The following is a 71,416-nucleotide window of genomic DNA, read 5'->3' as shown; positions in this document are numbered from 1 at the left end:
CACCATCAGTCACCTGGGAACGAGTTAGCAACTCAGATTCTCTCTTCTGCCCAGACCCTTGCATCAGGGTTTCTGCATCCGAAACCCTTGAGGAGGGACCCAGCAACATGTGTTGCAACAGGCCCTCCAGGCGATTATTACGAGCATTCAGGTTGGAGAACTCTTGCTTTTGGCAGTGATTCTCAGTTCTGCCCGAAGTGTAGAATCGCCAGAGGCAGAGAGTGTTGAGAACTCACCAATATTCAAACTCGTCCTAAGAATTCTGAGTTAAATGGGAACTAGGAATCATAATAATTTTTTTAAACAACAACCAAAAAATATCTTACAAGGTTTTAACATGTAGCCAACTGACAAAGATTATTTGAGTGAGGTCTTTCCCCGCTTTTCCCACTGGCTATTCCCACCTTCAAAATAGTCTGTGCCTACTTTTTATGGGACTTTCCAGATGGCACCAGTGGTAAAGAACCTGTGCCAGCCAATGCATAACACCCCGGGTTTGACCCCTGGATCGGGAATATCCCCTGGAGGAAGGCATGGCAACCCACTCCAGTATTCTTGCTTGGAGAATCCCATGGACAGATGAGCCTGGCAGGTGTCCCTCTTCACCCACAGCTCCTGCCGAGTCAGCTGCCGTTGCCCACTTCTTCTCTTCCCCATCATAATTCTGGACGGACCCCAGCTCTTCCAGAGGGCCCTGGGCAGTGGGCTTAGTCCTCAGGGGCCCAGCACTTACTACTGGTAGCAGTGAGCCGCGGACACCACCCACTGGTCACTGATGAGGGAGCCTCCGCAGAAGTGGTAGCCAGCATTCAGGGACACCTGGTAAGGGACGGAATTCTCCGCGCAGGTGTAGCCCCCGACGATCTTGTCATCGTCGTCCGAGGGGAAAGCCACTTGAGTGGAAACAGGGGAGGAGAGACCGATTCAGCAGGAGGGTGGAGCCCCGAGCCCTGTGGCTGGACCTTGCTAATTAGGATTCCTGACCGAGCACAGGGAGGGGAGGAAGGCCACCAGGGAGCATCCCTGGCTGGTCTCACAGGGGTTAGTTCTCCCGAGTCGCTGTGTGTCTGCAGGGCACAGAGCTAGGGATCCTGCAGGGGCTCCAGCTCACACTTCCACTGGGGGCACCAGGGCAAGGACAGGGCACCCCCCTCATGGTGCACTCAGCATCGTAGGGCCTGAATGAGGTTATCTCACCCACTGGCTGCTTCTCTCCCTTTTGTTCATCACCAGTCTACTCCCCGCTACAGTTTTGGCCCGTTTGTCACGACGGGTTGGCCTCACTAGGGAGACGTGGCTGCAAAGCCTTGGCTTTGCTGTACCAGCCTCCTCCCATAGCTCACACCTGAGCAGGGAGCCCAGGCACCCTTTGCGCAGGATAAAGGTGGTTACTGTTATTGGCCAATAGAACAGTGATTTGCAGCTGTGGCTATACATCCGGGAATCTTAAAACTACTCAGCAAGCTTAAAAAGTCAGTGCATGGGTCACACTCCCAGGCCAATAAACAGGACTCCGCCGTGAGTCACCTTCTGTCTCCCCAGGAGCATCTGAGGCTAGGAACAGTTTGAGTGGAGTTACCTACGGTTGTCACGGCCAAGCCTTAAGGCCTGGCTCATTTCACAGACCGTCTCCACCTGGTTTGCCTTTCTCGCCTCTCCCAACAAAGCCCTGAAATGGATGGGAGTGGAACTGAGCAGAAGGTGAGAGAGTGAAGGTTAAAGAGAGCCCCAGAGTGGGAAGGAGGGGTGCTGGCCAGGGAGGGAAGAAGACACACAAGTAGAACAGGAGAGGCCGGAGGAATGGTGAAGCGTGTATTTCTGCCAGGAGAGGGCTAGTGGAACCCGAAGCGATGCGTGGGACTCACCAGCAGCTCCCACAAAGGCAAGGATCAGCAGGGGATGCATGGTGGAGAAGTGTGCTTGAGTGGCTGGTGGCGAGCCTTTATACCTCCCGAGGAGAGGGAGGGGGTGGAGGGGGACCACCCCTCCCAGGACAAACACACCTGCAGCTTCCCCTGTCCTGGACTCTTGCATCAGTTCTGCGGTGTTTGGCCACTCCGTGGATTCATGACTTCTGGGTGATAAGGAAACTTACTTTCTGAGGACACAGAGGAAGACTAGCTGGCTCTCAGGAGAATATTCTGGGGTGAGGAACACAGGGGAAGCCAAGACCCTGCTTCCCACAGCTGAGCCTTCTTAAACCGAGCAGATGATGGAATGAGGAGGAAGGGAAGGCAGAATGACCCGGGACCCTGGGGATCCTCTGACCTCATGGAGATTTACTCAACTTACTTTAAGGAAGGGCGGATATTAGTAGCAAACTTGGCCGCTTGGTATCCTGAAGTCCCATGAGAGGAAAGAAGTCTTGCCTATGTCATACCTGTACACAAAAAGACCCTGGTGAAGTCTAAACTAAGGGGTCAGAAGGTCAAAGCCCAAGCCTTAGGGAACCAGGACCCCAACACCAAGAAGTGATGGAATGGGAGAGGCAGAGTTTCTTGTGAGTCTGGGCCTTCAAGCTGGCTCTCCCTCCTACCAGAGCTTGAGGGACTGGGTCAGGGAGGCATTCGGAGGGAGGAGAGGCCAAGGATTAAGTAGGCGTTTACCTGATGCTCTGAGGTCACAAGAGACCGGTGCCGTATTCCTCCTCTTCCTCGCTGTCAGGACGCTTGTCTTTCTGATCGCTCACGTAGCCTTGGCTTCTTTTTAAGCAGCCTCCTGGTCACCCTGGGAGCCTGCACTAACGGTTTGAAAATTGCCCCCACCTGCTAGGAGCTGACAGCCTGAGCCAGAATTGTATGTTCCGGATCAGATTTTAGAAAAAAGGTTTCAACAATGGTAAATCTCGGTCCTTATCAGAGAATCAGCAGTAGGTAGAGAAACTGGCGCACGATAAAGGCTGAGAAGGTGTGCGCATGCGCTCAGTCGATCCGCCTCTGCAGCCTCGTAGACTGGAACCCACCAGGCTCCTCTGTCCCTGAAACTGAGTGATTAAAAACAACGTTGAAGGTGGGGGGCGGGGATTCTGGAATTTTCTTTTTCTTTTTTTTTTTGATGCTTGTCAAGACACAATCTTGTAATTTACTGAGGCACCACTTGGCCAGGCGGGTATAGAGATGTAACTAGAGTCTGTGCTGGAACCTAACCTTGTGAGCCAGGTTGACAAGCCTTCCCATGAAGAGGCTTCTCCTGCTCTCCTCCTCTGAGCTCGGGGTTCCTGATGGGCAGGAGTGGGCAGAGTCTATATAGATACTCTCAGAAAGGTAAAAATGAGTGAATGTTCTGAAGGTGGTGAACAAAGTCAGAAAAGCTCAGAAGTCTGGTGGCAAGACAGCAAGTAGGCTGGAAGGACAGAGTAAATGGAAATAGAGTGAACAGGGAGAAATGGGGGGGTGGGGCGGGCTCTTGGGTGGAGAGAGACCCACAGGGTGTCTTCTGGTCTGGTGCCTGGCACAGCTGGAAGCCAGCTTCTCCACGACAGGACACCCGTTCCTCAGAGCTGCACACCTTCTAATCCCTGGCGGGCTCCTCTCTAGGTTGCAATACTGCTGTATTTGTATAGTGCCCAACAGGTTTTAAAGACCTTTCACACACACACACAAGCAGTGGTGGTATGCTGATTTTCCTGTGTTGAATTTCAAGCTTCCCTTTTCATGTTTTCATTGTGAGGTGCGCAGAACAACATTATTTCCTGTTACAGAGGCTGAGACCAGGCGTCAGAAAGGTTCCGTCTTGTCTGAGAGCATAGACCTAAAAAGGGCAGGGCTGACCTCAAGGCCGCCGGAGGACAGGGAACGTACTGTGAGGTGTGGGAATCACTGCAGATGGCAGCCCGGGGGTCAGGCCAGGGAACAGACTTCATCCGGATCCCTCCTGATCCGGCTTCCCTGACAAAGAAAGCAGCTTGAATTAACCTGGCACCTGCCCCCCCGCCAGCCCCACCTTGCCATGGCCTTGGGCCCCTCTAGGCCACATCAAAGGCAGGTTGTACTCACCCAGGTTGTGGAGCCGCCATCACAGAGGCTTTTCTTTGCAGAAATATCACAAAATATGCTATTTCGTTCTGCCCCCTTGTCATGGGGTCTTCACAGGAAGCCTGGCTTTAGAGGATGAGAAACGTCACATCTGTTTCCTTTCCCTGCCTGCGGGATGAAGGTGGGGGGCAGAGGGGGCCGGCTCATGTTTTGGGACACCATTCTGCTCAGATAGAAAGGCAAGAGCCTCTGTCCCCTCTCTGTTAGAATGACTTGGTTCACTGCTAGTGGCCTTACGTTGCCTAAACTCAGACGCGTTCTGTAGAGCTCTTCTACACGCAGTCCACGTGGCTAGGCAGATTTTTCTTTCTTCTGAATCCTATTTACTGACTCGGTGTGTTAGTTTGCTGGGGCTGCCAAATTAAAATAATGGCAGAAATGCATCTTCTCAGTTTTGGGAGCTGAGAAGTGCATGATCAAGGAAGGTGTTGATAGAAGACACTTTTCATATATTGAGTCATGGAGAAGCCATTCTGGCTTATACATGAGTTAACTTGAGTTTTATACCAACTAAAACAGCCTATTTGTGGCCTATGAAGCATACACTGTACATCTGCTTTACTTAGTAAAGAAAAGGGCACACTGACCAGAAGTAAAATATGTCTGTGTTAAAAGATAAAGTGCCTCCCTTCCTGGGACACCGGGGCTGGTGCTCCTTTGATGACACGACTCCCTTCCCAGGGGCCAGCGCCATACTGACGCACTGAGTTCCTGCTGATCTGTTTTTTCAGATCTGGAGGGAATGTATTTCTGACTTGCTTAATGTTCTTTGTTCTGCCAACATATAAAACTGGGCTGAAAACCCTGCTTCTCTGGAGCAGCTCCTCAGAGTTGTCTTAGAGGCTGCCTTTCGGGTTCTAGGCTTCAGTTTGGCTTAAATAAAACTTGTTTCTATTCCTATTTCAGATCACTTATTATTTTTGTCAACAATGTCAACAGTGTTGGTTTCTCCAGGGGTCTCTCTCCCTGGGTTGCCGATGGTCATCTTTTCACTGACTTCACATGGCCTTTCCTCTGTGGGTACCTCCCTAGTGGCTCTCCTTATATATCCTAATCTCTTCTGATAAGAACAAGGTCAGATTGGCTTAACGGCCACCCTAATGGCCTCAATTAAATTATTTATTTAAAGATCCTATTACATTCTGAGGGACTGGGGGTTAGGATTACAACATATGAATTTTGGAGGAACACAGTTCAGTCCAAAGCACTCACGAAATATTTACCATGTCCTGTGATGTTCCTGTAATTTTTCTAACCTGTATGGAAACAGCAAGGAAGATAATAGTGAAAGGTCCTTTCTTTCATGGCATCTGGGTGTATTTACAGACTTCCCTGGTGGCTCAGCAGTAGAAGAATTCACCTGCCGATGCACGAGATGCAGGTTCAGTCTCTGGGTCGGGAAGGTCCCCTGGAGAAGGCAAATGGCAACCCACTCCCATATTCTTGCCTGGGAATCCCAGGAACAGAGGAGCCTCTCTGACTACAGTCCATGGAGTTGCAAAGAGTTGGACACCACGTAGCAACTAAACAACAATGTGTATTTATGTGTGTGCATGTCCATACATATGGAAGGAGATATAACTGTGAGAGGCAGACAGTACATTAAAAAATATGTATGTATCTTTATATATATATATATGAAGTGTATATAATATATACAGTTGATCTTTGAACAAGATGGAATTTGAACTGCACTGGTCTACTTATATATGGAATTTTTTTTCAACAACTATTGTAGTGTTACATGATTTGAGGTTGGTTAAATACAGGATGTGGAATTTTAGATATGAAGGAGTGCCTTCAAAGTTATATGTGGATTTTCAACTGTGCAGAGGGTTAGTGTCCCTAATCTGTACCTAGTTCAAGGATCAACTATTTATATCAAACTATAATGATTAATTGATTATATTCCACTGATTAGATCATTGGAAAAGACCCTGATGCTGGGAAAGATTGAAGGCAGGAGGAGAAGCCAACGACAGAAGATGAGATGGTTGGATGGCATCACCGACTCAATGAACAAGATCTGGGATTTGGCGATGGACAGGGAAGCCTGGCAGGCTGCAGTCCATGGGCTTGCAAAGAGTTGGACATGACTGAGTGGCTGAACTGAACTAATGATTAGGTGTTATTGAAATAGGATAAAGTGATAATAAATGTGAGTAACTGGTGGCTGGGTCCACAGGTACTAAGTGAGCATAGAAGGTTAGGAAAGCTCTCTCTGGGGAGATGGTATTTGAGTTGAGACCTGGATAACAAGACATCAGCCCTGTGAAAGGGGGGAAAGGAGTGCTTTCACCATTCCCTGCCCAGTCTACAACAGAAATAAATTAACACAGGGACTTCCCTGGCAATCCAGTGGTTAAGACTCCACACTTCCAAAGCAGGGTCGAGGGTTTGATTCCTGGTCAGGGAACTGAGATCCCACAGGCTGCATGGCCCTTCAAAAAAAAGAGAGAGACAAATAAATTGACACCTACAACGACTGCTTTTTAAATTAAATTACCCTATCATCTAGCATATAGATACTTCACCTTGGTATTAATTTTAATGTAAAATGTTGTATTTAAAGGAGGGTCATTGATACACTGAAATATTCTAATCTAATAAGTTAATGTAAGCTCTATCTTTTGACATGGCATTTATGAAATATTGTTGGGTTAAGAGAATGAATTATAAAATATATATATTATCTAATCTCATTTAAATAGTGATTTTAATTTTCCTCAGTTTAATAATCTGTGTATTTTACACTATGTATTAATTTTGTTAAAGAAATAGTTAAAATAAAGAGAAACAGTTACAATAATAAATAAAAATTTCCCAGAGAGGGCAATACTTAATCTTGAGGATGGAATTGTTAATGGTAAAATGTCGTATGTCACAGTGAGAAATAAATTTAGATATTAATTAAAATGTGTGTTTTATCTCTACCAGGCACAGTGCTGTGTGGTTTACAGAGATGACTTCATCTCACTCTTATGAAAACCCCATTCCTTGTGTTTTTGCATCACAATTATCCTCATTTTATATATGAGGATATTATATGTATGAATATAAGATTGTATGACTTGTTCAAGGTTACACCTGGTGATGAAGCAGGGGAGCCAAGTTTTAAATTCAGGTCTGCCTGAGGACAGAGATCAAGTTCCTAACCATGGTGTTTTTACTGCTTCTTGGGAGAAAATTTTGCCATCCTATAGGAGGGGGCTCACAGTCCAAAGCTTATCTGTAGGTGAATTTGCCCACTTCCTAGGGAAATGGAGCAGGAAACAGGTAAGCCAGCATTTTTGATCCATTTGATCAAACAGGTGCACATATGGATCCTGGTGACCAGGAGAATCAGCATGTGTAGAAACTGGCTGAGTCCCACTGGACCTTGTATAGCGCTAGGAGCCAGGATGCAGGAAGAGTACACCCTTAGTGAAAGGGAAACTACAAAGCTAACCTCTCAGGCAATTGACAGGGACTATTATTTTTCTTGGTCTTGGCTTTGGCTGGAGGATTATAAATAGTTTCCTCTGAATATTCATGGCCACTAAGTAGTCAGCCCACTGGGGTTTCACATAGACTCTGTATGGCCATAAAGATGGACACTGAAAATTACAAAAGAAAACATCACATCTATTGCATCCCAGTTGCTTGACAGAGCCAAAAATGTATATTTCCTGGAAAGCCTACCTTTACTCCAAGATTTAGGGGATTCCCAACGATAAATTTATAATATCAAATTACATAATGCATAAGAAACAAGCCACTCTGAGTGAGAGGCAGCAGAAACCACCAGAAAACTGAGATTGGCATGAACAGGTAAAAATTCCAAGTAGAAGTTTAATTTTCTTCAGTGCTCAGTCGTGTCCAACTCTTTTCGACCCCGTGGACTGTAGCCAGCCAGACTCCTCTGTCCATGAGGGTTCCCAGGCAAGAATACTGAGGTAGGTTGCCATTTCCTACTCCAGAGGATCTTCCTGACCCAGGCATTGAACCTGCCTCTCTTGTGTCTCCTGCATTGGCAGGCGGATTCTTTACCACTCTGCCACCTATCCTTAGAGAAATAAAATACATGTGGAGCAAGGTTCTTTAAAATGACTACTCATCAGATTTCCCTTGTGGCCCAGTGGTTAAGAATCTGGCTGCCACTGCAGAGGACATGGGTTCAGCCCTTGGTCTGGGAAGATCCCACGTGCAGTGGGGCAATTAAGCCCATGCTCCACAACATGGTCTAGGGCTCATGGGCCAGAACTACTGGGCCCACGCCCTGCAACTACTGAAGCCTGCATGCCTTAGAGTCTGGGCTTCATAACAAGAGAAGCCACCGCAAGGAGAAGCTCTCGCGCTGCAACTAGAGAAAGCCCACATGCAGCAATGAAGACCCAGTGCAGCCCAAAATAAGTAGTTAATTTTTTAAAATGATGGCTCATATATGTGAAAGACCCAAGTAGATTTCCTAGAAGTGAAAATAAAGTTTAAAGAGTCTGTTGGAAGGTGAAACAGGTTATTGGAGCTAAGGTGTGAATCAGTAAATGGGACAGAGAATCTAAAGGAATGACCCCCCTATCACAGTAGAGAGAAGCAAAATGGAGGAAAATGTGAATGAATGGCTAGAGTCTAGATGACACTGAAAGAAAGCTGAACACAAGCTAGATCTATCCTTCAGAACTGAAGTTCTGGACCTTGCGAAGATTTTCCTTCACCACCACCTTTCAGAACCACACTTGTGTTAAAATGTAGTGATGATTCCAGAATAAAGTACAAGCCTACCCAGAAAACAGGCTCATGGCTTTTCAACTAGGGAACAGGGAAATTTCCACAGAACTGCAGACTGAGGGTAAGGTGTGGGTGCAATGGGGAGTATGTATCGTGAAACTGGGACTTGCTCTTGCAGTTGAATTGTGCCTCTTTCCAGCTGTGCTAGAATTTGGTCTTGATTATACATTTTCCGCTTCATAACAGAATACTCTGCGTGTCTTCAACTTTACAGTTTTGCAGGTCTGCTGCCGTCCAGGTCTGAATGCCATGATAAGCCTTTAGTAAAGAGCCAGAAGCAGTTTTTCAAAGGGAAAATAGTTATTGGCAGGTCGAAGGGAGTAAAGCATGACACAGAGCTCTGTGCATCTGCCTCGTGATTCTCACTGGGGAATGTCAGGAGCTCTACAGAGCATTGATATCTGCCACAGGCACTTCAAGAACTGAGCCTGCTTGGTTTATGACCCTGGTGGCTGAGAAGTTTCCATCATAGCCTTGTTCTGCTACCAAGCTCTGTGTGCACTGGCCCAGCCTTATGGATTGTATAGTAAATGGACCAGAGTAGCATACCCAAGAGTAGTATATGTTAACTCCAAAATCCAGAGGGTCCCACGAAGCGTTGTGCCTCTTTCTCCACGTCTGGAAACAGCTCGCCTCTCACTTTGGAGAACATTCCAGCATATCTCACACCTCTGGACTGCTCAGAAGCTCACCAAGGGGGCAGATCCCTGAATTTTTGCAGATTTACATAGGTCTGCCATCCATATATCATACCAAGGCATCTAGAGGGCTTTATAATTCCCATTCGCTGAGAACAATCAGCATAATGCCATCAGTGTAATGGACCAGTATGATATAAATATGACTAAGTGCATTCTGAACTATGTTAATAGAGAACAGGCTAAATATAGCTCAGAGATAAAATACTTAAAGGGTATTTCTGACTCTGCCACTCGAAGGCAAACTGTATCTGATTGTCTTTACTATTTCTAAACACTCTGGGAGAAATTTTATCCTCAGTAGTCACCCTTCCTGTCTGTGGATGAAGTCCTCCAGCTGATCCCCAGTTACGCCTCATCCCCAGCCGACCCACTCATGCCAAACCCTGCCCACCAGCACACAGGCAGCTGCCTCTGTGGTTTCCCCCTCCAGCCTGCCTCCCAGGGTTCTGAGGCTCACCTGGCTGGGAGCTGGGTGGGAGGGAGAGGGGTTCTTGCTGAGACCCTTGATCTGTGCCCAGCACTGTGTCTCCAGCACTGCAGAAATAAGAGCTGCTGTCTTCGGAGCTCGCGTTGCTCACAGTCAGAGTTGAGAACGCCAGGTTCGGGCGGCTAATGGGAAACTTGTCCTCAGTGAACCCACTCTCGTAAGTAGCCTTGGAGCCCTGATTGGCAGTAGCCATTAGGACCAAGCTCTGTCCTGGAAGCTGACGGTACCAGTACATCAAGGTGAGCTGGCTATCGACGTGACACTCGATCGTCACGGAGGTCCCGCGCTGACGGATGGCCCTGCTTGGATTTTGAGAGAGGAGAGCACCGAACACAGAACCTAGATCCAGAGAGACAGAGATACCGTGAGAGCTGACAAGCTTGTCCCCAGGCAGAGGGGCTCCTAGTATTTGCTCCAGTCTCACCGTGGCTCCCACAGCCCTGGAGCACTGCCTCCACTCTGGATTTGTTCTTCCAGCAGTTACTGTGTTAGGATTCCCTAATAGAACATCGCTCCCATCCGCTGACTGGGGGCCTCAGACCCTCTACTCATCAGCATGCATAGTCACCCCAAATTTCCCTCGGGAGAAGGCCGTACCCAGTCCCAGGAGAAGTAGCAGAAGAGTCAACATCTTTAGGTGACAGCCTTGCCTCTCCGCAGAGAAAAGGCACTAACGCATCAAATCAAGTTCTTCCTTCACCACCGTGTAGCGCTTCCCTACTGACTGTTCCTCGCCTGGCGCAGGAAGCCTAGTTTCTGCAGAACATGGAGACGACTCTTCTGCCCCCTGGTGGAGCTGTGTGGCTCTTCACTTGGGCTGGATCTTTATTCACGAGGCTCCGCTGGTGGCCCAGACGGTGAAACGTCTGTCTGCAATCCCTGGGTTGGGAAGATCCCCTAGAGAAGGGAAAGGCCAGTATTCTGGCCTGGAGAATTCCATGGATACAGTCCATGGGGTCGCAAAGAGTCGGACACGACTGAGCGACTTTCACTTTCACTTTTCTGCTCTTATAATGCTGCTCATTATGGACTATAAGACAGATCTCCGTCTGTAAAATTCGGCCACAGTGCTGTGGTCCATTTAATCATCCAATTGTTTCCTCTATCATGCAACTTCCTGAAACAGCTTGCTGCTGCTGCTAAGTCACTACAGTCGTTTCCGACTCTGTGTGACCCCATAGACGGCAGCCCACCAGGCTCCCCCGTCCAGGGGACTCTCCAGGCAAGCACACTGGAGTGGGTTGCCATTTCCTTCTCTAATGCATGAAAGTGAAAAGTGAAAGTGAAGTCGCTCAGTCGTGTCCGACTTTTCACGACCCCATGGACTGCAGCCCACCAGGCTCCTCCATCCATGGGATTCTCCAGGCAAGAGTACTGGAGTGGGGTGCCATTGCCTTCTCCAGCTTAATACTTGTGTAAAAGCTAAGCCAGTCTTTTTGAACACTTCCTCTGTTTTACACCTGTCATATCAGACTGTCTATAAATTAGGGTACTTAGGCAACTATGATCCCATATTTTACAGATTAGGGAAGTTTATAGATTTAGTTGAGTTCAGTTCAGTAGCTCAGTTGTGACCGACTCCTTGCAGCCCCATGGACTGCAGCACTCCAGGCTTCCCTGTCCTTCACCATCTCCCAGAGCTTATTCAAACTCATGTCCATTGAGTCGGTGATGCTATCCAACCATCTAATCCCAAAGATTTTTATGTAACCTAATCAAGTTCACATAATTTGTGACTAAGCAGCAGAAGCAGGACATGGATCCATGTGTACATGATACCAAAGCTCAAAAGCTAGCATAGGTACCACAAGAGGTTGCCTCACGTTCAGTTACTTATGCCTTAGTAGAGTAGAAGCTGGTGGATGGCTGACAACTATAGGCCTAATACCCTAAAGGAAATGAGGGATCTCTAGAAAGAGATCCCTGCAAAACTAACTTATTTCTTTGATTCTGAGATGCCATCTATTGTACGATGTACTTTAAAATAACTTTTATTGTTTTTGGGTGGTGGTTAATTCTACTATATTAGTAATAAAAATTGATTATGGGATTTGCCAATATTTTAGAAAAGTAAAACTGAAAAACAATTTATATTAAAAAGGAGAAAATGTGAACCACGGAATTGAACCAGAGCCTCTTCACTGCAGGCAGATTCTTTGCCAGTTGAGCTACCAGGTAAAAGGTATAGAATAATCCAATTTTTTCTTGACATAAAACATTAAATACATTAAAATCTCTTGGTCAAGTATATCAAACGTTCTTCCAAAATAACCCAGTCTTTTTCTATTTTAGCAATCCTAAATTCTTCAGACAATGAAGAATTTACTGTGATTTACTGTGAGGGCATAAGCAAGAGTCTAAAATGGAAGAAAGCCCTGACTCCCTCCATTTCCCAGATGAAATGAGGCGCTGCTCAGGGTCAGGTGTATCAGCACAGGAGTGGGGGTCTTCCCACCGTTGAGAGAGCTCCAGACAAAACACTCTTTGGACCCTGAGGTGGGGAAGAGGCTGTGAGAGGGAGCTAGGATCTAGAAGCACCTGAAGCTGAATTAGAGGAGAAAGTGTCCCTGGATTCCCTCTCCTTCTCCTAGGAGGAGGCCTCGCTAGAGAGGCTGAGAAAACCCTCCACTCAAAGCCCAAGGCCTCAGCTAAAGAGACCCAGCAATGCAGTTCCAGGGCTAGGGATGCAAATACTATGAAAAATATATATTTTAAAAATCTGTATTTATTATTTATTTGGCTGCTCCAAGTCTTAGTTGAAATCATGGGATCTTCAATCTTGGTTGCAGTGTTTGAACTCTTAGATGCAACATGCACGATCTATTTCCCTGACCAGGGATCAAACTTCAGCTCCCTGCCTTGGGAGTGTGGAGTCTTAGCCATTGAAACATCAGGGAAGTCCTGAAAAAGAATATTAAAAATTTTTAAATTGTTTTTTAGTGGAGTATAGTTGCTTTACAATGTAGTGTTAGTTTCTACTGTATAGCAAAATGAATCAGCTATAAGTGTACATATCTCCTCCCTTTGGACTTCCTTCCCACCGTGCAATTAAGTAGAGTTCCCTGTGCTGTATACAACAGGTTCTCATTAGTTATCCATTGTATACACTGCATCAATAGTGTGTATGTGTCATTCCCAATGGCCAGCCCAGGGGTCTGAGTCCTTGACTGCAGCTGCCTCAAAGACTGCAAGGTGATGGCCCCTCTGAAGCCACCGTCTCCAGAACTCGCTCATCTCTCAGGCAGAACTAAAGAGAGGTCTGGAAATCTTGCATTGGCTGCTAAAACTTTCTGGCCTGGCAGTAACATGTCACTTGTACTTATTGCTCATTCTCGGCAACAAGTCTCATGCCCTGCCCTACCCCCAACCTCCAGAAGCCAGGAAGTACCATCCCATCATGTGTCAGGAAGCGGGGAAGCCAGAGATATGTGGGGGACGGCACTCGTGATTGTTGTGCGAGTGTGTGCGTGTTAGTTGCTCAGTTGTATCCAACTCTTTGCGACCCCATGGACTGTAGCCCACCAGTCTCCTCTGTCCATGGGATTTCCCCGGCAAGAGTACTGGGGTGGGTAACCATTCCCTTCTCCAGGGGATCTTCCCGACCCGGGGATTGAACCTGGGTCTCCTGCACTGCAGGTGGATTCTTTACTGTTTGAGCCACCAGGGAAGCCCTCTTGATTGTTAGTCACCCACGCAATACAAATCTTCTCTGTCTCCTGCCTACGAGAATGCTGAGAAGTTTGACTAGTTATCTGTCTGTCTCCCATGCTGCCCATTAAGTTAGGCAATTCTGACCTTGTTTCCTGTTCCATGAACAGACCTGGATGCATTTCAGTAAATCAAAACCATCATAACCTGATTGTAATTGGTTCAGGAAGAGACACGAGACACAGTGCAGGCCGATGAGATGCTATGAGAGGTTGCAGGGCCTTTGGGAAAAGCTTTTCTCATTCTTCTAGGTCAGCTTCTAGGAGTAACTCTCTTCTTCCTGGAGGTGAGGGAGAAAGTGAGGGAGCCCTGCTGTGACCTCAGATACAACCGAATTCTTACCACCTCCTGCATCCTAGCTTATTCCTTCTCTCAGAACTTTTCAGTCATTACTGATCACTCAGAGAATGTGGAGAAAGTTTCCTTTTTCTCAGTTTTCCTTTAAAGGCTGAATGAACAGATTTGGATTCCCCAAATATTCTCTGGAATCAGCACATATGGTTGATCAAGTTTATCTCAAGGAAGGGTTGACAACGTGTGACTGTCCTCAGCGGAGAGTAAAGCTACTCAGGACTTCCCTGGTGGTCCACTGATTAAGAATTCTCCTGCCATTGCAGGGGACACAGTTTGGATCCCTGATCTGGGAAGATCCCTCATGCCTCGGGGCAGCTGAGCCTGTGTGCCACAACTCCTGAGCCGTGTTCTAGGGCCCGTGCGTGCTGCTACTGAAGCCCGTGTGCTTAGAGCCCGAGGCCACCACCAGGAGACCCCTGCACACAGCAACGGAGAGCAGCCTCAGCTGCGGCAACTAGAAAAAGCTGCACAGCAATGAAGACCCAGGACAGCCAAAAGTAAATTAAAAAAAAAAAAACAAAACAGAATAAAGAAACAAATAAAAAATTTAAAAATAGTTTTTAAAAGTACAAAGATACTGAGCAGGGTAGCAAATGTATAGTAAAAGGAAGAGGATAGGAAAGGAAAGAAAAAAAAGGATTTAACCAATTCCTGATGTTCAAGCTGGTTTTAGAAAAGGCAGAGGAACCAGAGATCAAATTGCCCACATCCACTGGATCATGGAAAAAGCAAGAGAGTTCCAGAAAAACATCTATTTCTGCTTTATTGACTATGCCAAAGCCTTTGACTGTGTGGATCACAATAAACTGTGGAAAATTCTGAAAGAGATGGGAATACCAGACCACCTGACCTGCCTCTTAAGAAATCTGTATGCAGGTCAGGAAGCAACAGTTAGAAATGGACATGGAACAACAGACTGGTTCCAAATAGGAAAAGGAGTACGTCAAGGCTGTATATTGTCACTCTGCTTATTTAACTTCTATGCAGAGTACATCATGAAAAACACTGGGCTGGAAGAAGCACAAGCTGGAATCAAGATTGCTGGGAGAAATATCAATAACCTCAGATATGCAGATGACACCACCCTTATGGCAGAAAGTGAAGAGGAACTAAAAAGCCTCTTGATGAAAGTGAAAGAGGAGAGTGAAAAAGTTGGCTTAAAGCTCAACATTCAGAAAACGAAGATCATGGCATCTGGTCCCATCACTTCATGGGAAATAGATGGGGAAACAGTGGAAACAGTGTCAGACTTTATTTGGGGGGGCTCCAAAATCACTGCAGATGGTGACTGCAGCCATTAAATTAAAAGATGCTTACTCCTTGGAAGAAAAGTTATGACCAACCTAGATAGCATTTTCAAAAGCAGAGACATTACTTTGCCGACTAAGTTCCATCTAGTTGAGGCTATGTTTTTTCCTGTGGTCATGTATGGATGTGAGAGTTGGACTGTGAAGAAGGCTGAGTGCCGAAGAATTGATGCTTTTGAACTGTGGTGTTGGTGAAGACTCTTGAGAGTCCCTTGGACTGCAAGGAGATCCAATCAGTCCATTCTGAAGGAGATCAGCCCTGGGATTTCTTTGGAAGGACTGATGCTAAAGCTGAAACTCCAGTACTTTGGCCACCTCATGCGAAGAGTTGACTCATTGGAAAAGACTCTGATGCTGGGAGGGATTGGGGGCAGGAGGAGAAGGGGACAACCGAGGATGAGATGGCTGGATGGCATCACTGACTCGATGGACGTGAGTCTGAGTGAACTCCAGGAGCTGGTGATGGACAAGGAGGCCTGGCGTGGTGCGATTCGTGGGGTTGCAAAGAGTCAGACATGACTGAGCGACTGAACTGAACTGAACTGACCTGAACTGAGGGCATAAACAGCTATACTCCAATAAAATTTTTTTAATGTTAATCTATAATTTTTAAATATTTTATTTAATTATTTTTGGCTGTGCTGGGTCTTCATTTCTGTGTGCAGCATTCTTGCCTGGTAAATTCCACGGATGGAAAAGCCTGGCAGGCTACAGTCGCGGGGGGTTCTCAAAGAGTCAGATATGAATGGGCACAAGCACAACAGCAACGAGGCTCTAATTTGCCTTTGTACAAATTCTAAATAGATGTTTAAAAAATTACATCACCACTTTTTATAACCTGAGACTCTTACAGTTTAAATAGAATTTTGAAGACTAATACATTAATCAAAAAAAAAAAAAAAAAGGTAGGGGAGAAGCTCCCTAGTGTGGATCTGAGAGAGGAGTCCTCCCGGTGTGGGTCGAGTTTCGTGACTTTAGGTTGGGAACGACATAGAAGACTGGGCAGGTCCACTCCGGAATGGCCCCTGACTTGGAGAAAGGTGGTGATGGGGGCTTAAAAACTAGCCTGTGCTGCCCTGGCCACGAAGTGTGGCTGTGGGCTTGGTCCCTCCCTACCGTCTGCCTTTCTTCTAAAGGGCACACACGTGCCGTAGGAGCGGCATAACTCGGGCCCTGACTCAGGGTGTCCCCCACCCCACTTCCTGCATCTGCCCTTTTTGTGCAGAGAGGATGTGGCCATGCTGTGCTGTGGATTCACTGCTGGCGCAGAGGTACACAGATGTCTGGTTGGTGGTGGCAGACTCCAGGGTCAGAGGGAAGCTCTTCTTCTTTCTAGAGACACTGTACCCATGGGGCACATCTCCTTCCTCAATCATGTCAACATCGATTGAGAAATGGAGCAGCCGCAGCCCCAGAGCTGGGTCTTGTCGGTACCAGAACATTCTCTCATGGTCCATGTTCTGTATACATTCTATCACAATTTTCTCTCCCCTCCTTTTGACCAGATATCTTGGAGTTTGGGTTACTTGTGCATCCATGAGGCCTGTGAAGGAGGATGGAGGAGGTGAAAAAAGAGGCCATCAGGAAGCTTCCCTGGTGGCTCAGTGGTAAAGAGTCTGCCTGCAGTGCGGGAGACCAGGGTTTGATCCTTGGATTGGGGAAGATCCCCTGCAGAAGGAAATGGCAACCCACTCTAGTATTCTTGCCTGGGAAATTTCATGGACAGAGGAACCTGGCGGGCTACAGTCCTTGGGGTAACAAAGAGTCAGACATAACTAAGCACACAGGCACACACAGGAAGCTTGATGAGAGACAAATCTTGTATCCAGCGTCTAGGAGCAATGGGACAAGGGTTTGCCACCAACTTTCTGGACTCACCTACTCCCAGGAAGCAAAAGGCATAGAGGAGCCTGATTCCCATGGCAGGTTCAAGGCAAGAGGGTCCTCTCCCAGACCCAGGCTACAGGAGGATGGGCTATGAAGTCATGGTCCCACCCAAGCTCACAGTTCCTCAGCCACTCAGATTCTAGAGAGTCAGGAGGTGCTAAAGTGAAAGCCAGCCCTTTCCCTTGTGGGGCTACGTGTGTGTGTGCATGTCTGTAGAAAAAAGTTAACGTTGTCTGATCTGTGGAAGGACCTACTTACAAAGTTGGCATTTGGCTTGATCCCAGTCTGGGAACTTGAATTTCTGAAGTGTTCTCACCATTTCATAGCTGGTGACTGTGATTCATTTTACCTAGAGTGCTTGGACAAACAATATAGCTTATGCTGAGCACTGTTGTGTTTCTCTGAGTCTGGAATTCAGTATGTGCTAGACAGCAAGGGCCTGTGTGCTGAGCTCTCTCAGTTTGTTGCTGCTGCTGCTAAGTCGCTTCAGTCGTGTCCGACTCTGTGCGACCCCATATACAACAGCTGACCAGGCTCCACCGTCCCTGGGATTCTCCAGGCAAGAACACTGGAGTGGGTTGCCATTTCCTTCTCCAATGCGTGAAAGTGAAAAGTGAAAGCAAAGTCACTCAGTCATGTCAGACTCTTCGAGACCCCATGGACCACAGCCTACCAGGCTCCTCCATCCATGGGATTCTCCAGGCAAGAGTACTGGAGTGGGGTGCCATTGCCTTCTCCTCTCAGCTTGCTAGGGCTCCCTTAATAAAGTTGCGTAGAAGGGGCGATTAACAGAAATTTATCTTCTCATTGTGCTGGAAGCTGGAAGTTCAAGATCAAAGTGTCGGTGGGTTGGTTTCTCCCGAGGCCTCTGTCCTTGGAGGGCTGGTGCCGTCTTCTCCCCTGTCCTCACGTTGTCTTGCTTCTTTGTGTGTTTCTGTGTCCTCATTTTTTCCTCTTGTAAGGACACCAGCCATATACTGGCGGATGGCACATCCCAGTGACCTCAATTAATATGGATTACTGCTGTAAAGACCTTCTCTCCGAAGACTGAATGAATTCATTTTCATCAAGACTGGCAGAAAGATTAAGTTTGTAGAACATGAGAGATTGAGTTTGAAGTACCAATGGAGATTTCAAGTGACATTACCATGTAGAAAGTTGCATAAGTTGGGCTGAAGCTCAAGTTAGGTAACTGACTAGAATACCGAATCTGATAGTTGTTAGAATAGAGAGTTTTATTAAAGTGATGAACTTGAATGATGTTGTTCCAAGAAAGTGCATAAAGTAATGAGAAGAGAGAAAAAGAATGGAATACCGGAAAAAATTGATTTAATGCAAAAATACAGAAATAGTAGTCTACCAAGGACATTGACAGTGAGTGAACGAAAAATTAAGAAAACAAATCATGAGTAGTGTTCTGCCTTAGTCTGGCTGCTTTAACAGAACCTCAGACTGGGTAGCTTATAAACTACAGAAATTATTTCCCACAGTTCTGGAGGTTGGAAGTCTGAGATCAGGGTGCTTGCATTATTGGTGGGTGCTCTTTTCTGGTTGTAGACTTCCTGCAGCCTCACTTGGTTAGAGGGTGGGCTGGGGAGCTCACTGGGCTTTCTTCTATAAGCGCATTAATTCCATCTATGAGGGCTCCATTCTTTTGACCCAATCATCTCCCTGGGCTTCCCTGATGACCCAGCCATTAAAGGATCCATCTGCAGTGAGGGAGACCTGGGCTCGATCCCTGGGCTGGGAAGATCCCCTGGAAGAGGGCATGGCAACCCACTCCAGTATTCTTGCCTGGAGAATCTTCATGGACAGAGAGCCTGGCGGGCTACAGTCCATGGGGCTGCAAAGAGTCAGACATGACTGAGTGACTAAGCATACAGGAATCATCTCCCAAAGGCCGCACCCCCAATACCATTACATTTGCAACTAGAATTTCAACATAAATTCCAGGTAGAGGGGGAAGCATAAACATCCAGGCCATAGCATGTTTTAGCTCTAAAAATCCACCCAATTCTGTAGATATTTCTTTAGCATGTGAGCAGTTATTTGAGGTAGAGATTAGACACCAGAAAAAGATTCCTTAAGGAAGACCAAGACTGAATTCCTTTAAGGAACAGTTTAAATTAGAACTCTCCTGGTCCTAGGAACAAAGAGAAAACTGGTGCCCGAGGGCAGGTCTAAGTCAAGAATAATGGTATGCCAGCTCCAGGCTCAGCCCACTTCAGTATTCTTGCCTGAAGAATCCTGTGGATGGAGGAGCCTGGTGGGCTGCTGTCCAAAGGGTCGCACAGAGTCGGACATGACTGAAGCAACTTAGCAGCAGCAGCAGCAGCTCCAGGCTCTGATACAATGGAGGGCACTGGGTTTGTGGATTCTATATAAGTGCAAAGGGGTCTGTAGACATTGTCTCAGAGTCTCTCAAGAGATAGGGTTCACTTGTGATGACTTCCAGGAACTAAGAGTAAGTTATTGGATATAGACTCTATTTCACAGGAGGCAATCTTTGGGTGTCAGTCTCCACTGACATCTTTGATTTAATTAGTATAATTCTATTTATATTGAGAATATAATGAAAGTGGGGCTTCCCAGGTGGCGCCAGTGGTAAAGAATTAGCCTGCCAGTGCAGGAGACATGGGGGTTCAGTCCCTGGGTGAGAATGATCCCCTGGAGAAGGACATGGCAAGCCACTCCAGTATTCTTGCCTGGGGTACTACAGACATGGCTGAACACACCACAGCCATAATAAAAGGTATAATCCAGCTTGGACCTAAAGAGCAACAACTTTAGTAGTTCATCAATACCTTGGGTGAGTCTTGCAAAAAAGAGAGAATGGTCCCGTGGAAGTCTCTGTATATGACAGCGTGTGATAATTCCCAGGAGAGAACTCACCTTGAAGTAATGGTAGGCATGGAGCCTGGCAGGATTAACTTACCCAGTAATATAGCCATAGTTCTTGAAAAGATGAGCAGATTCTAAGCTCAGCTGGGTTTTACTGCCTGAATTTGTGTCTTCGATGAGATCCTCTGCCTTCCCTTGCTTCAAGTTAAAACTATTATTTTAATGGTTGGAATGTATGTAATTGAATGAAACTGTGTGCTAAAATCTCAGTAAGAAGTTGAAGATCAAGACATAGATCTGTAGTCTTGCCCCTTCAGCACTGACAAAGAAAAGGTTGAGCCAAAGGCTTTTTCTTGTATTTTCATCAATAGAGGTGCCACTCAGCAGGAAACTCTACCTGGGCGTGATGATGGAACCCACTGGGAACAATAATAGGGTCTGCTGTATTGAGCTGCAAAGTTGAAGCATCTGCAGTGGCTGACAGGTATTTTAGGGCTCAACAGAAAAGAATCCAATGGATACAGTGGTACCCAAGAGAGGCAACATCCTTCTTGGTGACATATAGCACAGAGTAAACGGGGGCTGCAGTAGAGGAAGAATAAAACTACCAGAGGACATGCTTTATCTTGTTTACGTACCCAGGTGGAAACCCTGGCATTTCCCCAAGGTAGGTGTGGGAGAGGACTTTGCAGGGGACTTAGATCCTGGACAAGTCAGAGATGTATTGGGAAGATGATTGAAAAGAAGACCAATTCCTTTATGCATATAACAGGATTCTTTTCAGGCACTCTGGTAAGTACAGGGAAAAGAGTAACCAGTATAGGCACAATCCCTGCTCTTGTTGACTTTGCCTTTATTCACATAAATTTTAAATAGCAAACAATGGAGTGTGTTAATTGCACTGAGAATAATAGTTTAGGCTGTCTTTAGAGTGCTTTCCTAGTGACTCAGACGGTAAAGTGTCGGCCTGCAATGCAGGAGACCTGGGTTCGATCACTGGGTTGGGAAGATCCTCTGAAAAGGAAATGGCAACCCACTGCAGTACCCTTGCCTGGAAAATCCCATGGAAGGAGGAGCCTAGTAGGCTACAGTCCATTGGGTCGCAAAGAGTCAGACACGACTGAGTGACTTCACTTCACTAGAGCAGAGGAAATAATCCCATAAGGGATTCGAGGAAAACTTCCTGGAGGAAAAGACTTCTGAATTGGTGTGTGGAGAAATCATCAGTTAGGTGTCCAGGTAGAGAGGGAGAGGAAGAGGGTTCTGGGAGAGTGAACATTACTGGTGAAGATCCAAGTGTGAGTCAGCGTAGGACGGATTTGAGGACCTGAGGGAGGTGGACTCTGTCTCCTTGAATGGAAAGCAGGTACAGTAACTGAAAGAGGACGTTCCTCTTAGGAAGGTGGTGGTTTAGTCCCTCAGTCATGTCTAACTCTTGCAACCCCATGAAAGGTAGCCCACCAGGCTCCTCTGTCCATGGGGCTTCCCAGGCAAGAATACTGGAGTGGGTTGCCATTTCCTTCTCCAGTTAGGAAAGTACATGCGTGCGTGCTAAGTCACTTCAGTCGTGTCCAACTCTTTGAGACCCTGTGGACTGTAGCCCACCAGGTTCCTCTGTCCATGGGATTCCCTGGGCAAAAATACTGTGCAGGGAGCCAGCGTGAGGAATCCCACCCGTGACAAGGTCATGCGGAAGGAAGCCTGACAAAACACAAGGACATGTTCAGCTTCAGGGATTCCCCCTGGAAATTCCTGAGCATCCACCCCCCCAAGACCAGAATCTGCCTGCTTTACTATGTTATGCTTTCCACCTACTCTTCTGTCATTAACAGGGGACTGTCCCCCTACTGCCTTTTTCTGGAAAAAAATTAGAGCTTTTAGATAATTAATCTCCTGGGCATAATACGAGTGTTTCAATCCAAAAACCCCTCTGATGGCTTTCTAGCCTGCCTGCAGGCTGCGCATGTGATTGTTTGAGGCCTCCCGACTGTGGGGGGCACAGGAAGCTTAAAACATCCTAGGAATGTCGAGGCTTCCGAGGAGTCAAAATCATTAGAATAGGACCGATTAAAGGTTTCATTTGTTGAGCCAATGCTTGCTGCCAAATTCTCATATCTTTTACTTTTAGGTATAGTTGGTATATAGAAAAACAGGTAGTAGACCTGGTATTAGCAACACTAGATCTTTGAGTTAAGTACTTCCTTTGTTATAACCCACTGCACCTTTGTTCTATAGGAATGTAACTTTTTTGTACTTTGAGGGTGATGCAGAGTAAAGAGGAAACACTTCTAGGGAAAAGGAGTTTTCTGGACAATTATCCAGGAAGAGAGCCATAAAAATGTTAACAAGCCTCTCGGCCAGAAGATAGTGTAAACCACCTGAGACCTTTTGTATCCGGGAGGGTATGCAAAAAGAAAGCTTTGTCTCACGTTCTTTTCTTTTTCCGGCTGAATTCCCACCTGGAGCAGGGAGGCTCATCATGTCTACTTATTTGTCCCGGCTTCTAAGATCCGTAAGAGAGAGAGCCCAAGGCGGGGCACTCTCCGATATTCAAACAGATGCCGGTGGCCTAACGTAGATGGTGCAAGTTCCTTGTCCGGAACTTTATTGGTCTTCCACATAATCCAAGTTATTCAGCCCTCTTTCTCTACTTAATTTTCCTACTATACTATTGTTTCTTAATCTAATCTTATATTAATAAACAAATAAGTTTTTCTCACACCGACGCTGTCCCTGCTTCGAATTCCCTGGATCCACCGGCGCTGGACCCCGGCAATACTGGAGTGGGTTTCCATGCCTTCCTCCAGGGAATCTTCCGAACCCCAGGATCAAACCTGCATCTCTCATGTCTCCTGCACTGGCAGGTGGGTTCTTTACCACAAGTGCCACCTGGGAAGCCCAATTAGGAAGGAAGACAGGTGCAAAGACTGCAACTTGGAAGGTGTTGAGAAGCTTGTGAACTACCACAAACTTGCGACTTTAAGTAAATGAAAGACACTGATGGGTTTTAGGCTCCAGAGTGGTTTGTGGGTGGGGGCAGGGAGCACATTGGAAGGTGGTGGGGGAGCACATATCAGATTACAGTGTTCTCAGTGAGATTAGAAAAATTAGTAAAATTTGCAAGGAATTTAATACTAAGAAGCGTGCAGGCAATGGTGGTGGATTAAGTGTGGAGGGAGAGTATGTCTGAGATGGTGAGGATGAGTGCTACATCTCTGGCTTGTGCGTTTGGCTGGATGGCAGACCAGTTGCGGAGATGAGGGAAATGGGAGAGATATTAGATTTAGTTAACAACTCAGATGTTCTATTCTCCCCAAGTGTCAAAACCTCCAGGAATAGGTCTTGGAAGGTGGGATTGAAATTTGGCTGAGTGATTCAGCTGAAAATGAAATCTTCAGTTTGGGCTACAGTGAAGCTCAGCAAAGAGGAAGGGTTGCAGTATGCATAAAATTCCTTTTCTAGGAGAGAAATTCTTTAGCCTTGGTGCTAGACTTCACACAGGGAAAGTGTTCTGCTTGCACTTTGAAAAGCTCGTGGGTACCGGAAGTAAGAGGGGGACACATTGCCGAGGGGCTGCCTTGCTCAGACTCCCCAAAGCTGGGGAGGCAGGGGAGGACTCCTGGGGTCTCTGATGGTGGGGAAGTTTGTCCCCTTCACTGGGTGGGGCCTCCCAAGGGAGGAGCCTCCTCTCTCTTGTGGCTGCCCTTTTTGCACAGAGAGCAGCTGGCTATGTCATGCTGTGGATTCACTGCTGGCACAGAGGTACAAGGAGGTCTGGTTGGTGCTGGCCAACTCCAAGATCAGGGGGAAGTTTGGTTTCTCTTCTCGAGAGGCAGTGTATCCATCAGAGATATCTCCCTTTTCAACAAAGCCAACATTCCTTGAAAAGTAGATCAGCTTTGGACCCAGCCCTGGGTCTTGTTGATACCAGTACATCACATCGTGGTTCATATTCTGAGAACAAGTCAATGTCACCCTCTTTCTGGTCTCTGTGATGCGGTGTCTTGGGCTCTGGGTCACATCGGCTTCCAGGGGTCCTGTGGAGGAAGGAGGTAGAGCAAGAGAAAGCTGAGGAGGCACCTGGTCCTGCAACCTTCAGAGAAGGACTTGAGCTAAAACTGGCAAGATACAGCCAAGGGTTGCCCATGGGTCTGGGACTCACCTGCTCCCAGGAAACAAAACAGGACACAGCCCAGGAGCCGGGGGCCCATGGCAGCGTCACTTAGGCTCTGCCTGCCCTGGGGGCCCTATTTGGTATCTGTGATGTCTCTCTGCAGTTACTTGACCCTCATTTTCAGGAGAGCAGCCCCTCCCATTTCCTTACAGGTCCTGGCCAATGTGGGCTGGCAAGGCTTGCAGTCACTGGCATTTTCCTTGCCCTCCTCTGAGACTGCTGGTTTCTATCCATTTGACATCATCTTATTAGCACACTCTTGTCAAAGTTGAAAAATATTTCTGTATTTTTATATTTTTATCATGAAAATTGATATAACATATTTGATCATCACTTAGAAATGTGAGTACATGAAACTTCCACTATCATCAAAGCAACAGTTTTTCTACCTCAAAGTTCTCATTTCTATTCTGTAGGAAAAAATTCCAAGATTATTCCTATCTTTGACTATCCATTGGTGTGTTTTTCAGCCACGACCTTTTGAAAGTATCTCCTGTGTAAAAACTTAGCCAAATCCACTTCATGGGTTATCAATCTGTATTCAGTTCAAGATCCTAGACTCGGGGCTCTTTTCTCATTGGCAGATTAAATTTAGTAGTAGCCAGTCTAAGTTGGCATCATTGACTCAATGGACATGAGTTTGGGCAAACTCTGGGAGATGGTAAAGGACAGGGAAGCCTGGTGCGCTGTAGTCCATGTGGTCACAAAGATTCAGACACGACTGAGTGATTGAACAACAACTGTGTAAGTAGCTTCTTTTCCTTCCTTCTCTTTTCTCTCCTTATAGGAGCTGTGAAAGGCAGAGAAGAGATCTGCCTTCTTCAATAACCTCTTACTTTTACCAGCCAGTTTAGTTTCTTTGCTTTGTGGGGTGTGGCTTTCCTGGTTTGTGGTCTCCAGATGGGGCTCCACAGGGGAGGGTTCTGTCGCTGGATATTGCATTGTAGCCAGGCTGTGTTCTCTGCTCTGGATCGCAGTCACGGGGAGCTCTGCCTATAACTGGGGTGTCATACCATCTTCTTAGCTCCTCCAGCTACTCACAGGACTAGGTCTGGGTCACATCGGCTTCCAGGGGGCCTGTGGAGGAAGGAGGTAGAGCAAGAGAAAGCTGAGGAGGCACCTGGTGCTACAACCTTCACAGAAGGACTTGAGCTAAAACTGGCAAGCTATGGCCAAGGCTTGCCCCTTTTCCAGGACTCAATGTCCTTCCTGCATTGAGGTGACTTTCCTGGGATTGCTGAGAATATTTCCCTGCATTGAACACCTTTGAGATTTTCTTGAGCTTTGCTGGAACCAAAGCATTCCTGGGCAGGAAGAGGAGAAGGAAAGACACTGTCCATCCTCCTAATGGCTTCAGCCACAGCTAGAGCTTTGCTGAATCACTGTCATCCCCAGGCAAGAAGTGGGTCCTCATCTCAAACTGCAGAGATGGCTTTCTTGCCCGCAGTCCCCTTCATGCTGGAGTGAGTTCAGGGCCAACGGTCCCTATTCCATACACATAAGGGAGATGCAGCTGCTGTCATGATATTAACTCTGCTCTAAGGAGGAGTCTTCTTTCTTTTTCTATTTCTGTGCCATTCCTTAAAAAAAAAAAAAAATTATTTAGTTTTGGCTGCACCGGGTCTTTGTTGCAGTGCTCAGGCTTCTTGTTGTGGTGGCTTCTCGTGTCGGGGAGCACGGGCTCCAGGGGCACACAGGCTTCGGTAGCTGGGGTCCACAGGCTTAACTGCCCCGCGCCACGTGGGATCTTCCCAGACAAGGGATCGAACTGGTGACCCCTGCATTGCAAGGTGAGTTCTTAACCACTGGACCACCAGCCCTGTGCCATTCCTTTTGGAAAAGATGATGGGGAGCAAAACTGGCTCTACTTCAGTCCTAGGCAGTCCTCCATATCCTAGCTATGGGTACAAGTGTTCTCGAAGCAGGGAAAAAAAGTAGTTTTAGTTCTCATGAACCTGCCTCAAGTAAATAATTTTGTATCATCAGGAAACTTTTTCATTCCAAATTGCACCTTTCCAAATTTTCCAGTTTGTCTACATTCACAAAGATAAACTCACTATGTATTTATACTTTTATCCATTGGATTTTCCAAATTCCATGGTACTTTCAAAACCATTCAGTTCAGTTCAGTCGCTCAGTCATGTCTGACTCTTTGCGACCCCGTGAATCACAGCACGACAGGCCTCCCTATCCATCACCAACTCCCAGAGTTCACTCAGACTCATGTCCATCGAGTCAGTGATGCCATCCAGCCATCTCATCCTCTGTTGGCCCCTTCTCCTCCTGCCCCCAATCTCTCCTAGCATCAGGGTCTTTTCCAATGAGTCAACACTTCGCATGAGGTGGCCAAAGTGTTAGAATTTCAGCTTTAGCATCATTCCTTCCTAAGAAATCCCAGGGCCAATCTCCTTCAGAATGGACTGGTTAGATCTCCTTGCAGTCCAAGGGACTCTCAAGAGTCTTCTCCAACACCACAGTTCAAAAGCACCAATTCTTTGGTGCTCAGCCTTCTTCACAGTCCAACTCTCACATCCATACATGACCACAGGAAGAACCATAGCCTTGACTAGACAGGCCTTTGTTGGCAAAGTAATGTCTCTGCTTTTGAATATGCTATCTAGGTTGGTCATAACTTTTCTTCCAAGGAGTAAGCATCTTTTAATTTAATGGCTGCAGTCACCATCTGCAGTGACTTTGGAGCCCCCCCAAATAAAGTCTGACACTGTTTCCACTGTTTCCCCATCTATTTCCCATGAAGTGATGAGACCAGATGCCATGATCTTCGTTTTCTGAATATTGAGCTTTAAGCCAACTTTTTCACTCTCCTCTTTCACTTTCATCAAGAGGCTTTTTAGTTCCTCTTCACTTTCTGCCATAAGGGTGGTGTCATCTGCATATCTGAGGTTATTGATATTTCTTCTGGCAATCTTGATTCCAGCTTGTGCTTCTTCCAGCCCAGCATTTCTCATGATGTACTCTGCATGGAAGTTAAATAAGCAGGTTGACAATATACAGCCTCGACATACTCCTTTTCCTATTTGGAACCAGTCAGTTGTTCCATGTCCATTTCTAACTGTTGCTTCCTGACCTGCATATAAGTTTCACCATAGAGGTGGACAACTACAGTACACAAAGATTTATAGTTTATCCCAAGCACTTCCTATATTAAATTAACCCAATATTTAGGAGGCAGCTGCTTCTATATTCCTACCAAGCCATGAGCTAATTCACTCTCCGATGCATGCTTCTTCCCCCATCCCTGTCCTATTGACTGTGAAGCTGCTCTGGTTTCTTCTTTCTCATAATCAAAAGGACACTGAAGTGATGCTGTTGACCTGAGTCTTCCATATCCTGGTACTAGGAACCAGTTCCTATACCTCCTCACCCTTCCTTCTCAGAACTTGCTTCTGATTGCTCCTTCCCAAGGCCAACACACTCAAGAGTTTTGGGAACCCCAGTTCCCCAGTATGGGCCAGGCTCCCGTGTCCCTAACAAAGGGAGTGAGAAGAAAACAGAATCCTCAAGATGTCCAGGAGCTCCGAAATGGCCCCTCCATCTTTTGCACTTTAATGTAACACCCTTTACTCAGCACTGTCCATCTCTTTCTGTCTTTCCCTGAGCCTCTTCAGTAACTGCTCTCAGCCTCCTCTCTGAGGCTCTGCTTAGTAAACTTTGCTGCATCTCTCATCCTCCTCCTGGCTGACAATCTCTTGACAATAATAATCATGCTTGCCTCTACCCAACTGAGGAAATATCTCTTTAAAATCCCTGCAAGTAGAACACATTTGTCCCTTTAAATACACAGCTTTTTTTTTTTTTTAACCTCTGGATGATCTTGAGTATAGAAACAGACTACAGAATTTTCACCACCCTTCAAATCCTATTTTACTTCTGGTGACTGGAGCCATGAAATTAAAAGATGCTTACTCCTTGGAAGGAAAGCTATGACCAACCTAGATAGCATATTAAAAAGCAGAGACATTACTCTGCCGACAAAGGTCTGCCTAGACAAGGCTATGGTTTTTCCAATGGTCATGTATGGATGTGAGAGTTGGACTGTGAAGAAAGCTGAGTGCTGAAGAATTGATATTCAGTGTTGGAGAAGACTCTTGAGAGTCCCTTGGACTGCAAGGAGGTCCAACCCGTCCATCCTAAAGGAGATCAGTCCTGGGTATTCATTGGAAGGCCTAATGCTAAAGCTGAAACTCCAATACTTTGGCCACCTCATGTGAAGACTTGACTCATTGGAAAAGACTCTGATGCTGGGAGGGATTAGGGGCAGGAGGAGAAGGGGACGACCAAGGATGAGATGGCTGGATGGCATCACTGACTCGATGGACATGAGTTTGAGTAAACTCTGGGAGTTGGTGATGGACAGGGAGGCCTGGCGTGCTGCGATTCATGGGGTCATGAAGAGTCGGACACGACTGAGCGACTGAACTGAACTGAAGCTATTTTCGATTCTGAGGAAATCACTCTATCTTGTATATTTTCCTATGCTATATGATTAACTTTCAAAAATCTAGTGAGAGATATTTGTATAGAGTTTTCTTTAAAAAATAAATTTTTATTGGAGTATAGCTGCTTTAAAATACTGTGTTGCTTTCTGCTGTGCAGCAAAGTGAATCAGCCATATGTATACACACGCCCCCTTCCTTTCGGACTTCCTCCACATCCAGGTCACCACAGTGCATTAAGTAGGGTTCCCTGTGCTATAGAGTATGTTTTCATTAGTCCTTTATTTCATACATGATCTTACCTGAGTTTTCTTTTAATTGGTGTTACAGTATTCAATTTTCAGTTCAGTTCAGTTCATCCGCTCAGTTGTGTCTGACCCTTTGAAACCCCATGGACTGCAGCATGCCAGGCTTCTGTCCATCACCAATTCCCAGAGTTTACTCAAACTCACGTCCATTGAGTCGGTGATGCCATCCAACCATCTCATCCTCTGTCATCCCCTCCTCCTCCCAACTTCAATCTTTTCCAGTATCAGGGTCTTTTCAAATGAGTCAGTTCTTTGCATCAGGTGGACAAAGTATTGGAGTTTCAGTTTCAACATCAGTCTTTCCAATGAATATTCAGGATTGATTTCCTTTAGGATGGACTGGTTGGATCTCCTTGCAGTCCAAGGAACTCTCAAGAGTCTTCTGCAACACCACAGTTCAAAAGCATCAATTCTTCGGCTCTCAGCCTTCTTTATAGTCCAACTCTCACATCCATATAGTCCAACTCTCACATCCATACGTGACTACTGGAAAAACCATAGCCTTGACTAGATGGAAGTCTCTATTAAACAACATTTTAGTGCCCTCTAGTGGAATAACTGGAGAAGGAAATGGCAAGTGACTCCAGTATTCTTGCCTGGAGAATCCTGTGGACAGAGGAGCCTGGTGGGCTGCTCTCCATGGGGTTGCACAGAGTTGGACATGACTGAAGTGACTTAGCATGCATGCATGCATTTGAGAAGGAAATGGCAACCCACTCCAGTATTCTTGCCTGGAGAATCCCAGGGATGGGGGATTCCCTGGTGGGCTGCCGTCTATGGGGTCGCCCAGAGTCGGACATGGCTGAAGCGACTTAGCAGCAGCAGCAGCAGCAGTGGAATAACACTGCAGTAAGCAAAGTAATGGCTCCTTAAAGATGCTCAAGTCCGAATCCCCATAATTGGTGAATGTTTATATTCAAAAGGGAATTAAGGTTGCGGAAGCAATTAAGGTTGCTAATCAGCTGGTCCTGAGCTATGGACAGTACCCTGGATTACCCAGGTGGGAACAACTGAATCTCATGGATCCTTAGGAGCAGATCACCTTTCCCAGCTGTATTTAGAGGAAGCCGTGCATCTGAAAGAAGTCAGACAGACTGAATGCTGCTGCCTTTGAAGCTGGAGGAAGGGAGCCGTAGGGAAGGAGAGTCTTCAGAAAGGAATGGAGTTTAGCCAACAGACTGATTCTGAGTGAGACCCGAGTTGGACTTCTGACCTCCAGAACTGTAAGATAATAAATTCTGTGTTGTTTTAAGCCACTGAGCGTGTGGTAACTTGCTATAGAAGCAACAGAAAACAAATACAATCACCAACACTAAAAATGCGTGGCATGATGTGGTAAAGCAATTAGGATGGGAAAAGCAAGGAAAGTGCAAACAAAACAAAAAGACAACTTAGGGGCTGGTATAAAATATTTGCAAACAATGCCATTGAAAGGGGTTAATTTCCAAAGTATACAAATAGCATATACAACTCAGTATCAAAAAAGCCAAGCAACTTAATAAAAAAATGGGTAGAAGACCTAAATAGACAATCAGAATGCCAACAAGCACATGAAAAGTTGTTCAACATTGCTAATTATTAGAGAAATGCAAATTGAAACTACGATGAAGTATCACCTCATCAATCAGAATGGCCATTATCAAAATCTCTATAAACAATAAATGCTGGAAAGGGTGTGGAGAAAAGGGAACCCTTATACACTGTTGGTGGGAATGTAAATTGGTTCAACCACTATGGAGAATGTTGTGGAGGTTCCTTAAAAACTGAAAACAGAGCTACTGTCAATTCAGGTAAGTCGAGTCCAACTCTTTGCATCCCCATGGACCAGACTTCCCTGTCCGTCACCAACTCCCAGAGCTTGCTCAATAGTCATGTCCATTGAGTTGGTGATGCCATCCAACCATCTCATCCTCTGTCATCCCCTTCTCCTCCTGCCTTCAATCTTTCCCAGTATCAAGGTCTTTTCAAGTGAGTCAGTTCTTTGCATCAGGTGGCCAAAGTATTGGATTTTCAGCTTCAACATCAGTCCTTCCAATGAATATTCAGGACTAATCTTCTTTAGGATGGACTGGTTGGATCTCCTTGCAGCCCAAGGGAATCTCAAGAGTCTTCTCCAATGCAACCAGCACCCTTGGACAGCAAGGAGATCCAACCAGTCATCCTAAATGAGATCAGTACTGAGTGTTCATTGGAAGGACTGATGCTGAAGCTGAAGCCCCAGTACTTTGGCCACCTGATTCGAAGAACTGACTCATTTGAAAAGACCTTGATGCTGGGAAAGATTGAAGGCAAGAGGAGAAGGGGATGACAGAGGATGAGATGGTTGGATGGCATCACCGACTCAATGGACGTGAGTTTGAGCAAGCTCCAGGAGTTGGTGATGGACAGGGAAGCCTGGCATGCTGTGGTCCATGGGGTCGCAAAGAGTAGGACATGACTGAGTGACTGAACTGAACTGATTCACTTATTGAGTCCAGAAATCGTTGATGGCTCTGACATTTCTTGTTCATTGATATGGCAGGAGATATTTTTCATTTCACAAAGGGGAGGTTGATCCTTTCTTTTCTCTTCCCCTTTCTCTCTCTCTCCCAGTTTCCATCTCCCTCTCTCTCTTTCCCTCTGTGTATGAGTGTGTTTGTGTGGTCACTTTACAGTGGCATGAAGCAGAAAAGTGAATGGACTTCTGCTATGCTTTCTTTCTTCATCAGCCCTCTTCTTGCAGCTGCTTGGCAATAGGGCTCTGTATTAGCTTTCTATTCCTGCTATAACAAATGTTTACCAAATCCAAGCCCACTCTGCTCACCACAGGATCAGCCAATAAATTGGGAGACGAGGTGTTGAGGTAAGGAATAGAGACTTTATTTGGAAAGCCAGCAGACCAAGAAGATGGCAGACTAACGTCCCCCCCAAATCATAGTATCAGGGTTTAGATGCCAGTTTCTTTTATAGAACAGAGAAGGGGAGAAGGGGAGGAAGTCAAGTAAAAAGGCCATTCGTTCTGCCTGGCTTGGCAAGCATAGGGGGATGGGGGGAGGGATGACTTAATTTCTGCTTTCCTGTAGCCATTCACAGGTGCTGCATGCTAAGTCACTTCGGTAGTGTTGACTCTTTGCAACCCTACGGTCTGTAGCCCTTCAGGCTCCTCTGTCCATGAGCTTCTCCAGGCAAGAATACTGGAGTGGGTTGCCATTTCCTATTCCAGGGGATCTTCCCAACCTGGGGTTGAACCCACGTCTCTTTATGTCTCCTGCATCGGCAGATGGGTTCTTTACCACTAGCGCCACTGGGAAGCCCTGCGGGCAGAATCAGATTGTCTCTTTGTTCAGTGAGCTGAACGAAGCCATTTGTTTAACATTCAGGCAGAAGGGCAGGGTTCCCAGAGTCAGGCCATTATGTATGATTATAATAAGAGCAACAAAAAGCAAAGGTTTAAGTCAAAGAAGGAGACCCAACCTGGAGTCAGGTTTTGCTCTTCACTGTTACAAAATTATCCAAACTCAGTGGCTTAAAAGAACATAAATTAACTATCTTACTACAGGTTAGAAGTTTGACATGGGTCTCATTAGGTTGAAATCAAAGTATGCAGGGATTTGTGCTTTTCCTGGAGCTCTAGGGGGGGAATCTGTTTCTTTGTCTTTTTCAATTCCTAGAGGCCACCCACGTCCCTTGGACCCCTTCCTCCATCTTCAAAGCTAGTAACAGCAGATGGAACCCTCCTCAAAGTGCATGGACGCCAGGGGCTCTTAAGGGCCTATGTGTCTAATTGGGTCCACAGGATGATTCAGGCGACTCCTTATCTTGAGGTCAATTGATTAGCAAATTTAGCTGCATCTACAAATCTAATTCTCTTTTTTCATGTAAAGGATCCAACCAGTGCATCCTAAAGGAAATCAGTCCTGGGTGTTCATTGGAAGGACTGATGTTGAAGCTGAAACTCCAATACTTTGGCCATCTCATGCGAAGAGCTGACTCATTTGAAAAGACCATGATGCTGGGAAAGATTGAAGGCAGGAGGAGAAGAGGACGACAGAGGATGAGAGGATGATGGCATCAACAACTCAATGGACATGAGTTTAGGTGGACTCCGGGAGTTGGTGATGAACAGGGAGGCCTGGCGTGCTGCGGTTCATGGGGTCACAGAGTTGGGCACAACTGAGTGACTGAACTGAATTGAACTGAACATATTCACAGGTTCCAAGGACTAGGGCATGGACAGTTGCTTATCACAAAACACGCTTCTCTGGGGGAACTACACGGTAAACTTAAAGTTCTGCTCCTTAATAATCCCTGAAGACATATACATTTCATTTTCTTTTTTACTTCCTACTCCTTCCCCTCACACACAAAGTAAGTTTCTCCTCTCTCTGGGTGGTCCTAAATCCACACATTGTCTGAAAATTTTTCACTGTTTTCTGGATCCTGTATGCACGCGTGCTCAGTCGCATCAGCCATGTCTGACTCTTTGCGACCCCATGGGGTGTAGCCCACCAGGCTCCTCTGCCCATGGGGTTGCCCAGGCAAGAATACTGCAGTGGGTTGCTATACCCTCCTCCAGGGGGTCTTCCTGACCCAGGGATCCAACTCACATCAGCCTGCGTCTCCTGCATTGCAGCCAGTTTCTTTACCCACTGAGCCACCTGGGAAGCCCTTCCATGTCCGAGGTCATCTCAGTCCCCTACCTGTTTTCCTATACAACCTGAGAGACTCATGTTGAGAGACTCACTGAAGAATCTTTGAAGATCTTTGCAGATCTGAGAGCTCTTTTTCCTTAATTGAACAGAATTCAATTTCATCAAAATTTTCTTACATCTGAATCTGAAAATTGAAGTCTGTTTTAGAAAACATTCACATTGAGTTAAAAGCCTGTAGTCAAGTGGAATATCAAGCAGAAGCAAAGGTTTTGATTACAATAGGAAGGAGTTAGAGGGACAAGAATGGGAAGAAGGGAGTGAAGAACAGTAAGATCAGGGCAGGGCTTAGGTGCAGGTTTTTGAAAAACTTCTAGTTGGGGTCAGGAATCTTGAGGACCTCCGTCTGCCCCTCTTTTTGCGCAGAGAGGAAGCAGCCGTGCCACGCTGTGGATTCAGCACTGGCGCAGAAGTACACAGATGTCTGGTTGGGGCTGGCTGACTTCAGGGTCAGGGGGAAACGTTCCAACTCAGCTCGAGAGACGTGATACCCCTCAGGGACATCTCCTTTCTTAAATGTGTCTGGGCCAGTTGAATAATAGATCAGCTGAAGTCCAAATCCCGGATCTTGGCGATACCAGTACATTGCATAATGATTCATTTTTTGAGAACACTGTAGAGTGAATTCCTGTTCAGCCTCCAAGATCCTGTGCCTTGGGAACTGTATGACTGCAGCATCCTCAAGGCCTGTGGGAGATAAAGCAGGGATGACATAAGGACAGGCCGGGGAGGGGAGCCCAATGCTACAGTCCTGAGAAGACATTTTGTCGCTGGAGCCTGGGAAGCCAGCGACCGCGGTTCCTCACCTGTGATCAGGACTCACCTACTCTGAGAAGCAAAAGAACAACCCAGCAGAGGAGCCTGTTGTACATGGTAGCATCAGATGAGGAATGCTGTTTGCCCCTGGGATGAATCTAGTCTCTGAAACCAACATGTTTCATCTGCTTCCTGGCCAGAAACCACACCCTCTTCCCCCACCTCTTAGACTTGATAGAATGTGATGATTTCATTCATCTGTCACTGACAACTGCATTTTTGCCCACTGCCTGAGTAGCAACAGATCTATTCAAGGTTCCAGGTCTGGTCCCATGCAGATAAAAATCAACATCCCTTGGATTTGTTGCATCCAAGTAAGAAGCAGCATTGACCTGTGAAATGGCTTCCCAGAGGTCAGGGTGGTTGCTGAAGAAATTCAGGACTGAATAAAGAGAAGAGGTTGGAGGGTTTTCTTTGTAGGCACCACTTCCATTCCTTATGCCTCATGTAGATTTTGTTAAAATTCCATTAAATTAGAGGTAGAGGTAAGCTTCCTAGATGGCTCAGTGGTAAGGAATCCTCCTGTCAATGCAAGAGATGCTGGAGATGTGGGTTCGATCCCTGGATTGGGAAGATCCCATGGAGGAGGAAATGGCAACCTACTCCCGTATTCTTGCCTGGAAAATCCCACGGACAGAGGAGCTTGTCGGGCTACAGTCCCTGGGGCCGCAAAGTGCTGGATATGACTGAGCAACAGCGCACACACAGTGAAAATAATCAGTTCAGATCCTTCTATTATTTCAAGCTCAAAATCACAGAAGGAGACCTGAAGCTGTGAGAAGGGGGACTGAGGTGGGGGAAGGAAAGGACTCTGAGTCGCTGTGTGTGAAGAAACAAGTCTAATGTGAGGAAGGAACCGTTAACCAGAGACAGACAGTCCGTGGAAGAAGCCGAAGGAAACATTTCCTGTTTCTTAGCTAGTAAAGGCTCCCCTGCAGGTGTCTATTAGGCAACTATCAAGTTAATTTCCCACTTATCTTGAGGGACACAATTTATTCAAGTCTCACTGGGCAGTGTAGTCACAGGCAGGGGGGAAGTCAGTCCTGACTGACTGGGCCCTTCCCCAGCTTGGGAGACACTGACCCAGGATCGCTTTCTGGGCAGATTGTTGCTCAGGCCACACCGGCCCCTTACGGCTGAGGTGTCTGGGAGATTTGCAGTAGCTTCTGTAGTTTGAGGGGCTCCCCTTGTGGCTCAGACGGTAAAGCGTCTGCCTACGCTGTGGGAGACCTGGGTTTGAGCCCTGGGTCAGGAAGATCCTCTGGAAAAGGAAATGGCACCCCACTCCAGTACTCTTGCCTGGAAAATCCCATGGATGGAGGAGCCCGGTAGACTACAGTCCATGGGGTCACAAAGAGTCAGACACGACTGAGTGACTTCACTTCACTTCACTTCTGTAGTTTGAGGTGAGGTTTAAGCAGGTGGGACTTCTTCACTTTTGTGACTGCCTTTTTGTGCAGTCTGTGGGGCCCTGTGTCGCGCTGTGTAGTCACTGCTGGCGCAGAAGTAGCTAGATGTCTGTGAGGAGCTGGCAGTCTCTAGCGTCAGGGGAAAATGCTCTTTGCTTATTCTGGAGACAGTCGACCTAGAAGAGCGCTCTCCTTTCTCTGTGGTATTGACCCCGTATGAATAATGGATCAGCTGCAGTTCCTTTCCTGGGTCTTGCTGATACCAGTACATATTGTCATGGCCCATAGTTTGAGAACATTCTAGAGTAATCTTCTTTCCCGTCCCTATCACACAGTGTCTTGGGGTCTGGTAAACATCAGCATCTGTGAAGCCTGAGAGAAAAAGACAAAAATTGGTCACAGAGTCCAAGATGGGCCTTAATGCTGAAGCCGGAAGCAAACCTAGCACAGAGAAAGATGTTCCTTTTTGATCTTAGTGAATTCTGCGTCTATGACTCACCTGCACCCAACAGGTAAAGGGCCACACAGCAGAGGAGCCTGACAGCCATGCTGCAGTCAGGGCCAGGAGAGTGCCTCCCAGGTCTGGGGAAGTGGGATGGGCAGTTGGTGAAGTCATCAAGACAGTGACGACAGTGTTGCTGCGTTTCTGGGCCCCACATCCTGTTGAGAGCGTGGTATCAGGTATATCCCTTTACCCATCAAAAGACTGATCTTTTTCTTCACTTCTCTCATCCATAACAGGCTAGCTGCTTGGCTTATCTTAAGTCTCTACTCTTTTTGCTGCTAAGTCGCTTCAGTCATGTCTGACTCTGTGCAACCCCATAGACAGCAGCCCACCAGGCTCCCCCGTCCCTGGGATTCTCCAGGCAAGAACACTGGAGTGGGTTGCCATTTCCTTCTCCAATGCAGGAAAGTGAAAAGTGAAAGAGAAGTAGCTCAGTCGTGTCCGACTCTGTGCGACCCAATGGACTGTAGTCCACCAGGCTCCTCCATCCCTGGGATTTTCCAGGCAAGAATACTGGAGTGGGGTGCCATTGCCTTCTCCAAATCTTTTTATGAAACATTAAATCACACCTGTTTTACAAACTATGAAGATGAGGACACCAAAGCTCTGAAAGCTTATAATAGGAGGATTTTGTCTAATTAGGGAGGTTAGAAAAGGAAGTGATGTTTGAGATGACTTTGGAAGGATGAATTGCTCAGAAGTCTACAGAGCTGAGAGAGAAGAACATTCAGGCAACAGAGTGGCCCAGTCAAGCATGACACAGGAGAGCATGTTGTGAGGATTAATTGAGGCAATACACACGAAGCATTTAAAACAGTGACTGGCCATCACTGAGTTCTCAGAAAATATGTTGTTATTATCGTGTGATAACCACACATTGCTCTCTGTCTCATTTCTCACTACTTGCTGTTCAGATTTCATCCACTTTCTCAACTTAGTCTTCATGATATTAGGTTCATCTTTCTTTTAACTGCATCATCAATTGCACCAGAACAGAAAATCGAGATCCACAGTTTTTTCCAGTATACACTTTGGTAATGTTGGCTAAAAAATTTTGGGTGCTGCTGCAGTAAACAGCCTCCAAACCACTCTCCTCTCTCCTCTCTTTTCTTCATTTCATCTCAAGAAAAAATTTTAGCTTTGACTGTGAGTCACAGAGGTTAATCCCAGGATCTTTTCCCTCTTTGTTCCCTTTGCCCCAGTTCACTAGAGTACACAGCTGACATTCAATAAAATTCTTGCATAGAGGCTGCTGAGCTGGGGTTTTGGATTTTGACTGTTATGGACTCGTTATTTGAGGATCAGGGCTTCCCAGGTGGCTTAGTGGTAAAGAATCCTCCCACCAATGCAAGAGACATGGGTTTGATCCCTGGGGTGGGATGATCCCCTGGAGAAGGGAATGGCAACCCACTTGCCTGGGAAATCCCATGGACAGAGAAGCCTGGCAGACTACAGTCCATGGGCTCACAAGAGAGTCAGACAAGACTTAGAGAGTAAACAACAACAATTTGAGGACCATCTCTTCAGTCTTCACCTATTGTATGTAACACCTATAGGCTCCTGCTCACTCTGGCTCTCTCATGTCCTGAAGAAATATACCAATTATAACTGACCAAACCTTGAACAAACCTCTTGTTCCATTAGGGGCTCCTTTAAGACAAGGGTTATCATTCAAATCATTAGTGACATTTATCCTTTGTTTTTACTTTAAAGTTGATCTTACTTTAATAGAAAGTCGTCAGCAAGAGAAAAATAAATGAAATTTTACTGCCACCTGCCGAAAATAAGGTGAAATTGGTGAACAGATACTTAGCGACTTGGGAGGATTCTTTCTCATGAATTTTAAAGAGACAGGAAGGAGAGAGACTTCCGGTTGTTCCAAGTGTGAGAAGGTTTTTGGATAAGTGATGAGTTGGTAAAAGCTCTCAGCAGCAACTGGACGTAAAATCTGTACCTCACGGTAGAAGTGATTAAAGAAAGAGGGAAGAATGACAGGGGTAGAAGTTGGGTTGGGAGTAGATATGAGAGAAGCTCAGGTCCTCAAATGAAGGGATGCTTGAAGGCAGGGATAAAACATCTACCCCTTGTTTCTCAATCCAAGAATAACTCACGAATGACTTACCTTTCTGGTATAGCTAAGGAAGTCTCTGGGGCTTCCCAGGTGGCTCAGTGGTAAAAAATCTGCCTGCCAATGCAAGAGATGCAAGAGATGTGGGTTTAATCGCTGGGTCGGGAAGATCCCCTAGAGTAGCAAATGGCAACCCACTCCAGTATTCCTGCCTGAAAAATTCCATGGACAGAGAAGCCTGGCAGGCTTCAATCCGTGAGGTCGCAGAGTTGGACACAACTGAATAACTGAGTACACACCCAGGGAGGTCTCTGCTGCAACTGCTGAGAGTTTCTAAATGTCAGCACTTGAAGATGCAGAAATCATCAGCCATAATGGTTACATACATCTCTACCCACTTTGGGTCCAGCTTCTCTCACCTTCCACTCTTTGTCTTCTTATATAATTCTGCTTAAAAGGACTGATAGGTCAGGTGGTGCGGAGGACTTAAATACACATGCGCCAGAACTCAGAAAACATACTACCTGGAAGAAAATCATGGAGACTGCTTGAGACCTATTCGAGTCTATTTTCCTTCCCTGCCGCCTTCCGTCCTTTTCTTGTATCTTTTCTTCATTAAGTCAAACATTGCACTCAGTCTAGGGATACATAATTGGAGGGACATGAGTCTGAAATTGAAGAATATAGAGTCTTGGGAAGAGTGAGTATAGAAAGAATGATGAAAGAATACACTGACTATGGTAGTTTTGTAATAGAAAGGAGCTGAGAGTTCTTTGTAGGAGTCAGGAGAGCCTCTATGAATAAACTAATCTCTGAGCTCAGAATGAAAGGATGTTCAGGAGTGAGCCCAGTGGTCAAGAAGTAATCACCCATTTCAGACACAGGACAGAGTATTGGCAAAGGTGTGTGTGTGTGTGTGTGTGTGTGTGTGAAGTCGCTCAGTCATGTCTGACTCTTTGCAACCCCATGGACTGCAGCCTACTAGGCTCCTCCATCCATGGGATTTTCCAGACAAGTGTACTGGAGTGGGTTGCCATTAGCTGTGCAATTCAGCTTGGCCTATTCAGGGAAACACATACCCTTCAGTAGAACTAGACTATAAGTGCTGGCATGGATTTGGAAGACTTGGCTATATTTTTAGAGAGAGACTCATTTATAGAGGACTCTGTGCGCCAAGTAAAGAATGACAGGCCCGATCAGGCTGGTGGGAATGTCCAAGATGGAAGGAAAGCAGATACAGGAAGAGGCTGGTGGGGCCGTGAGAAGGGCGATGTAGTTCTCTTCGGTCACAGGTGACGAGGGCCTGCATGAAACAGAAGCAACGGGGGAGAAAAGGAGCAGCTGAATCTGATAAACGTGTGTATCAGAGACTGTGATGGTCTCCTGTCCCCCCTTTCAGGCATGAAGGACATTCTCCCCCATCTGTAGGAGCACAGCTGGCTGAACGCCCTCTTTGTGGATTGTCTTGGCTACAGAGGCACCTCTTCCCCCGAAGGCATGCCTTTTCTCAGGGCCACTATCCCAGTGACATGGCTGCAGTGGAAATGAGCTTAAGACCTGGGCCCCTCACCTTAACTTTGGATGGTTCTAGGGTGACACAACTTCCCAGCCCCCCTGGGAATGTAGCTTAGGCCTTTGTTGAGGCTGCAAGGCAGCCCCACTTCCCCTTCTTTCTTCCATCCATGTGGCTCATAAGTCACTTTCTAATAACTTTCCTGCACATTAATGCCCCCTGCAATGTCCATTTTCCAGGAAACCAAATCTATGACAATGTGCCATATAGAAGCAATAGATTTATCAAGCAAAGGAATGTGAGGACTAATGGAAAAGAGGAACTCAGAGGCACTGCTCCAATCATTGACACAGAAATAGCATACATGGGCCAGAATGGATGCAGGTAGGGGTGGAAAGGCAACCAATTCAGCAATAAATTACTTGACTTTGAATTGTGGAGTATCCAGCTGAAAGTGGCCAGTAGAAGGTTGGATTTACCAGTTAGGAACTTATGAAAGAAATTGTCATGATCATGGATGGAAAGGTTCAGTGTTAGTCACCCAGTCGTGTCCAACTCTTTGAGACCCCAAGGACTGTAGCCCTCTGTCCATGGAATTCTCCAGGCAAGAACACTGGAGTGCGGGGCCATTCCTTTCTCTAGGGCATCTTCCTGTCCCAGGGATTGAACCTAGGTCTTCAGCATTGCAGGCAGATTCTTTACCCCTGCACCCCCCAGGAAGCCCATGGGAAGGTTAAGGATGAATATTCATACTGAGGAAGAAAGAGGACAGAAGAAAAGTCTAGGAAAATCTACCACTAAAAATGTTCAGTAGACAAATTGAACAGTTATCTTTATGAAATAAAGATAAATTATTATTACAGATGAAGATAAATTATTATTACAGATGAGACTGCTGAAGAAGTGTGCATAGAAAAGCTGGGAACAAAAGTCCACAGAAAACTGATTTCTTTTTTAAAGGGATAGCAGATGAGATAGAACTCATAAAGGAGAATGAAACAAAGAACTATGACTTTTCCCCCAATTAGAACAGGTAGAAAATAAAAGAAACTGGGCTCTTTGTGTCTGAACTGTTATCAGGTCCTGTGGATTCTTCTGTGGAAATAATTGAGGTATATGAGTTAAGAATACAAAGCCCTTGAGGAAGGCTTCGACCTGATTCTCAGGCAGACTTTTGGATCATACTTAGCAGCCTTTGATTAAGCACTTTTGTGTCTAGAGTTCACTGGCTCCAAGTAGCGTCCTCCCAGCAGGGCAGTCAGGGTTTTTTCCAACGTCCTGAGAGAAAGGGCAGTCTCCAAGCTCCTAGCTTTGGCTCCATGCTGGACAGCAGGCAAGTATTTTGGAATTCAGTAAATCCAGAAAATGAAGCGAGTCTATTTGCTCCTGCAGGTTAAGATTGATCTCAGCAGAGATCCATGTGTCAGGCAGTAGGTGAAAGATAACTTTTATAGATCACATTCTCCAGTGACTTTAACTTCATCTTCTGAGTCAGATTTAATGGTGATTAAATTTACTTAGAATGAAGTTTTAGGAAACAAGTGAGTCAGTTTGTTCTTGGTACAAAGGCAATCAACTACAGACCTAAAGAGTAGGCTTGGAAGGGATGGGATGAGAAAGGGCTGGTGGGGTAAAGGAACTGTCAACTTTAACAGAGTGGATGAGGATATAGCAAGGTGGGTGGAGACAGACACCAAAGGACCATTAAAAGCCACAATGTGGGTAAGCTAATAAGAAACGCTTTTATTAAAAATTATGATGGTGTTCCCAAACTCTCAGGCTCATTCTCCCAGGAGGACAGTATTGGGCTGGCCACTACTACTAAAAAAAAAAAAAAAACAACAAGAGGTTCAATAGGCAGGGGAGGTAGGATCAGTCTAGTCTGGGGTTTAGGGGTCACCCCATGGCCTGGGGACACTGACCCAAGGTGGCCCTAAGTTCAGACTGAGGCTCACACAGCACAGAAACAACATTTAAGGAACCCACACCCCACATCGAGGAAGCCTGTGTGCCCTTCCAAGCAAACACAGCGGCCTTTCTGTGTAGAGAGCAGGTGGCCAGGAAGCACTGTGCAAATACTGCTGGCACAGAAGTAAATGGCCATCTGGTTGGGGGTAGCAGGCTCTAGGTAGAGGGAGAATTTTGCCTTCTCCTTACGAGAGACATTGTATCCATCAGAGACATCTCCTTTGTTAATACCATTGATATCGTAGGAGGAGTAGATCAGCCGGAGCCCCCGTCCTGGGTCCTGTCGATACCAGTACATAGACTCATGGTCCTTAGTCTGAGAACATTCCAGTACAGTGTTCTTTCCTGTGTTTGCGATCCTAGTTCTTGGGGTCTGGGTAACACCGGTATCCATGGAGCCTGTGAGGAAACAAGAGAGAAACTAGAGGCAGAGCTTAGGAAGGGACCCCTTGCCACAATCTCAAGGCAGAAGCTTCAGCCACGACCCGGGAAATTTAAGGCAAGTGTTTCCTAAGTTTCCCAAACTTACCTGTTCCCAGGAGACAAAAGACCACACAGCAGAGGAGCATGGAGCCCATGGTGGGGAGAAGCAGGATGAAGATGGCCTCAGCTTTGAGTGCTGGGGGAACAGGGCATGGAAATGGGATATTGTAAGGATTCTGTCAGCGATGTCATTGCCCCTCCCAACTTAGCAAGTCTCAGAGAAAGATGCAGCCACACCCTTTCCCATCACATACCCCAAGGCCCTAACCTTCTTCACTCCCTTACTTCTTAGGTGGTGCTTTGGCTTATTGTATATCATATCAGCAGATGCTGAAATTTTTACTCCTTCCTCTTCTCTGCCATCTGTCAGAGAGCAGGGTCTCTGCTTCTCAGACCTTATCTATTTCAGTCGTTCAAGGGAGCATCACCCTCCCAGTTGGCTAGGCAACAAAGGACATTCGGAATCCTCTCAGACAAAAGGAATCTAGTCTCACTGGAAGTTTGTACAACTTTTCTATTTTTCTGCATTTATTTTTTTCTAACTCAGGTCTAGATAAGTTTTGCACCTTGAATATATGCACTGTGAAGTTTGAGAATTTTTTTAAAAGAAGGGCAACATGATAACTTTGTTTCAAATTGCCACAGTTCTTTAAATGGCTGATGCTTTTCTGGTCAATGTTTCCAAGGTGCATATTTTTACTGAAAGTATTGGCACATGGCAGGGAGATATTTACTTAATATGGGCATAGGTTTCAAAGAAATATTAACATCTTCACTCACATTTTGAATAACTGTAAATGGTTCCTTCAAGAGAGAGAATTTCGGCATAACATAAATTGTTCCTGATTTTAGGAGGCAAGTGCTCAGTATTTCAAGGCAACATACTACAAATAATACCATAGTTAGCTACGATGATCTGAAGCCCTTTGTGATGTAATAAGCAAATGGTGTTTGCTGTTTGAGCTTGTCCTGGCTCCACCCAATCTGTGGATATATCATGGCATCCCACAACAGTCAATCCTGCTTTATCTCACATCGGGCAAGCCTTCTTTCTAATGTTTTTTCTTTGATTATGAAAATTTTTAACATATGCGAAGTAGATGTAATCATATAATGAACTTCCATGTCCTCACATTTGTTGTTTTTCAGTAGCTCAGACATGCCTCATTCTTTACGAGCCCATGGGCTACAGCATGCCAGGCTTCCCTGTCCTTCACTGTCTCCTGGAGTTTCCTCAGACTCATGTCCTTTGAGAGAGTGATACCATCCAACCATCTCATCTTCTGTCGTCCCCTTCTCCTCCTGCCTTCAATCTTTCCCAGCATCAGGGTCTTTTACAATGAGTCAGCTCTTCACATCAGGTGGCCAAAGTCTTGGAGCTTCAGCTTCAGCATCAGTCCTTCCAATGAATATTCAGGGTTGATTTCCTTTAGGATTGATTGGTTTGATCTCCTTGCAGTCCAAGGGACTCTCAAGAGTCTTCTCCAACACCACAGATCAAAAGCATCAACTCTTCAGTGCTCAGCTTTCTTTATAGTCCAACTCTCACATCCACACGTGTCTACTGGAAAGGCCATAGCTTTGACTAGACAGACCTTTGTTGGCAAAGTAATGTCTCTGCTTTTTAATATGCTGTCTAGGTTTATCATAACTTTTCTCCCAAGGAGCAAGCATCTTTTAATTTCATCCCCACATTACCTGGCTTCAATAATTACCAACTCATGGGGACTTTCCTGTGGTCCAGTGGTTGAGTCTGCCTTGCAAATGCATAGATCAAGGATTCAATCCCTGGTCTGGGAACTAAGATCCCACATGCTATGGAGCAACTAAACCCATGCACCACAGCTAGAGAGCCCTTATGCCAATAAAGATCCGAAGACTTGATGCAGCTAAATAGAAAGACTGGGGGGAAAGTTTTTAAATTAGCATAAAAATAATAATAATTACCAGCTCATGGCCTCTCTCATTTATTCCCCATTTGCTTGTCTCTCTCTTTTATTTTGCACAGTTCTTGATTTCTTTAGGAGCACCCAACCACATTCCCCAGCTGGTGCACCATTCCCTGTGACGTATCCCAGTGTTCTCTTCCTTCTCTCTCTTTCTGGTAGAGAGTTCTCCATTAATCATGCCAACAGAAAAGTGGATTCATTCCAGTAAATTGCTTATCCTGATGTTCAATTAACACAAACAGGGTAATTGTAATAAAGATGATCACTTCTGGTTTGTCCTTAATGGGAAAAATATAATTGCCCTAATTTGCAATTCTTAAGCTTAATGTTTTGCTGCCCCCTGCTGTAGACAGTGATTTGACCAGAATAGAGATTTAGGAGGTAAATATAACCTGCTATCAGACTTCCTAGATGCCACTGGTGGTACAGATCTGCTGATTTAAGGGACAAGAGACGCGGGTTCGATCCCTGGGTCAGGAAGATTCCCTGAAGGAGAGCATGACAACCAGTATTTTTGCTTAGCAAATCCCACAGACAGAGGAGCCTGGAAGGCTACAGTCCCTAAGGTTGCAAAGAGTTAGACATGACTGAAGCAACTTAAGTAACAATTATCCATTTACCTCAACATTATTTGTTGAGTAAATTGCTACCTTAATGCACTGAAATTTTCAATCCGTAAACAAGGGTTATCTTTCCATTTTTAAATTTTCTTTAGTTTCCCTTTGTGATGGATGGAACATCATTTGTTAAATTTATTTCTGTTGTTGATACTATCATATACGGAATTGTTTCCTGAAGTTTATTTTTCACTTGTTTGCAACTAGTGTAAAGAAAGACACTTGATTTTGCATCTTGTGATCTTTCAAAATTCACTAATTCTTTCTATCTGTGGCTCATCGATTCTTATATAAACAATCAGTGAAGGTGAAAGTATGAAAGTGTTGGTTGCTCAGTCGTCCACCTCTTTGCAACCCTGCAGACTAACTGTAGCCTGCCAGGCTCCTTTGTCCAAGAAATTCTCCAGGCAAGAACACTGAAGTGGGTTGCCATTCCCTTCTCCAGGGGATCTTCCCAACCCTGGATTGAACCCGGGTCCCCTGCATAGCAGGCAGATTCTTTATCGTCTGAGCCATAAGTAACGCTCTATAGACAATCATGTAATCTGAAAATAGTGACAATTTCACATCTTCCTTGACAATGTTTAGGATTTCTTTTTCATTTTTATTTGGCCCTATGACACTGGTTAAGACCTCCAGTATAATGTTGAAGAAAAGTAAGTAAGTTTATCAGGTCCTGGATTTCCTGGCTTCCAGGTGAGTTTGGGGGACATGTAGCCGAGACTTGCTTCTTGGACCAACTTGATTTGATCAAGGACTTGTTCATTCTGAAAAGAAATAAAAAAACTCCAGCTCTTTTCTCTAGATCCATTGATATCGATTAAAAAAATATATGTCCTTTGTGGGGAATACACTCCATCCTTGCTTTCTGTCCTTTGCTTTGACCAAGTGTCCTGGAGTCTGGATAACTCTGACATCAATAGAACCTGTAGAGAAACTATAGACAAAATCCAAGAGGGACCCTGACAAGGAAAACACTTGGTTGAGGGAGTTGGCAAGCCCAGAGCAGGATTTTTTGTCTGTGCTCAGGACATACCTGCTCCCAGGAGACAAAGAGCTACACAGCAGAGAAGCTGTGGCCCATGGTCGCACCAAAGAAGCACAAGGGTGAGGTTTTAAAGTCTCCATCAGCAGGCTTCTAGTGAGGTGATCACTTTGTAGACTCATAACTGTCATGTTACTGGGCAGAACATTTCATGGTATCAGAATAAAAGCTTTTATCCTAGTTCAGAAAATATAGCTAGTTTATATTTCATTCAATTAAAGCTTTCGTTTGTAAAAATGTTTATTTTTAAGCTATTTTATATTTACTTTTACTAACAGAAATAATGCTAGTTGTGGTGCAAGGGATTTGGTGCTCTGTGGCATGTGGTATTTTCCCGGACCAGGTATGAAACCTGTGTCCCCTGCATTGGCAGGCAGATTATTAACCACTGGACCACCAGGGAAACCCCTCTCATTCTATCTTAATTCCCTCTTTTTTTTTTTCTCAAACATTCCATGCCTTGATCAATCCCCATACAGTTCATTCCTGTCTTCTTTTATTTCCTAAAGGAACTAGAATACCACAATATATATTTCCAAGTATTTTATCCCTACCTAAATCTGTATTTTGGGTGGACTTTTCCGGTGCCATAGTTTAATCCTTTATAGGCTGAATTCTGCAGAACCTGTATCTCTAACCCAGCTCTATTGACATCTGTATATACAACTGCCTACTTCCAATTCTTATCTCATTATCCGATAAACAATTCAAACTCTACTATCTCAAATGGGGATTGCTACTGATAACATGGTCCCGTTTTATCTGACATTGCAGCTTTGTAAGGAACCAACGTCATACAAAGACCACTGAAAAACTATATTGATCTCCTGTCTGCTAATGACAGCTGAATATTTCCCTTGTTTCAGTTCCCTCTTTTGAGCAAAAACCCATCATACACGTCTACTTACATCCATGAAACCAGAAACTCGTCTTGTTAAGAAACTCCATCCCATCAACTCTCTCAAAATTGTTCTACTGGATAAAATTTGTATCGGTTGATTAAGTTCTTTCTCTTCTGTAATTTTTTCAAAGTATGACTCTTTAATATGAATGTCCTACTCACAATCAGATCCATCTCATGAAGCTCAAACGCTCTTAGCTTTCTCTAATCCAACCAGACAGAACTGGCATGTCTTCCTCAGAGCTCCCAAAGGACTTCTGATTATAGTATTATAATATATTATATTGTATTATTATATGCTATATGATTTTATAGATTATTATGTTCAAATCCATCATAATTATTTCCTTATTAGGCTGTCAGCTCCTTAGAGAAAAGATCTGTCTTCTACCCAGGTTTGTACCCTTTGTATTTGGAAAAATAGAGGAACATAGGAAAATGTCAAGAATAACTATTGATAAGTGTACAAGGAGAGATGAAAAGACAAAGGAACAAAGTATATTCCCTGGGTCTATTCTGATGAGTTCTTGATTAGGAATTCAGAGCGTGAAGGGAAAGGGTGCTTTACAAGGTTTTAGAGGGAGGCTGTATCGGGGGCTGTGGGGCTGGAGTGGGTTTGTGCACAGGTGAGAGGTGGCTGTGCTCCACTGTGGTGCTCCCGGAGCAGAGGTACACGGCTGTTTGCTTGGTGTGAGCAGACTTCACAGTGAGAGGAAACAGCTCCTTCTTCTCTCGAGAGACACTGTAACCTTCAGATAAGTCTCCTCTCTGAATATCCTTTTCAACCGTAGAGTAATAAATCAGCTTCAGACCCTGCCCTGGGTCCTGCCGGTACCAGTACATGGCACTGTAGCCCAGGTTCTGTTTACACTCCAGGGTCACATCCTGGCCAGCCTCAGCGAGCAGAAATCTTACCTGGTAGATTTCAGCATCCATGGGGCCTGTAGGATAAAGAAACAAAGGCTGGTGATGACACCTAGAAGGGAGCCAGGCACTGCTGCGAGATGAGGGTGCCGGAGTGGGTGGGGCTTTGCACGCCCAGGACCAGACTTTGCTGACTGGGTGTTGGGCTCACCTGCCCCCAGGAGACAAAGGGCCAGGTAGAGGGCCCAGCTACCCATGGCAAGGACTGGGTCTTTGTAAAACCCCAGACAAAGTATGAGGGAGGCCAAGGGCCCAGGCTGGAACCTAGAGCTCCCCCTGGCTCAACGCGCAGAATTTGTCACTGCTGTCAATTGACTGTCGCAGCTGAGTTTGCACACGGAGACACCGAGAAAGATCAGGACACTTGCATTTCCCCTTCCGCCCAACAGAGCTCTTTATATCCCTTCTAAACGGACAAATGCCAAATGGTGAGGAAACTGAATCTCCCATTTCCTGGTCAGAGTCACAAACAGACTGTGCCTGTGCATTCACCGTGATGAAAACTAGGAAAGTGAAATACCTACCATGTTCAGAGTCTATTGCCTCTGTATCAGCAGCTCAATTTCCCGCTAACACTGTTAGTGGGGAACTCCAAACACAAGAAGAGGTTCAGAGGTTTTGCTATAACATAAAGCCAGTTCTCTCTGTCCTCTGTATTTCTTACAAATAACTGATACAGTTACTTCAGCCGAAGTTGAAGCTCAGATACTTTGGCTAATTGATGCAAAGAACTGACTCATTAGAAAAGACCTTGATTCTGGGAAAGACTGAAGGCAGGAGGAGAAGGGGATGACAGAGGATGAGATGGTTGGATGGCATCACCGACTCGATGGATTTTGAGCAAGCTCCGGGAGTTGGTGATGGAGAGGGAAGCCTGGTGTGCTGCAGTCTGTGGGGTCACAAAGAGATAGACATGACTGAGAGACTCAACAACAACAACAACAAATTGATACAGTAGAGATGAAGCAGAGGTGAGTCGGGTAATTTTAGCAAAAAGCAAAGGGCCCTAAACCCACCCCCACCCCCATGTCGGTGGACTAGAGCAAGGGATTGGGAGAAAACCTGGGTTTGAATTCTGGCCCTGCCAACTAGCAGCCATGTCACTGGGCAAGTCTCTTATCCTCCCCTTGATTTTCTCACCTGTAAAATGGATATAATGAACATCTATCTGCTTGAAAATTTGTTCTAAATATTATATAAAGAATCTAGAACTGTTCTTCACACAGAATAAGCACCATATTTGTGTTTGCTATTATTATTTTTTGGACTTTTTATTTCACTAAGAGGACTTAAGAAGCTAATACTACATCCAGGAAATTCAGATATTTACTGACACGGGATTGTGCAAGTTCACAAACATATCATTTTCCAGCACTGAGCTGAAATTTATGTGATAAGTTTACATTCATTGCATAAAATCATTTATTCCAGAATCTTAGATAAATGATAATGTGGTCATAGATTATTTACCAAATGTTGTTATTTTGGCGGATAAATTTTTGTTTTATTTTTATATCTGGGCATAAAAGACAACTTTATGATGAAACTTGGTTGGAATCTGGTGGTTCAGACACTGTCTCTGCCACTTTCTGGAAGAAAGGTACATGTGTGAGTGTGTGTGTGTATGTGTATGTGAGAGAGAGATACAAAGGGAAAGGAAATGATGTATGATTTAGAATGTGAATGATGAGAAAGTGCAGCTCTGGGGTAGAACTCTGAGAAAGAATGCGGGCTGAGAGCTCACTTCCAAACATTGGATCCAGGCTTGAGGTTGTAAAGCACATCTGTAAAGCTGAGGACCTCATTCTTCACACAGGAACACTTTTGGTGATTTGTTAAATCCTAGGGACTGCTTCTGAAAATAATGTTTTAAACTCATAAAGTAGGATATACAGTATTACAAAAGACACCACTTATTCTGAAATGCAGAATAAATGCAAACGTTATCAAGATATTTTCAAGGAAATTTATGATATATATACATCTTCAAAATTCATTTAATAAAACATATCCTGGGGGACTTCCTTGGTGGTCCAGTGGTTAAGAATCTGCCTTCCAATGCAGGGGACATGGGTTTGATCCCTAGTCTGGGAACTAAGATCTCACCTGCCATGGGGCAACCAAGCTTGTGTACCACAACTAGAGAAAACTGTGAGCCCAACAAACAATCCCCCATGCCGAAAGCAGACACAATGCAGCCAAATAAATAGGTAAATGTTGAAAAATATATATATATATTCTGAAATATATCTGAAAACTGGCAAGATTTCCAAGCAGGGAGTGATGAGAGTAATGATATTTACTCTATGTAATGGGATATGAAAACATCTGAAAATTTCATATCAACTGTAATACACATCAAGTGTTATAATACACAAAAAATTTATGCAAATACCCTGTGATTTCCATTACTGACTTTGTCACAGGTTCTACTAACAGTGCTCTGGTTTATTCACTACATCTATCATGAACTAAAAGCTGTGTTTTAGTTAGACATTAGTAAAGATAAAGACTCATTTTCCCACTCAGCTTCATGGATTCCTGAATTCTGTCCTTGTACCCCTTGGAGGGCCATGGGTCCCAGGTTAAAAATTTGTGCCTTAGAAGAGAATATTCTTTGTGATAAAATACATGGACGAGAAGTATTAGGAAGAAATATTTTATATACAGTGCAAGTTCAGATTTGTTAAAGGGGTTTGATTAAAAAAATAAAACACTTTTAGACTGATTGACAAGTTATGACAAGAGCAGGACTTACTAGATTGTGTTCTAGTCCTGGAAACATGATTCTTACAGACATGAGGTGATACCTCATCTCAGGTGTGGCTGCTGGTGAACACGAATCTTCACTTCTGGAAAAGGTGTTTTTATATAACATGCTAAAATTGAGACATCAGCTGAGAGTTGTAAAGACTAAAATGAAGTGGGCTAATGTGAGGTCTTGGCAGAAACTATTTTAATCAATAAACTCCTTCTGAGTATTAAAAGGTACATTTATAATACATTGAAAAATAAATTTAGGAAAAACAGGAAAAAATCAACAAAATATATGTAAGAAGTGTTGGATAAAAAATACAGAGAATTTAAAGACCTCAATAAAGCAGCATGTGGGGACATTTGGAAAGGGGGACATATTCTGTATCTTGAGTATCATCCTTGTTATTGTTGTTTAATCTCTATGTCGTGTCCAACTAAGAGTGTCCAACTCTTTGGCGACCCCATGGACTGTAGCATGCCAGGCTCCTCTGTCCATGGGATTTCCCAGGTAAGAATACTAGGGTAGGTTGCTGCTTCCTCCTCTCGGGGGGTCTTCCCCACCCAGGGATCAAACCCTTGTCTTCTGCTTTGGCAGGTGGATTCTTTACCATTGAGTCATCAGGGAAACCCATCAGGTAGGTCTCCCGTGTGTGTGTGTGTGTGTGTGTGTGTGTGTGTTTAGCTCAGTTGTGTCCAACTCTTTGCAACCCCGTATACTATAGCCCACTAGGCTTCTCTGTCCATGGGATTCTCCAGGCAAGAATACTGGAGTGGGTTGCCATTTCCTCCTCCAGGGGATGTTCCCCACCCAAGAATCGAACCCAGGTCTCCCCCATAGCAGGCAGATTCTTTACTGTTCCAGCCACCAGGGAAGCCCTATCATGTAGGTTACATGGGTCTAAAAATTTATCAAACACGTTAAAATATATACTTGAAATGGGTATATTTTATTGTGACTATGTTATACCTCAAAGTGCTTTGAAAGCTTGTGTGACTGTAGTGTTGAGGAGGTAGGGAGCTGCTGGGTGTCTTGCTCAGTTTCTCTGGCAGGGACAGCTGAGAGAAGCAGTGATGAACCCTCAGGCGTCTCTGGATCAATGAATGCGCAGAGCCAGGAGATCAGGGTGCCCCTGCTGATTATCCTTATTCCTGCAGGCACTGTTTTGTGAGATGAAAAGCACAGAACTGCATGTTTTAATGAAGATTGTTAGGAACCCATCAAGGTCACATCCTGTGTCTCCTTTGCCAGATACCCTGCAACCTGGGGAACTTGAGACCCCTTAAAGCTTCCTTCCTCTTCCTTGGGTTTGCCTTCCCACCAGCTGTTTTTCACCTCCCCTTCTGCTCATCCTGTGTTGCCATTTACAGATTTTTCCTTCTGGTGTATGTTCTCTGAAGGTGGGTTTCTGTTAGCTCCTACCCTCCTACGACACTACTGATTTCCTGAGCTGGGTCCACGGTGAGTTTGTGCTCTAAGAAGAGCTGACGTGCAGCACTGTGGACTGGCTGCTGGCACAGAAATACAGAGCCGAGTCCCCTGCCTCGGTGGACTTGATTTCTAGGCTGCAGGGCGAGTTTTGGGGGCACTCAGCTGAAAATCGCTGTTTGAACTCGGCTGTATCTTCCATAGTGTCTTGATTCTGAAAGTAAACCAAGAACTCGAATGCTTCTTCCAGCTTCTTGCGATACCAGTAAACGTAAGCATGTCCCTCTTTGGGAATACAGTCCATCTTTGCTTTCTGGCCTTTTCCTTTGATCAGATGACTTGGACTCTGGGTGACCTCAGTGTCCATGGAGCCTGTGAGGAAAGAGAGAGATGGTGTAGTGAAAGCCCAGGAAAAAGCCTGATTTTGCAACCACAGGAGAAAGTCCTGAGATTGGAATCCAACAATTTCACAACAGGGACTTACCTGCTCCCCAGAAAAAAAGGGCCACACAGCATAGGAGGCCGAGGCACATGGCTGGCTCAGGGAGAAAGCAGAGCCGGGGCTTTTTCTCTATGGTGCCTCACCCCCTTCAGCACCTCCTTGTGATGTGGTCGGTTTCTGTGGTTATCACAGTCCCAGGGTACCTGAGACTCTAACATTTCTTAGGCTTAGGGGAGGGAAAGCTGGTAAAACAACTAGCTTGAATTTTAAACTGCTTTAATTTTTTTCCTGAATCTTCTCTTTTATTATCTTCTAAATAAAACCACACATCATTAATTTATTTGCTTTTCAAATTTGTCAGTTTGCCTCCTCCCATCCTCACTTCCCTCTCAGGCAGTGAAACATACAACTTGCCGTATGTCAATCATAGCTGCTTCTACCACATTTACAAAATCATACAGCCACTATTTAAATTAAATGTTGAACTTATAAAAAATATACTTCTGTTATATGTAATGCATCTGAAAGTGAAAGTGAAAGTCGCTCAGTCCTGTCCGACTCTGCAAGAAGATGGGAGAGCAGATCTCATATCCCCCTCTCTGCAGCCAAGGGACTCAGGCACATATGTGATCAAGAATAAAGAAACAGGGCTGTCTCAGGTGTGAGGTGCATGGGGATCATAGGGAAAGGTGATTGGGAAAAGGTATGGTAATCCTGATCCTGCACAGGAGTAATTAAGCTTACAAGTCTCTGCACGTTCATAAATGAAGTCTCTCAGCATGATCTGAGGGTGAAGTTCTTGGTCCTCTAATGTTAAAAGTCACCAAGCAGACACTTGCTTACTTCCAGTTGGAGGGTCTCTGGTTCTATCCATTCCTAACCAGCTCAACAGGAAGTAGACACAGTTGAACTACAGGCCGCTGATTCCAGGTCCTGGAAAACAAGTGGCACAAACATCTCCTTGTTGAGACTTACCTGCCCCTTGGAGGCTATGCAACTCTTAAAAGGACTGAAGGCAGGTGAGTGGGCTTTGACTAATCATTACCCACAGTTGTACAGCCACTATTAAGAGATCTCACTTGCGTTCCATGCAGCACCCAACAACTTCTCAGACGGGAGGTCAGTCTGTGCCTGCGCTTTGGGCTGAGTTTTACAGACAGATCCGCATCACCCCCTAGTGGTCAGCTTTTGCAACTCTTCTTCCCACTTGGTCCTAACCCATGGCTGTGGTGAGTGAGTGACAACCGCTCATTCCTGTCCCACTCTTTGTGACCCCATGGACTGTAGCCCACCAGACTCCTCTTTCCAAGGGATTTTCCAGGCAAGAATATTGAGTGGGTTGCCATTCCCTTCTCCAGGGGATCTTCCTGACCCAGGGATCGAACCCGGGTCTCTTGCATTGCAGGCAGACTCTTTACCATCTGAGCCACCATCCATCCTATATGGCTGTGGTAGCCCTCTCAGTTCTCCCCTTCTGTTGCCTCCTGTGTCCAACCAATTACGAAGTCCTTTGATTTTATTTCCTAATTATGTTTTAAATCTCTCATTTTCGTGTATTCCTTTCACTACCATCATCATCATTGCATGAACAGCTGCCTAGGCCACTGCATTCACAACTGTATGTATTCTCAGCCTATGCTTTTTGCACACTGTCCTTTGTGGTTTCATGCTATAGCCAGGATGATTTTTAAAAAAACTCATGTGCAGGCACACCCACATCAACAAATACTAACATGATTACTACAGAAATCAAATTCCTAAAATCTTAATGGCAGGGCAAGAGGCAGCTGAGAACACTCTGTACCTTCTGCTCAACTTTGCTGTGAACGTGAAACTGTTCTGGGAAATTAAGGCTATGAAAGAACTCAGTGACTCATAGCAAACTGTATGTTAAGTTCCATGGCATATACTTTGATTTGCAAGTTCACGGACGGTCTGATGGCTGATGTCTGCCTGCTTCTCTCCTGTCTCACCTCTCGCTCACCTCCTTCCTCTCTCTGCTCCTCTCACGTCGCTACATCTTCATTCATTAAGCACACTGGTTTTTTTCCTACCTGAACAATTTTGCACCAGATCTTCTATCCATGCTTGTCTGTTCTCTATCCCCAGTCCCACTTTGTAAACTCCAACCCATCTTTAGGATGTCATTGTAAACATGATTTTCTTTAAGGAAACTTCTCTGTAACTCTATTAAGTCTCCTGGGTCATTAAAAGTAGCAACTGGGTTCAACTAATACCCTGCCCAAGTCCCACTGATAGAAGGGACACCAGATCCCAATAAATATTTTTTTTTCCATGAATATGAAACTTTATCAGAGCCTTAGATACAGAAAGTAACAGTTGCTGAGGCATTTTATGCCCGTCTTTTGGAAAGAAGAATTATGAGCTTCTGTTGCTTAGCAACAGGGGAGGAAGGTTTCTGTTCTTATTAAACTGCACTTGATTACCTCTTCTCTTATCCCCTCTGAGCTCATCTAACAATCCTTTCCACTAATTCCCTTTAATATGTAAGTTGCAATTCTAAGCAAGAGAAGGAAATGGCAACCTACTCCAGTATTCTTGCCTGGAAAATCCCACGGACAGAAAAGCCTGGTGGACTACAGTCCATGGTTTTGCAAAGAGCTGCAAAGAGTTGTACACGTCTGAGCAAGCATACATGCACTGTTCAAAGCAGCCCTTTTGGCTTGAATTACATTTATTTACCTTTTAGTGAAAGAGTGAAAAAGTGGGCTTAAAGCTCAACATTCAGAAGACAGAGATCATGGCATCCGGTCCCATCACTCCATAGGAAATAGATGGGGAAACAGTGGCAGACTTTATTTTTGGGGGCTCCAAAATCACTGCAGATGGTGATTGCAGCCATGAAATTAAAAGACGCTTACTCCTTGGAAGAAAAGTTATGACCAACCTAGATAGCATATTCAAAAGCAGAGACATTACTTTGCCGACTAAGGTCCGTCTAGTCAAGGCTATGGTTTTTCCAGTAGTCATGTATGGATGCGAGAGTTGGACTGTGAAGAAGGCTGAGTGCCGAAGAATTGATGATTTTGAACTGTGATGTTGGAGAAGACTCTTGAGAGTCCCTTGGACTGCAAAGAGGTCCAACCAGTCCATTCTGAAAGAGATCAACCCTGGGATTTCTTTGGAAGGAATGATGCTAAAGCTGAAACTCCAGTACTCTGGCCACCTCATGTGAAGAGTTGACTCACTGGAAAAGACTTTGATGCTGGGAGGGATTGGGGGCAGGAGAAAAAGGGGACAACAGAGGATGAGATGGCTGGATGGCATCACTGACTCAGTGGACCTTGAGTCTGAGTGAACTCGGGAGTTGGTGATGGACAGGGAGGCCTGGCGTGCTGTGATTCATGGGGTCGCAGAGTCGGACATGACTGAGTGACTGAACTGAACTGAACTTAACCTTTTATTTATTTTTAACAGCTTCTTCCCAACCCAGAGTTCTAACCCAGGTCTCCCACATTGCAGGCGGATTCTTTACCAGCTGAGCCACAAGGGTGGTCCAAGAATACTGGAGTGGGTAGCTTATCCCTTCTCCAGTGAATCTTCCCGACCCAGGAATCGAACTGGGGTCTCCTGCATTGAAGGGGATTATTTACCAACTGAGCTATCAGGGAAGCCCTAGATTTACTTACTTTCTAATTATTTTTAACAGCTTCATTGAGCTATAATTGATGTACCAAAACTGCACATATTTAATGTACACAGTTTAATGAATTAGCATCAGTTCAGTTCAGTTGCTCAGTTGTGTCCAACTCTTTGCGAATCCATGGACTGCAGCACACCAGGCCTCCCTGTCCATCACCAGCTCCCAGAGTTTACCCAAACTCATGTCCATTGAGTCGGTGATGCCATCCAACCTTCTCGTCCTCATGAAATTTCAATTTAACAACTCCCCATGTCCCCCTTCTCCTTAGACATTAGCAACCAGTAAATGGCAGTATTTTATTTCTTTTAAGGTCTAAGTAGTATTCTATTATATGTATATATATATATGTAAAGTACATACATATATATTATATATATGATGGATCCCTTCATCTGTTGATTGACCCTTAGATTGAGATATCAGTTGAGAAAGGTAAATACTACATTGAATAGCACTAATGAGAAATCTTGGCAGAAAATATTTTAATAAATAAATGTCTTATGAGTATCTAAATGTACTTTCATAAAATAATTCTTACATCAGGGAAATCTTTGGGAAACTTTAACAAAATATATGCAGGGGATTTTATTGTTCAGTCGCTCAGTTGTGTCTCCTCTTTGTGACCCCATGGACTGTAGCACGCCAGGCCTCCCTGTCCATCACCAACTCCTGGAGTTTACTCAAACTCGTGCCCACTGAGTTGGTGATGCCATCCAACCATCTCATCCTCTGTCAGCCCCTTCTCCTGCTGCCTTCAATCTTTCTCAGCATTAGGGTCTTTTCCAATGGGTTGGCTTTTCACGTCAAATGACCAAACTACTGGAGCTTCAGCTTCAGTATTAGTCCTTCCAATGAATATTCAGAGTTGATTTCATTTACGATTGATTGGTTTGATTTCCTTGCTGTCCAAAGGACTCTCAAGAGTTTTTTCTAGCACCACATTTCAAAAGCATCAGTTCTTTGGCTCTCAGACTTCTTTGTGGTTCAACTCACATCTGTACATGAATACTGAAAAACCATAGTTGGACAATATGGACCTTTGTCAGCAAAATGATGTCCCTGCTTTCTAATACACTGTTTAGGTTTGTTATAGCTTTTCTTCCAAGGAACAAGCATCTTTTAATTTCATGCCTACAGTCACCATCTGCAGTGATTTGGGAGCCCAAGAAAATAAAGCCTTTCACTGTTTCCAACTTTTCCTCATCTATTTGCCATGAAGTGATGGGATTGGATGCTATGATCTTATGATTAAAAAATAAAAAGCCAAGCTTAAATAACTTAAAAAGACCTCAGTAAAATAGCAAGGAGGGACTTTAGGGGAGGGAGAAGTATTCTGTGGCTTGATTGTCATGCCAGCTATCTATGCTGATAAGTCGCTTCAGTCGTGTCTGACTCTGTGCGAGCCCATAGATGACAGCTCACCAGGCTTCCTCATCCCTGGGATTCTCCAGGCAAGAACACTGGAGTGGGTTGCAATTTCCTTCTCCAATGCATGAAAGTGAAAAGTGAAAGTGAAGTCACTCAGTCGTGTCTGACTCTTTGGTGACCACATGGACTGCAGCCTTCCAGGCTCCTCTGTCCATGGGATTTTCCAGGCAAGAATACTGGAGTGGGGTGCCATTGCCTTCTCTGGCCAGCTATCTATACAGGTGCAAAATCTCGTCAAAAAGTGTTCAAACATATACTCCAATTGGGTGCATTTTATTTCCGAGTTGTTGCTTTCAAAGCTTCTGTGATTGGAGTACTCAGGACCTAGGGAGTTGCTGCGTTTCTTGCTCAGCTCCTCTGGCAGGGACAGCTGAGAGGAGCAGCCATGAACCCCTAGGGAGTCCCTGGGTCTGGATCGGTTAATATGCTGAGCGAGGTAACCAGGGTGCCCCTGCTGATTATCCTTATTTCTGAAGGCACAGTTTTGCCAGGTGGAAAGCTCAAAATTACACTTCTTAATAAAGATTGTTAGGAACCCATCAAGGTCACATCCTGTGTCTCTCCTTTGCCAGATACCCTGCCAACTGGGGAATCTGAGACCCCTTACAGCTTCCTGCCCCGTCCTTGGGTTTGTGTTCCCACCAGCTGTTTTCCACCTCCCCTTCTGCTCATCCTGTGTTGCCATTTACAGATTTTTCTTTCTGATGTATGCTCTTTCAAGGTGAGTTTCTGTCAATTTCTACCCTCCTATGACACCACTGATTTCCTGAGCTGGGTCCACGGTGAGTTTGTGTTCTAAGAAGAGCTGACGTGCAGCACTGTGGACTGGCTGCTGGCACAGAAATACAGAGCTGAGTCTGATGCCTTGGTGGACTTGATTTCCAGGCTGCAGGGCGAGTTTTGGGGGCACTGAGCTGAAAATTGCTCTTTGAACACTTCTGTGTCTTCCACAATGTCTTGCTTCTGTAAGTAAACCAAGAACTCGAATGCTTCTTCCAGCTTCCTGCGGTACCAATAAACATTAATATGTCCTTTTATGGGGACACAATCCATCTTTGCTTTCTGGCCTTTTCCTTTGACCAGATGACTTGGACTCTGAGTGACCTCAGTGTCCATGGAGCCTGTAAAGAAAGAGACAGAAAGTTCACAAAAAGCCCTTCTGAAGGGGCCTGATTTTGCAGCCACAGGAGAAAGTCCTGAATCTAGAATCCAAGAAATTCACCTCACCTGCTCCCCAGATAAAAAGAGCCACACAGCACAGGAGACCAAGGCACATGGCTGGCTCAGGGAGAAAGCAGAGCAGTAGCTCTTCCTCTAAGGCTCCTCATCTGCCTTCAGCACCTCCTTGTGACGTGGTCTCTTCCTGCAGTCATCACAGTCCCCATGTACTTGAGGGCAGGGAAAGCTGGTGAAACCACTAGCTTGGATTCCAGACTTTCAATAGTCTCTTTTCCTGATTCGGCTCTTTCATCATTTCTTTAACAAATGAAAATCAGTTACACATCAATAACTTACTTGCTTTTTATCTTGTCTATTTGTCTCCTCCCCTCCTCCCTTCCCTCTCAGGTAATGAAATACACAACTTGCTGTATGTCAGTCATAGCTTCCACCGCACTTGCAAATTAATAGAGTAGCTATTTTATACTAACAAGTCAAATTTTGAACAATACAAAAGAAGTATTTGTGATGGATATATAAAGCATCTAGAGAAATAATAAAATGAGTCATCTAGCAGCCTGGAGAATCCCATGGTTGGAGGAGCCTGGTGGGCTGCAGTCCATGGGGTCGCTAAGAGTTGGACATGACTGAGCGACTTCTCTTTCACTTTTCACTTTCATGCATTGGAGAAGGAAATGGCAACCCACTCCAGTGTTCTTGCCTGGAGAATCCCAGGGATGGGGGAGCCTGGTGGACTGCCGTCTATGGGATTGCACAGAGTTGGACACGACTGAAGCAACTTAGCAGCAGCAGCCTGAAACTGTTAGCTTAGGAGACAGATTTTCTCTGAGAATTTTTAAGTCCCTGTGTTATTTTTCTAGATTTTATCATTCTTTCTCTACCAAGTCTTGGAAAACATAATCCCAAAGTTCCAGTGTTTACTCACTTTCGTTCCATTTTCAGTTTTAGACTTGTGTAAGAATCTGTAAGTTACATACTAATCAGTATTTTATGTCTTTGAAATTTACCTAAGGGGTTTATTCTGTTTACACTTTTTTCTGTGTCATTTTTTTATTCAGCATTATGTCTGTGATAATAATTTATTATTATTTTATATAATAGTTTAAATGATAATACTTTATTATTATTGTTTTTGCAGATAACTTTATATAATTCACTTTTGCTAACATGTACATGCCTGCTCATTCCCTCAGTCGTGTCTGACTCTTTGTCACCCCATGGACTGTAGCCCACCAGGTTCCTCTGTCCCTGGGATTTTTCAGGCAAGAATCCTGGAGTGGGTTGCCATGTCCTCCTCCAGGGGATCTTCCCATCCCAGGATTCCAGCCTGCATCTCCTGTGTCTCCTGCAAAGCAGGCGGATTCTTTACCTGCTAAGCTATCCCTAATATATAAGGTTCCATTTATTATTAATAGTTTGTCAGAATTTATTATCCATTCTTGAGTTAATGTACACTAGTTTTTTCCTCTAGATTTTTGTGCTAGTACAAACAGGACTGCATTCTTATACCTTTCTTTACATACCAAGGTATAATATTTCCCTATGCCTGTGTATATAGAAATTGAGCCTTAGGGTCACCACATGAACTTTACATACTAAGACAAAATGCTTTCCAAATTAAGCCAAATAAATAATCCCAGCAACTGTTATGTGTTTTCTAGGGTTGCACATCTAAAATTCAATTGGTACTATTCTTTCTAAGTTGTATAATTTTTGGCTGTGCCAGGTGGCATGTGGTTTACTAGTACCCTGAACAGGAATAGAACCAGCGCCCTCTGCAGGGAAGCCCAGCATCTTAACCACTAGACCTCCATGGAAGTCCTGGCACTTAATGTTCTTTACCCTTTGCTAGTCTATTAGGCGGAGAGGGCAATGGCACCCCACTCCAGTACTCTTGCCTGGAAAATCCCATGGGCGGAGGAGCCTGGTAGGCTGCAGTCCATGGGGTCGCAAAGAGTCGGACACGACTGAGCGACTTGAGTTTCACTTTTCACTTTCATGCATTGGAGAAGGAAATGGCAACCCACTCCAGTGTTCTTGCCTGGAGAAGCCCAGGGATGGGGGAGCCTGGTTGGCTGCTGTCTGTAGGGTTGCACAGAGTCGGACACGACTGAAGCGACTTAGCAGCAACGGCAGCAGCAGCAGCAGTCTATTAGGATAAAATAGTATATCACTCTAGTTTTAGTTTGCATTTTTATGATTTTTCAGTTTAGTTCAGTTGAGTCACTCAGTCGTGTCCAACACTTTGTGATCCCATGGATTGAAGCACACCAGGCATCTCTGTCCGTCACCAACTCCCAAAGCTTACCATCGAGTTGGTGATTCCATCCAACCATCTCATACTCTGTCGCCCACTTCTCCTGCCTTCAATCTTTCCCAGCATCAGGGTCTTTTCCAATGAGTCAGGGCTTCATATCAGGTGGTCAAAGTATTGGAGCTTTAGCTTCAGCATCAGTCCTTCCAATGAATATTCAGAACTGATTTCCTTTAAGATTGACTGGTTTCATCTCCTTGAAGTCCAAGGGGCTCTCCACCATCACAAGAGTCTTCTCCAACACCACAGTTCAGAAGCATCAATTCTTCAGTGCTCAGCTTCATTTATGGTCCAACTCTCACATCCACACATGACTACTGGAAAAACCGTAGTTTTGACTAGACAGACCTTTATCAGGAAAGTAATGTCTCTGCTTTTTAATATGCTGTCTAGGTTTCTCATAGCTTTGCTTCCAAGGAGCAAGCATCTTTTAATTTCATCCCTGCAGTCACTATCTGCAGTGATTTGGGAGCCCAAGAAAATAAAATCTTTCATTATTTACAGTTTCTCCTGATCTATTTGCCATGAAGTGATGAGATTGGATGCTATGATCTTATGATTAAAAAATAGGAAGCCAAGCTTAAAGAACTTTCAAAGACCTCAGTAAAATAGCAAGGAGGGACTTTAGGGGAGGGAGACGTATTCTGTGGCTTGATTGTCATGCCAGCTATCTATACAGCAAAATCTCGTCCAAAAGTGTTGAAACATATACTCCAATTGGGTGCATTTTATTGCCGAGTTGTTGCTTTGAAAGCTTCTGTGATTGTAGCATTCAAGACCCAGGGAGTTGCTGCATTTCTCGCTCAGCTCCTCTGGCAGGGACAGCTGAGAGGAGCAGCCGTGAACCCCTGAGGAGTCCCTGGGTCTGGATCAGTTAATATGCTGAGCAAGATGACCAGGGTGCCCCTGCTGATTATTTCTAAAGGCACAGTTTTGCCAGGTGAAAAGCTCAAAATTACACTTCTTAATAAAGATGGTTAGGAACCCATCAAGGTCACATTCTGTGTCTCTCCTTTGCCAGATACCCTGAAAACTGGGGAATCTGAGACCCCTTACAGCTTTCTGCCCCGTCCTTGGGTTTGTGTTCCCACCAGCTGTTTTCCACCTCCCCTTCTGCTCATCCTGTGTTGCCATTTACAGACTTTTCTTTCTGATGTATGCTCTTTCAAGGTGGGTTTCTGTCAATTCCTACCCTCCTACGACACCACTGATTTCCTGAGCTGGGTCCACGGTGAGTTTGTGTTCTAAGAGCTGACGTGCAGCACTGTGGACTAGCTGCTGGCACAGAAATACAGAGCTGAGTCCGCTGCCTTGGTGGACTTAATTTCCAGGCTGCAGGGTGAGTTTTGGGGCCACTGAGCCAAAAATTGCTGTTGAAATTCTTCTGTGTCTTCCACAGTGTCTTGAATCTCTAAGTAAACCAAAAACTCAAATGCTCCTTCCGGCTTCTTGCGATACCAGTGTACATGAACATGTCCTTTTATGGGGACACAATCCATCTTTGCTTTCTGGTCTTTTCCTTTGACCAGATGACCTGGACTCTGGATGACCTCAGTGTCCATGGAGCCTGTAAGGGATGAGACAGTAAATGCAATGAAAGCCCAGGAGAAAGGCTGGTTTTGCAGCCACAGGAGAAAGTCCTGAGATTGGAATCCAACAACTTCACAACTGGGACTTACCTGCTCCCCAGGTAAGAAGAAAAAGAAAGCTGCACAGCTCAGGAGGCTGAAGCACATGTCTGGATCAGGGAGAAAGCAGGGCGGTGACTTTTCCCCTAAGGTGCCTCCTCCCCCTTCAGCAACTCCTTGTGATGTGGTGGGTTCACATGGTCATTATAGCACCTGTGTACATGAGTCGCTAACATTTCATAGGCTGGGAGGGCACAGAAAGCTCGTGAAACAACTAGTATGAATTTGAAACTGCTTTATTTTTCTTTTTTCCTGATTCTTGTCTCTCATCAGTCTTTAAAGCATAGAAGTCATTTCACATCAGTAATTTATTTGCTTTTTTAACTTGTCAATTTGCCTTTTCCCCTCCTCCCTTCCCTCTTAGGCAATGAACGATACACTTTGCTATATGTCAATCATAGCTTCTATTGCATTTACAAAATTACATAGCAGCTACTTACTTTGGCCACCTCATGCGAAACGTTGACTCATTGGAAAAGACTTTGATGCTGGGAGGGATTGGGGGCAGGAGTAAAAGGGGACGAAAGAAGATGAGATGGCTGGATGGCATCACTGACTTGATGGACGTGAGTCTGAGTGAACTCCGGGAGTTGGTGATAGACAGGGAGGCCTGGCGTGCTGCGATTCATGGGGTCGCAAGGAGTCAGACATGACTGAGTGACTGAACTGAACTGAACTTATGTTAAAAACACAAAATTTGAGCTCTACAAATATTTGTGCTGCTGCTAAGTTGCTTCAGTCGTGTCCAACTCTGTGCGACCCCAGAGACAGCAGCCCACCAGGCTCCCCCGTTCCTGGGATTCTCCAGGCAAGAACACTGGAGTGGGTTGCCATTTCCTTCTCCAATGCATGAAAGTGAAAAGTGAAAGTGAAGTCGCTCAGTCATGTCTGACTCTTAGCCACCCCATGGACTGCAGCCTACCAGGCTCCTCCGTCCACGGACATGCAATACATCTAGAGAAATAGCAAAATGAATGATCTCGCCTGGAACAATCAGTTTAGGAAACTGACTTTCACTGAGAATTTTCAAGTCTCCGTGTTATTTTTCTCGATTCTTATCTTTCTTTCTCTACCTATCTTGATAATCGCAACATTATCTTCACTATTCTCTCTCTTTTCCTAAATTTCAGTGACTTTCATCAAGTTGCATGAGAATATCTTTTGTGATTTTGATTAGTGCTGCATTGAATACATAGATGATAGTACAAAAATAGGAATACTCTTTCTATTGGTTTAACTTATTCATGATCATGGTATATAGCTTCACTTGTTTTAGGTTTTTAAAATGTTTTCCCTAAAATGTAATAATTTTCTGAGTTAAATAATCATTTACCTAATAGATTTTTAACAGATTTTATATGTGTTATAATTTGTAAATGGTCCGTCTCTTTAAAAAATATGTTTTTGACTGTTTCTTGCTTATATATGGAAATAAATTGACTTTTAAAGTTTATGTTAAATTCAGTAAATTTATTAAATTTGTTGTTATTAATATGCAATGCTTCTTTAAATTCCTTTGGTTCTTCGTCTCAATTTTCCGTCTTTAGTCATTTCTTCGCTCCTTTCCTCATTCTCACCCTTTTTTTCTAGTTCTATTGGCTAGATATTCAGCATAATCATGACCAGAAACAGTGGCAGACTTCATTTACTTACTTGTCAATTATGTTTGACCCAGAGAACTACAGGTAGTAGACATGTGGTAGGTGCTATGGAGGGTTAAAAAGTGTAAAATTAGTTCCTGCTATTAGAGGAGTTATTGGCATGCCAGGATATTTGCAAATCATTCTCCCAACTGTTACTGGGCCAGGTTCTTCTTGACTGACCCACAGGAAAGCCAAAATAAGAGATGCCCAGGTTTGTCGGAGAGAAGAGGGTTGTCTTCAAGGCCGCCAGCCAAGCAAGAAGACGAGAGATCTTCTGCCGATTTTTTTGTGTTGTTTTTGTTTTTCATATTGAGTAGACTGAACTTAATATGAAAATTTTGGATATTAGTGCTTTACTGGTTATATCATTTGCAAATATTTTCTCCCATTCAGCAGGCTGTCTTTGTTTTTTCAACATTTTGTTTTTTGGTTTTGACTGTGAGAAAGTTTTATGCTTAATAAGTTTCCACTTGATCATTCTTGCTTTTGTTTCCTTTTCCTGAGGAGACAGATCAAAGAATATATTGCTACAACTGATGGCAGAGGGTGTTCTGTGTTTTGTTCTAGGAGTTTTATGGTTTCTGGCATTACATGTCTATCTTTACTCAATTTTGTGTTTGAATTTGTGTTTGGCATGAGGAAATGCTCCAATTTCATTTTTTTACATTGTTGTCTAGTTTAACCAGCACTGCTTATTGAAGAGCATGTCTATTTCCAATCTGTTTATTCCTGCATTCCTTATCATAGTTTCAGTTCAGTTCAGTTCAGTCGCTCAGTCATGTCTGACTCTTTGCGATCCCATGAATCGCAGCACGCCAGGCCTCCCTGTCCAACACCAACTCCCGGAGTTTACTCAAACTCATGTCCATTGAGTCAGTGATGCCATCCAGCCATCTCATCCTCTGTCATCCCCTTCTACTCCTGCCCCCAACCCCTCCCAGCATCAGGGTCTTTTCCAATGAGTCAACTCTTTGCATAAGGTGGCCAAAGTACTGGAGTTTCAGCTTTACCATCAGTCCTTCCAATGAACACCCAGGATTGATCTCCTTTAGAATGGACTGGTTGGACCTCTTTGCAGTCCAAGGGACTCTCAAGAGTCTTCTCCAACACCACAGTTCAAAAGCATCAATTCTTCGTTGCTCAGCTTTCTTCACAGTCCAACTCTCACATCCATACATGACCACAGGAAAAACCATAACCTTGACTAGATGGAGCTTTGTTGGCAAAGTAATGTCTCTGCTTTTGAATATGCTGTCTAGGCTGGTCATAACTTTCCTTCCAAGGAGTAAGCATCTTTTAATTTCATGGCTGCAATCACCATCTGCAATGATTTTGGATCCCCAAAAAATAAAGTCTGACACTGTTTCCACTGTTTCCCCATCTATTTGCCATGAAGTGATGGGACCAGATGCCGTGATCTTCGTTTTTGAATGCTGAGCTTTAAGCCAACTTTTTCACTCTCCTCTTTCACTTTCATCAAGAGGCTTTTTAGTTCTTCTTCACTTTCTGCCATAAGGGTGGTGTCATCTGTATATAGGAGGTTATTGATATTTCTTCTGGCAATCTTGATTCCAGCTTGTGCTTCTTCCAGCCCAGCATTTCTCGTGATGTACTCTGCATATAAGTTAAATAAGCAGGATGACAATATACAGCCTTGATGTACTCCTTTTCCTATTTGGAACCAGTCCGTTGTTCCATGTCCAGTTCTAACTGTTGCTTCCTGACCTGCATATAGATTTCTCAAGAAGCACGTCAGGTGGTCTGGTATTCCCATCTCTTTCAGAATTTTCCACAGTTTATTGTGATCCACACAGTCAAAGGCTTTGGCATAGTCAATAAAGCAGAAATAGATGTTTTTCTGGAACTCTCTTGCTTTTTCCATGATCCAGCAGTGTTGGCAATTTGATCTCTGGTTCCTCTGCCTTTTCTAAAACCAGCTTAATTGATCATACTTATGTGGGTTTATTTCTAGACACTCATTTCTGTTTGGATCAATGAATGTCCTGATCCAGGTGATCAGGGAGACCAGGGAAGACAGATGACCTACTGATTATCCTTACTCCTGAAGGCACAGCTTTGCCAGATGAAAAGCTCAGAACTGCATATTTTATTAAAGATAGTTAGGAACCAATCAAGGTCACATCCTGTGTCTCCTTTGCCAGATACCCTGAAAACTGGGGAATCAGAGACCACTGTACAGCTTCCTGCCCCATTCTTGGATTTGTATTCCCACCAGCTGTTTTCCACCTCCCCTTTTGCTCATTCTGTGTTGCCATTTACAGACTTTTTCCTTCTGGCTAATGCTCTTTCAAGGTGGGTTTCCGTTAGTTCCTACCCTCCTACGACACCACTGATTTCCTGAGCTGGGTCCACGGTGAGTTTGTGCTCTAAGAAGAGCTGACGTGCAGCACTGTGGACTGGCTGCTGGCACAGAAATACAGAGCTGAGTCCGCTGCCTTGGTGGACTTGATTTCCAGGCTGCAGGGTGAGTTTTGGGGGCACTCAGCTGAAAATCTCTGTTTGAACATGTCTGTATCATCCATAATTTTTTCATCCTGTAAGTAAACCAAGAACTCGAATGCTTCTTCCAGCTTCCTGCGATACCAGTAAACATAAGAGTGTCCTTTTTGGGGACACAGTCCATTTTTGCTCTCTGGTCTTTTCCTATGACCAGATGGCTGGGACTCTGGATGACCTCAGTGTCCATGGAGCCTGTGAGAAAAGAGAGAGAAAGTGAAGAAAAGGCCCTTGAAGGAGCCTGATTTTGCAGCCTCAGGAGAAAGTCCTGAATCTAGAATCCAATTAATTCACCTCACCTGCTCCCCAGAATAAAAGAGCCACACAGCACAGGAGGCCAAGGCACATGGCTGGCTCAGGGAGAAAGCAGAGCCGGGGCTTTTCCTCTCAAGCGCCTTATCCCCTGCAGCACGTCCTTATGACGTGGTTGCTCCCTGTGGTCACCCCAGTCCCCATGTACATGAGATGCTAGCTTTTCATAGACTGGGAGGGCAGGGAAAGCTGGCAAAGCAACTAGTGTGGATTCCAGACTGCTTCAATTGTCTTCTCCCTGATTCTGCTCTCTCATCATTTCTTTAAAATGAAAACCAGTTGCACATCAATAACTTACTTGCTTTTTATCTTGTCAGTTTGCCTCTCCCCCCTTCCCTCTCAGACAATGAAATACACAACTTGCTGTACATCAATCTTAGCTTCTACTGCACTTACAAATGAATACAGCGGCTACCTTATACTAACAAGCCAAATTTTGAACTATACAAAAGAAATATTTGTAATGGATATATAAAGCATCTAGAGAAATAATAAAATGAGTCATCTAGTCTGAAACTGTTAGCTTAGGAGACAGATTTTCTCTGAGAATTTTTAAGTCCGTGTTGTTTTTCCAGATTTTATCATTCTTTCTCTACTAGGTCTAGGAAAACATAATCCTAAAGTTCAAGTTTTTACTCACTTTCCTTCCATTATCAGTTTTAGACTTATGTAAGAATCTGTAAATTATATATTAATCAGTGTTTTATGTCTTTGAAATTTATCTAAGGGATTTATTCTGTTTATACTTTGTGTCATATTTTTATTCAGTATTATGTCTGTAATAATAATTTATGTTTTTGCAGATAATTTTATGTAATTCACTTTTGCTAGTACGTGCATGCCTGCTCATTCCCTCAGTCGTGTCTGACTCTTTGTGACCCCACGGACTGTAGCCCATCAGGTTCCTCTGTCCCTGGGATTTTTCAGGCAAGAATACTGGAGTGGGTTGCCATTTCTTCCTCCAGGGGATCTTCTCGACCCAGGGATCCAACCTGCATCTCCTGTGTCTCCTGCAAAGCAGGCGGATTCTTTACCTGATGAGCCATCATTAATATATGAGGTTCCATTTATTATTAATAGTTTGTCAGAATTTATTATCCATTCTTGAGTTAATGTACACTAGTTTTCTCCTCTAGATTTTGGTGCTAGTACAAACAGGACTTCATTCTTATATCTTTCTTTACATACCAAGGTATAATATTTCTCTATACCTGGGAATATAAAAATTGAGCTTTAGGGTCAGCATGTCAACTTTACATTCTATGACAAAATGCTTTCCAAATTAAAATGAAGTCGCTCAGTTGTGTCTAACTCTTTGTAACCCCATGGACTGTAACCCGCCAGGCTCCTCCATCCATGGAATTTTCCAGGCAAGAATACTGGAGTGGGTTGCCATTTCCTTCTCCAGCGGATCTTCCCAAACTAGGGATTGAACCCGGGTCTCCAGCTTTTCAAGCAGATGCTTTTTCATCTGAGCCATGAGAGGAGCCCCAGCGAACCTCCAAATTAAGCCAGATAAATAATCCCAACAACTGTTGTGTGTTTTCTAGGGTCACACATCTAAAATTCAATTGGTACTATTCTTTCTAATTTTTAAAATTTCTGGCTGTGCCCAGTGGCATGCAGTTTATTAGTACCCTGAACAGGAATAGAACCAAGCCCCATCCCCACCCCCTACTCCCCCCTCCCCTGCAGGGGAAGCCCAGAATCTTAACCACTAGGTCGCCGTGGAAGTCCTGTCATTTATGTTCTTTTAACTTTGCCAGTCTATTAGGATAAAATGGTATATCACTCTACTTTTAGTTAGCATTTTTATGATTTTTCAGTTTAGATCAGTCCAGTCACTCAGTTATGTCTGACTCTTTGTGACCCCATGGACTGCAGCACACCAGGCTTCCCTGTCCATCACCAACTCCCGGAGCTTGCTCAAACTCATGTCCATTGAGTTGGTGATGCCATCCAACCATCTCATCTTCTGTCATCCCCTTCTCCCCCTGCCTTCAATCTTTCCTAGCATCAGGATCTTTTCCAATGAGTCAGGGTGTCATATCAGGTGGTCAAAGTGTTGGAGCTTCAGCTTCAACATCAGTCCTTCCAATGAATATTCAGGACTGATTTCCTTTACGATTGACTGGTTTGATTTCCTTGCAGTCCAAGGGACTCAAGAGTCTTCTCCAACACCACAGTTCAAAAGCATCAGTTCTTTGGTGCTCAGCCTTCTTTATGGTCCAACTCTTACAACCATACATGACTACTGGAAAAACCATAGCTTTGACTAGACAGAGCTTTGTTGGCAAAGTAAATGTCTCTGCTTTTTAATATGCTGTCAAGGTTGGTCATTGCTTTTCTTCCAAGGAGTAAAAGTCTTTTAATTTCATAGCTGCAGTCACTATCTGCTCTGATTTTGGAGCCCAGAAAATAAGGTCTGTCACTGTTTCCATTGTTTCCCCATCTATCTGCCAGGAAGTGATGGGACCGGATGCCATGATCTAAGTTTTTTGAATGTTGAGCTTTAAGCCAACTTTTCCACTGTCCTCTTTCACTTTCATCAAGAGGCTCTTTAGCTCCTCTTTGCTTTCTGCTATAAGGGTGGTATCATCCGCATATCTGAGGTTACTGATATTTTTCCCAGAAATTTTGATTTCAGCTTGTGCTTCATCCAGCCCAGCATTTCACATGATGTACTCTGCATATAAGTTAAATAAACAGGGTGGCAATCTATGGCCTTGATGTACTCCTTTCCCAATTTTAACCAGTCTCTTGTTCCATGTCCAGTTCTAACTGTTGCTTCTTGACATACATACAGGTTTTCTCAGGAGGCAGATTAGGTGGTCTGGTATTCCCATCTTTTTCAGAATTTTCCACAGTTTGTTGTGATCCACACAATCAAAGGCTTTAGCGTAGTCAGTGAAGCAGAAATAGACCTTTTTCTATAATTCTCTTACTTTTTGATTGAATATATTTTTTCTGTTTATAGGCCACTAGTGTTTTTAGTACACTGCCTTTTGACCATATTTTCTTTTTGAATGTTCAGCTATTATTTATTTATAACAATTCCTTACATATTCCTGATAGCAAACTTTGTCAGTTACATGTGCTGCTAATATCTATTCAATCTGTGGCTTGTCTTTCACTTTTTGTAATGCCTTTTTTTTTTAAGTTGGTATTCCTAATTTAGTTGAGTCTACATTCTCTTTCGGAGAAGGCAATGGCACCCCACTCCAGTACTCTTGCCTGGAAAATCCCATGGATGGAGGAGGCTGGTAGGCTGCAGTCCATGGGGTCGCGAAGAATCAGACATGACTGAGCGACTTCACTTTCACTTTTCACTTTCATGCATTGGAGAAGGAAATGGCAACCCACTCCATTGTTTTTGCCTGGAGAATCCCAGGGACAGTGGAGTCTGGTGGGCTGCCATCTATGGGGTCACAACAGAGTCGGACATGACTGAAGTGACTTAGCAAAAACATTCTCTTTGGGGAGGGTATACATTTAATTCTTTATAATTATGTTCTTGTACCTCAAGATCATAAAGGTATACTTACAAGTTATTTACCAGACAGCTAACATTTTAAAGTTGTGTGTAAGCATTTGATTCTTTAATAATTATTATTTTTTCTTAGGCTGTGAAAATGAATTTAAATCCATCCTTACTTCTATGGATAACAGCTTGTCCCAGAAGAACATTGCATTATTCCCCTGCATACCTCCAGTGACAGATCTATCATATATAAAATGCTTACTTAAACACCAGTTCAGTTCAGTTCAGTCGCTCAGTCATGTCTGACTCTTTGAGACCCCATGAATTGCAGCGCGACAGGCCTCCCTGTCCATCACCAACTCCCAGAGTCCACTCAAACCCATATCCATCGAGTTCGTGATGCCATCCAACCATCTCATTCTCTGTCATCCCCTTCTCCTCCTACCCTCAATCTTTCCCAGCATCAGAGTCTTTTCAAACGAGTCAGCTCTTCACATCCGGTGGCCAAAGTATTGGAGTTTCAGCTTCAGCATCATTCCTTCCAAAGAAATCCCAGGACTGATCTCCTTTAGAATGGACTGGTTGGATCTCCTTGCAGTCCAAGGGACTCTCAAGAGTCTTCTCCAACACCACAGTTCAAAAGCATCCATTGAG

The 71,416-nt window shown here is 44.7% G+C and overlaps 1 protein-coding gene, 2 pseudogenes and 5 gene segments (V, D, J or C); all 8 read right to left on the bottom strand.

Moving 5' to 3' along the window:
- Positions 1 to 1,910, bottom strand: part of LOC120877677 (anionic trypsin) — a 3,758-nt gene extending 1,848 nt beyond the window's left edge. Inside the window, exons 1-2 of the mRNA XM_040260031.1 lie at positions 1,866 to 1,910; positions 734 to 893 (exon numbers count right to left, since the gene is read on the bottom strand). Coding sequence (XP_040115965.1) covers positions 734 to 893; positions 1,866 to 1,905 — 200 coding nt within the window. The 5' untranslated portion in view covers positions 1,906 to 1,910. The remainder of the gene's footprint in view (positions 1 to 733; positions 894 to 1,865) is intronic.
- Positions 1,911 to 6,148: 4,238 nt separating this feature from the next.
- LOC120877679 lies at positions 6,149 to 10,701 on the bottom strand (annotated as a pseudogene).
- A 5,835-nt stretch (positions 10,702 to 16,536) lies between these two features.
- On the bottom strand, positions 16,537 to 17,300 carry LOC120877571. The segment is given in 2 exon segments: positions 16,537 to 16,901; positions 17,237 to 17,300. Coding segments are annotated over 2 exon segments (408 nt in total).
- Positions 17,301 to 23,818: 6,518 nt separating this feature from the next.
- On the bottom strand, positions 23,819 to 24,297 carry LOC120877570. The segment is given in 2 exon segments: positions 23,819 to 24,123; positions 24,249 to 24,297. Coding segments are annotated over 2 exon segments (354 nt in total).
- A 15,363-nt stretch (positions 24,298 to 39,660) lies between these two features.
- LOC120877569 lies at positions 39,661 to 42,703 on the bottom strand. The segment is given in 3 exon segments: positions 39,661 to 39,814; positions 42,013 to 42,391; positions 42,522 to 42,703. Coding segments are annotated over 3 exon segments (582 nt in total).
- Positions 42,704 to 47,551: 4,848 nt separating this feature from the next.
- Positions 47,552 to 48,156, bottom strand: LOC120877568. The segment is given in 2 exon segments: positions 47,552 to 47,928; positions 48,063 to 48,156. Coding segments are annotated over 2 exon segments (423 nt in total).
- A 3,984-nt stretch (positions 48,157 to 52,140) lies between these two features.
- On the bottom strand, positions 52,141 to 52,643 carry LOC120877567. The segment is given in 2 exon segments: positions 52,141 to 52,466; positions 52,579 to 52,643. Coding segments are annotated over 2 exon segments (375 nt in total).
- Positions 52,644 to 66,839: 14,196 nt separating this feature from the next.
- On the bottom strand, positions 66,840 to 67,317 carry LOC120877565 (annotated as a pseudogene).
- Between the last annotated feature and the right edge of the window lie 4,099 nt (positions 67,318 to 71,416).

The sequence above is a fragment of the Oryx dammah genome, unplaced genomic scaffold (assembly GCF_014754425.2).
Source record: "Oryx dammah isolate SB20612 unplaced genomic scaffold, SCBI_Odam_1.1 HiC_scaffold_18, whole genome shotgun sequence".
Classification (NCBI taxonomy): Eukaryota; Metazoa; Chordata; class Mammalia; order Artiodactyla; family Bovidae; genus Oryx; species Oryx dammah.
Note: the sequence above shows the minus strand (reverse complement) of the source record. Positions and strands in the feature narration are given on the sequence as shown.